Here is a 66,418-nt window from a genome sequence, read left to right on the forward strand (position 1 = left end):
TATGAAGAACTCAACTCAAATCTGTCCACAATCCTGAACACATCAACAGGCTACCAGAGAAGCTGCTGGAGTCAGAGGCAGAGCCATGCAGCTTGCTGAGGGAACTTAGAATAAATCATTTTGGACAGGAGAAGACAAGTGTGAACAGCTCAGGACTGGATGTTGAACAGATAGAAAGATATCTCTGGAGTCAATGGTTATGTCAGAGGGTAAAAACAATGACTGCAGATGCTGGAAACCAGATTCTGGATCAGTGGTGCTGGAAGGGCACAGCAGTTCAGGCAGCATCTGAGGAGCAGCAAAATCGACGTTTCAGGCAAAAGCCCTTCATCACGAAACTGATGTCAGAGGGTTGAATTCTTCATTCCCACAGAGCACATGTAGGGTGAGTATTGAAACCCATGCTGCCAGCTGGTGTTTTGCTTAGACAGCCAATTCAACTAATTCAAGGCCTATTATTGGAGGCAGTGGAGACCAAGGCAATTACTTGGAGGTTGCCTCCTAGCAACAGACGGGTAAGGTCGCACAGTGCTCCAGGTAGGATTTCAGGTCTTCCTAGCTTCATTTGCAGCTGCAAGTGGCTCCCTTGAAGCAATTTCCCCCTGACAACCCACGATGATGGCTTAGCAGCTGAGCTAGGCCATCATTTTATTTTGAACTTTATTTACAGGTAATTATTGAGTTCAATACATTCAGCTGAACTGAGTGAACCACAAAAGAAAGTTATCAATCACAATAGCAATAATCTCACAATTCACTTGAAGAAAGATAATTACAATTAGAAACTTATTTACAATTATGGAATGTTAGCAGCTAGTTGCATAGCAAGTGGCATAAAAAAAGAAAGGGGCTGCAAAATGTGTTGCTGGAAAAGCGCAGCAGGTCAGGCAGCATCTAAAGAGCAGGAGAATCGATGTTTTGGGCATGAGCCCTTTTTCAGGAAAAAGAAAGGCACAATATTATGTTAGCAAGGGTGACTAATAAAGTATGTCATACAGTGCTTAATGGTGACTAACTATTCGAATAGAATGCATGAACTATGTTAATGAATTTCATGGCATGTTGTACAGCTTGATACTGGAATTAATTTTAACCGATAAACAGATTGCTACATTTATCATGCTCATGCAATGGTTGTTGTTCCTACACGTACATAATAATGTGCCAGGCTAAAAGCCAGGCCAAATGCCAAAAAACAAATTGGCATCAAGTAAATAAGACATCAGCCCAGAAGTTTGTTTACTGGTGTGCCTTTCATTCTAATCTATGATTGCCATCCTTTCCAGTTTGTCCTTGACTTGCAGATTCACTGGCTGCAGTGTAATTGTATTGCAGTGACATGAGAGTTTTCCTGTAATTGTACATTTCAAGTTGTAAATCTGTTTAAAATTGAAGATATAATGGGAAACAAATCTTTAAAAATTGAACAGGGTCTACATAACACCTGCATAATTTCTTTTATTATTCAATGCAAATTACATCTCCATTTTTTGATGAGATTAATGATAAATCTAAACACTGACACACATTGCATATATAAGCTCATTGTGTATTGCTTTAACCTGTTGTTTTGGAGTTATCTTTAATGTTCACCATTTAACCATCATATGACTTTATATGCCAAATGCTGCACTAGGTATCTAGATTTGAAGCTTGTCAACAGGTCAAACCAAAATATTAAATATTAAAACTCATTTTGAGGGTAAGGTGGGAACAATATAACTTCCAGTCATGTTCAAACATCTAAGGGCAGTTAATGTTTTAAATGGAAGTCATTGAACATTGTCAGAAATATCTGTGCTTTCTTTCATGCCTTTGCAACTGTAATGTCATCTGTTGTAAGCCCTATTGAATACAGAATTGCATTTACTTGTCCAGCTTGTGATTTCATGTCTAGCTTGAAAATAGTTCTGTATCTTAAGAACCATTTTCTCCAACATGTCCAATCTAGTGTTCTAATTGCCTATCTATGAAAATAAATCTGCCAGGCAGTATTATGTCTCCTGCCACTCCTTCCCAAAGTGATTATTTATTCTTCTTACTTTGAAGCTTTACAAATTCTGCAATATTTCAATCCTGCTTTACTCTCTTTTCTAGGTAGATTTAATTTCTTCAATATAACAATACTATTTTATTATCCTTGTCTTAAACTTGCTTTATTTATGCAGTCTAGCAATCCTATATCTCTGTACCATTCATTTGGAGGTTCCCCCATGTTTTTGCAGTCAAAGTGAAGGTTTCCATCTTATGCAGCCAAATAAAGGTTTTCTGTATTCTGAAGACAAAATGAAGGTGTTGCTTTTTCACGATTTGATACTATTCACAATCATGTAAAGAACTTTCTCGCATAAAACCTGATATCTGCAACGTTAATAAATATTTCCTGCCTGAATCATAGTTTAAATTATAGGTCACTTGTGTCTTATAGTTGCCTCAATAGCAATGCTATCTTCTTCTTTAGACTGTCGTCAATTTATGCTTTACATTGTTTTCTTGTGGTCTTCATTCTGGCTTCACAACTTTACCAGTACTGTGACCATGGTTTAAATGACTCTATCGCCCTTGGATTCTCTAGTAAAACTGTGCTTTGTGGCATCTGCTTCCATGGACTGTAAATACTATTCTTTAACTTCTAGCTTCCTTTTCTTCTATTGCACTGTCAAGTTAAAGTTTTCTCTCTGCTCAACAGTAATTTTTAATTTTACTAATAGAAGTATGATGACTGTTCACTTCCTAGCTGAATCTCTGACTAGGATTACTCCCACAGTTTCTTGCTTCCCACTGGAACCTCTAACTACCAGATATTTGAATTTCTCACTCACTTGCTTCTGCGTTTCTCTTCCCAGGTCTGAAATTTTACTCTTAAATGTTAATTCTCCCTTGTTAATCTTTCCATGCATATGACTGTAGGCTGTTTGACCTTTTGGCTGCTGGAGCAGCCGACTCTCAGTAGCAGTAGCTTTTAAAGCCATAAGGTCTTTAAAACCGGAAAAGCTCAATGGTATGCCTGGGTCCACTGGAATTCATACCATTCTTTACCTCATGGTATTAAGCAGCAATGCCAATGCTGTCACCATGTTGTATGTGTTGTGATGCTAACTACTACCAACTTGTGGTTAGTGTAGTTTTCTGCCACCATCTCCTTTCCTGCAGGATTTACAATGACTGAGAAAAATTACAAGTGAGTCTTGATGAGCAAAGGCCTATGTCTTAAACAAGATATATTTCAATGTATGTTAGCAAGTTACATTATTACGGCATTGTACAAAAACTAAATGATACATCTGTCCTCTTTGAGATCCTAATCGGATGCTTACCAAACATTTTTTCACTGTGACCCATTTCAAGGCTTGAAAATTGCTGGGTGCCCTTGGTGAGAAGAGGAAAACTACAATGGGGAGGAAGGTGGAGACTTATACGAGCAAGAGGAGGAAGGGGTTGGCCATTGAGGCCTTGGAGTTCACAACCCCAAACATTCGGCTTGCAACCGCTTGGGAAATATTATGAAATTGTCTCAAGAATGGAAGGCAATTATTTTTATTGAAAATATACCAAGGCAGGGGAGTTGTTATGGTCTCAGTATCTGTGATGGCAACTGCCCCTTTCTCCTTGCCCTTAATAAAATGTATTCGAGTAGGATCATTGAGATCATGACACTCTCTTGAACTATATCAAAGATTTATCTGGTGCCATTATATAGCCCATTATCAATGCAGTGTTTGGGAAGAAGCTTTATCCTTAGAAAGAATGATAAACTAACTATCAAAAGCAGATGGGCAAGGTAACAACATTAATCCTGACATCATGAGTAGCTGCCCTATGACCATTGACCTAAAGGATCCAGACAAGTGATTGATGCAGATTAAACTGCCAGCTGCTTGAAATAGAGAACATTAAAGGATCATGGTTAGATGATATGATTGGGGCGAAAACAATTGAGTCTACATCTGGAACCTGTTTCACCCAGAGGTGATGGGTTTTGAGGTAGGAAGGCAACATAATTAACTGGGATGGTTACATATCTGAACCCTGTTGTCTTTAGGCCTCTCCACCTTACTGCTAGCTGAAGTCATTAAATGGAGAATTTAGGACCAGTTAAAGGCCTTAACTTCCTGTTTATGGGCCTAACTCAGGTGCTTGCAGGCCTGTCACTATGCAGTGTGCCCAAACGATAAATCTGTGATGATGAAAATTGCTGTATGGATACGGTAATTTCAGTTTTAGGGTTTGGATTGTAAATAATGGCATATGGATGTTAATTACACTTCTGAGGTTTTTTTGACAATAAACCTATGATGGACTGTTTTTCTAGAATAATGAACTAATCCAGAATGTGACAGTGTTAATGGAAAATAATTTATACTCTGGTGGTTTATAACAATTTTAGTAAACATCGAAGGATATTCACTTATTTTCAGTTTAGTATCATCAAGGATTGATTGTTGCTTTAGAAAATCCACAGATTGAAGTTTTCTAGGGTAGTTCAGAAGCAGGTATAGTCTTCATTCGAGGAAGAAATGCTTTCAGAGCAGCATTAAGTGACCTCAATAGATAAGTTTTGCTAATGCAACTTCCAGACCATGAGTGTTTGTTTAGAAGTCTGCAGGCTTGTGAAAGCTGAGAAAGTCTAAGCTTGTGAGTATTCATGTAAGAAGACTCCATAGATGATAGGACAGAAACTGCGGACAATCAATTATGTCACATTTAAAAGTTATAAAGGCATAATTTCTCTGAATTAGAATTGCTGCGAAATGATGTGTGGAACACAGATTGAAGGCCTATTCAGTTGGGTGTTTTAAGATTTTTCGAACTGTGGTCTATACGTTTTTTTTTGCTTTCTTCTTGTTTGAATGAGGATCTCCTTAAAACTGAATATTCTTGGTATTCTTTCTGTAGTATGAGATCCCATGTAAAACATTAACTATCTTTCCCAAATTCTAGTAAATAAGGACAAAAGGAAAGTACAAAAGAAAGGTTGTAAGAATCATTAGGGTCATCAAAGTCATGATACTCTCTTGAACTAGGTCACACCCATCTGTCATGACGCAGGCCTCCAAGCCCTCCATTTCTTCCTCTCATGCCATCCCAAACAGTACCCTTCCACCGACACCCTCACTCGCCTGGCTGAGCTGGCCCTCATCCTTAACAACCTGTCCCTCCAATCCTCCCACTTCATCCAAACCAAAGGGGTAGCCATGGGCACCTTCATGGGATCCAGATATGCCTGCCTGTTGTCGGATATGTGGAACAGTTCATCTTCCGCAGTTACACCGGCTCCACACCTCACCTGTTCCTCCACTACACCGATGACTATGTCAGCGCTACCTCGTACTCCCACAAGGAGGTTAAACAGTTAATCAACTTCACTAACACCTTTCACCCCAACCTCAAATTCACTTGGACCATCTCAGACACCTCCCTCCCCTTCCTGGACTTTTCCATCTCCATCTCTGGTGACCGACTAACTATGGACATCTACTACAAGCTCACCAACTCCCACAGCTACCTAGACTACACCTGCTCCCACCCTATCTCCTGTAAAAATGCCATCCCCATTCCCAATTCCTCCACCTCCACTGCATTTGTTCCCAGGATGACCAACTGCACCTTAGAAAATCCCAGATGGTGTCCTTCTCCCATGATCACAATTTCCCTTCCCACGTGGATGACCATGCTCTACAGTGCATCTCTTTCACTTCCTATACTACTGCCCTTGAACCCCACCACTCCCAATGCAACAAGGACAGAACACCTCTGGTCCTCACCTTCCACCCCACCAACCTCCATACACATCGCATCATCCTCAGCCACTTCTAGCACCTACAATTTGAGCCTACCACCAGAGACATATTTCCCTCCCTACCCTTATCAGCATTCCGGAGAGACCATTCCCTCTGCGACTACCTTGTCAGGTCCACGCCCCTAACCAACCCACACCCCACTCACAGCACCTTCCTCTGCCACCTCCCCCCTCACCTCCGTTCAAGGCCCCAAAGGATCCTTCCCCAACTGACAGAAATTTACCTGTATCTCCACCAATGTCATCTACTGTATCTCTTGCACCAGATGTGGTCTCCTCTACATCAGGATGACTGGATGCCTACTTGAGGATCGTTTCAGAGAACATCTCTGGGATATCCACCAACCAACACCACTACCCCATGCTGAAGACTTCAACTCCCCCTCCCACTCCATCAAGGACATGCAGGTCCTGGGCCTCCTGCACTGCCAAACCCTTACCACCCAAAACCTGGAGGAAGAATGCCTCATATTCCGCCTTGGGACCCTGCAAACACACGGGATCAATGTGGATTTCACCAGTTTTCTCATTTCCCCTCCCCCAACATTATCCCAGTCCTAAGCCTCCAAGTTGGCACTGCCCTCTTGGCCTGTCCATCACCTTTCCCATCTATCCACTCCACCCTCCTCTCCAACCTATCACCTTCTCCCCCACCTTCATCTACCTATCACATTCTCAGCTACCTTCCCTCCCAACCCCAATCCCCTCCTATTTATCTCTCAGCTCCCCAGACCGCAAGCCTCATTCCTGATGAAGGGCTTATGCCCGAAACATCAATTCTCCTGCTCCTCGGATGCTGCCTGACCTGCTACGCTTTTCCAGCACCACACTCTCGACCCTGATCTCCAGCATCTGTGGTCCTCGCTTTCTCCAAAGACTTAGCTGGTGTCATATGTATCCCATTATCAATGCCATGTTTGGGAAGAAGCTTTGTCCTTAGAAAGAATGATAAGCTAACTATCAAAAGCAGATGGGCAAGGTAACAACATTAATCCTGACATCATGAGTAGCTGCCCTATGACCATTGACCTAAAGGATCCAGACAAGTGATTGATGCAGATTAAACTGCCAGCTGCTCAAAATAGAGAACACCAAAGGATCATGGTTACAGGATAGTCCTAATCAGGTGTTCCTCAAAAGTGACAGTACTCTTTAGGGAGCTGTCTTCTCAAGATGGAGGATAAAACAGAATAAAGGGTGAAGACCCAGGGAAGAGTTCCTGACCACTTTGGCAAAAGAGCAGAATATTGCTTTCACAGCTTTAACAAGACTGACACAATCAATGCCAACATCTTGTTTGTCCTCTAATAACAGAGAATCAGCCTCGCTTGCAATGTAATAAACTTCCATTCTGGTGTTACAGAAACCTGTATGATTATGTTTCAGTGAATGACCACCACGTTAACTAAAAGTAAATAAACATATGATATAACAAGCCAGTGTTTATTCCTTGATCTGAGTGGTTCAACACCCCAACAACATTTGGGATCATAACATTGAGCAGGCAGATTGTCAGCAGTGAGGGATGCGGACAGAGGGACTGAGTGCTTTTGAGGGACTACACATAGGGCAGGGAGTTGTCTGCTAACAACTTTTTGCTTCTGACACCCTTACAACTCTCTCTCTGTGCAACCACCCAACCCAGAAACTCCTCCCCCACAATTCACTCGCCTTCCATCTTGGTTGTCCGAATTCTGGCCATCCAACCAGCAGCAGCTAGAGCTCCATCCACAGTGGTGCTGAGCACAAGAGTTGTCAGTCTGTGATTGGCCAGCAGCTGTGGCTGGCTGGGACCTCCGACCCCACTGTCTTAATTGCAGACCAAGGCCAGCTGCTACTGCATTGGATTCAGCAGGCTATGCTTTAGGGAGTCAGTGTGAGTTTCTTGCCAGGCTCTCCAGCTAATTGGTCTTCCTCAACAAGACTACAACCAAGAAGCTACAAAATCAGTGATCAGACTAATGGCAGATGAAACTTTATGTGTTTAAGCGCAAGGTATGTTACGAGGAGAAAATAAATACATATATTTGATGAAGAATGAATTTGAAAAAGAAATTAAAGTAACAAACAAAGAAAATGTTTAACTATTAGTTAAAACAGTAAAGGGCAATGTTGAAGTCATGTTCCAACTACGGTTTATTGTGGTGATCACGAATTCACATTGAAGACATATACTGAAGATTACATAAAGAAGAGTCATGATTTGTAAGTGTGATTTACAAAGTCAATGAATAAAATTATGAGGAAGATAAGACATATATGAAGCCTGAAAATAAATGATAACAAGGGGATTTTAATTTCCAAACATAGACTGGGACTACCATAGTGTTAAGGGTTTAGGTGGAAAGGAATTTGTCAAGTGTGTACACAAAAGTGTTCTGATTCAGCATATCCATGTACCTACTAGAGAAGGTGCAAAACTTGTCCTACTCTTGGGAAATAACGCGGGGCAGATGAGTAAGGTGTCAGTGGGGGAGCACTTTGGAGCCAGTGACCATAATTCTGTTATTTTGAAAATAGTGATGAAAAAGGATAGACCAGATCTAAAAGTTGAAATTCTAAATTGGAGAAAGGTCAATTTTGACGGTATTAAGCAAGAACTTTCAAAAGCTGATTGGCCACAGATGTTTGCTGGAAATGAGATAATGAGAGTCCAGAGAAAGTATATTCCTGTTAGGATGAAAGGAAAGGCTGGTAGGGTAGAGAATGCTGGATGATTAAAGAAATTGAGGGTTTGGTTAAGACAAAAAAGGAAGCATATGTTAGGTATAGACAGGATAGATTGCGTGAATCCTTAGCATATAAAGGTAGTAGAGTATACTTAAGAGGGAAATCAGGAGGGCAAAAGGGGACATGAGATAGTTTTGGCAAATAGAATTAAGGAGAATCCAAAGGGTTTTTACAAATACATTAGGGACAAAAGGGTAACTAGGGAGAGATCAGCAAGATGGCCTTTGTGTGGAGCCACAGGAGATCGTGAGATACTAAATGAGTATTTTGCATCAGTATTTACTGTGGAAAAGGATATGGAAGATATAGAATGTAGAAAAATAGATGGTGACATCTTGAAAAATGTCCATATTATGGACGAGGAAGTGCTGGAAGTCTTGAACCGCATAAAAGTGGTAATTCCCCAGAACCTGATCAGGTGTACTGTAGAATTCTGTGAGAAGCTAGGGAGGTGATTGCTGGACCTCTTGCTGAGATAGTTATATTATCAATAGTCACAGGTGAGGTGCCAGAAGACTGGAGTTTGGCTAACGTGGTGTCACTATTTAAGAAAGGTGGTAAGGACAAGCCAGGGAACTATAGACCAGTGAGCCTGACATCAGTGGTGGGCAAGTTGTAGGAGGGAATCCTGAGAGACAGGATGTACATATATTTGGAAAGGCAAGGACTGATTAGAGATAGTCAAAATGGCTTTGTGTGTGGGAAATCATGTCTCACAAACTTAATTGAGCTTTTTGAGGAAGTAACAAAGAGGATTAATGAGGGCAGAGTGGTACACGTGATCCATATGGACTTCAGTAAGGCATTCAACAAGGTTTCCCATGGGAGACTGGTTAGCAAGGTTAGATCTCGTGGAATACAGGGAGAACTAGCCATTTGGATACAGAACTGGCTCAAAGGTAGAAGTCAGAGAGTGGTGGTGGAGAGTTGTTTTTCAGACTGGAGGCCTGTGACCAGTGGAGTGCCATAAGGATTGGTCCACTGCTTTTCATCATTTATATAAATTATTTGGATATGAGCATAAGAGGTACAGTTAGTAAGTTTGCTGATGACACCAAAGTTGGAGATGTAGTGGATAGCGAAGAAGGTTACTTCAGGTTACAACGAGATATTCATCAGATAGGTCAATGGGCTGAGAAATGGCAGATGGAGTTTAATTTAGATAAATGCATTTTGGGAAAGCAAATCTTAGCAGGACTTATACACTTAATGATAAGGTCCTAGGAATGTTAATGAACAAAGAGACCTTGGAGTGCAGGTTCATAGCTCCTTGAATGTGGAGTCACAGGTAGATAGGATAGTGAAGAAGGCATTTGGTATGCTTTCCTTTATTGGTCAGAGTATTGAATACAGGAGTTGGGAGGTCATGTTACGACTGTTGGTTCGGCCACTTTTGGAATATTGCGTGCAATTCTGGTCTCCCTGCTATAAGAAGGATGGTGTACAACTTGAAAGGGTTCAGAAAAGATTTACAAGGATGTTGCCAGGGTTGGAGGATTTGAGCTATAGGGAGAGGTTGAATAGGGGACTGTTGTCCCTGGAATGTTGGAAGCTGAGGGGTGACCTTATATAGATTCAAAAATCATGAGGAGCATAGATAGGATAAATAGACAAAGTCTTTTCCCTGGGGTGGGGGAGTCCAGAACTAGAGGGCATAGGTTTAGGGTGAGAGGGGAAAGATAAACAAGAGACCTATGGGGCAACTTTTTCACACAGAGGGTAGTACATGTATGGGATTAGCTGCCAGAGGACATAGTGGAAGCTGGTACAATTGCAACATTTAAAAGGCATCTGGATGGGTATATGAATAAGAAGGGTTTGGAGGGTTATGGGCTGGATGCTGGCAGGGATATCTGGTCAGCATGGACGAGTTGGACCAAAGGGTCTGTTTCCGTACTGTACCTCTCTATGACTCTATTCTGCTAAATTGCTAAGATATTTCATATGACTGTTGTTAAGAGTTTGTTTTGTAATATTTATAGCTGAATTTCAAGTTATTAGGCGTTAGTGACCTGTAAGGAGGCAATTGAATAGGGAACTTTACGGAAAGTAAACCAAAAAAGAATAACAAACAACTACAATGAACTATAAGTACGACAGACGTGGCAGTCATGGGCTGAGCTCTCTGATATAGACATCAATTCTAATTAACTGGCTATCTAAAAGTCAATTATCAAAGTTGGAAATTAGAATAGAAATAGAACAGGAAAAAGTTGGAAGCATTCAGAAGATCTTCTGATGTTTTGGTCCCAAAAAAATTGATTTTATGTTCTCTCCACAATGCTGATTCATTTGTCCTGTATTTCCAGTTTTGTTTTTCACTTTTGTTTATTGACTCTGGCCAGTACTTTATGCTGTCACTTAATTCATCTATTTTACTGTTCCCAGGTGCATAGAACAACACCTGCTATTGACTCAGCTGACCAGACCACATTATCTTTAATATGCCACTCTGCACTGGATTGACTGAATTCAGCATTTCTCTTCCATCTTTTGAAAAGAATCACTGATGCAATGTGTTCATCACTGTCAAGACCAGCATTTATTGTCCATTGTCTTTGTGTAGATGGTAATGATCTGACTTCTTGAACCGCTGCAGACTGTGTGGTCAAGGTATAACTACAATGCTGTTAAGAAGGGAGCTCCAGAATTTCAACAGTGGCAATATGGAAACAGTGATAAATGTCCAAGTTGAGATGCTGTGTGAAATGGAGCTGGTTGTTCCGATGCCCTTGTTGCTCTTATTTCTCTGCATGGTAGAGGTTGCAGGTTTGTAAGGTGCTGTCACACCTTGTAGATGGCAAATAATGCAACCATGTTGCTCTGGTGGTGAAGGGAGTGTACATGTGAGGTGGGGAATGGGATGCTCATTTATCCTATGCTTTATCCTGAACATTATTGAACTTCTTAAGAGTTATTGGAACCACACACATCTTGGTTAGTAGAGGATATTCTATCACACTCCTGACTTGGGCCTTGAGGACTCAAGAGGTGAGTCATGTCATGTAGAAGTCACACCTTTGACCTTCTGTTGTAGCCACAACATCTATCTATCTGGTTAGGTTTCTGATCAAGTGATTCAGTGATAATGATGCCTCTGAACATCAAAGAGGGGTTGTTAGACTCTCTCTAGTCTGAGAGGGCTTTTGGCACTCGCATGGCATGAATATTACATGTCACTGAGCAGCCCAAGCCTTAATGCATACAGACAAGGACTGTTTCAATATCTGAGGAATTTTGTATGGAACTAATAACTGTGAAATTACTGAATGTTCTACTTCTCACCACATGATAAGAGCAAGGTCATTGATGAAGCAGCTAGTGATGATTGGGCCTCAGAAACCAAAAGTGGGCATTGGTGAGCTGGTTATTGGTCCAAAGCCATAAATTGGAGTTCCCTAATTGCTGTACTATCAGCTAATGGTAAAAGTTTTGATTTGTCTATACTTATTTGAAACTGTCAGAATCTGTTACATCCATGGTAAACCTTTCCACAATCTGCTTTGCTCCAAGGAGAACAATAAGTAAATTTAACATCCATCGCACACTACTGACAAAAGTAAGCTGAAATAACATTTGCATAAAACTTAAATAGCTAATATTATGTAGACTTCAATGTGCCTCAGACTGAGGCCTATCCTAAAGAAGTTACAACTCTCACATCTTGAAATCATAAAGTAACATTCAATACTTGAATTTTCCTGCAAATATTTTCTAGGCTTTGACAAATTCCTAACTGGTTCCAATTTGTATGCATTCTACCACAGGAAGTGTAATTGAGAAGCAGTTTTAATTACAGAAATTCTTACAGCTCTATTTTAAGCCCACTCAATCTGGTAAACTGCAATTTTTCACTTCTGGACATAAACTGGCAAATGTGCTTCAACTTTAACTGGTCCTCTCATTGTTTTAAAGAACTGTATCATATTTCATCCAAGTTTTTCGCTCCAGTGTAAAAAGTGGAGTTAAGTCACTTGAGCTATTCCTCATATCCCAGTCCTTCAAATATCTGGGTTCAGCTTGGTTAGTCTATAAATATCACAAACTGTCTCACTATTATGACTATACACAATTATGGTTACAGCAAACAAACCATATGAACAGCTGCAGTTGCAGCCAGCAAGTTCTACTGTTAACCAGCCTACAGTGGCTTTAAGTTAAATCTATCACAAATATTGTAGTAGAGTCCCCTCATCATTTTAAACTTCCCGTTCTACATGACCTATAAAATCAGAAATATGATTCACTGTTTTCAGGTTCTGAAGAAAACTCATATATCGAGTTGCATAATGCCTCAAATCAAATTAACATTATCCCCTTTCTGGCAGCAGAAACTCCAATCTGTAGTTAAAGGGCACCTTTGGGATGATCTAATGTCCAATGGTAAAATTATAGATCACTGTGAATAATGTAAATTGCAGATGACTGCTGTCAGAGATCCTTTCATATCTCTTTATGAACATGTGGGTTGAGATTGAATCACAGATGTTAATGGATGATGATACATCATGAATCACCCAAGCACCATCAAAATTAGCAACGTATCCCGTCTTTTTAGTTAGCAAGATGTATCTGAAGTAAAATGGTATTATTTCAATGGACAAGATTTTTTTTTAATTTAAAAATTCATTAATAAAGAACTGAAATGACCAACAGGATGAAAGCTTCCCATGTCAGCTGTTTAGGCAAGTACCCTCTGAAATCCGTTCGGCTGTTTAAATTCAGCTCCTATGTGATCCAACAAAGAAAATCTATCTATATTTCAGGACTAACTATCAGCATTCAGATAAAGGCTTTAAAATGATTCATGCATGAATCAGAATATATAACATTGGTGCTATGGTTGAAGTGCTTTCAATATTGAGGCTGAGGTAAGAGTTAGGAGGGAGCTTTCTGCTGCTCGAAACATACCCGAATGGGAGAGCTCAATACTGGAGCTGACTGCTTGAAATGCTCTGTCATCCACCATTACATACTCTCCATCTGACTGATAATCAAAAACTAAAATGTCTATACATTTTAAGTGAGCTGTTGATGTAGCATTTTGATGAATAAATAACAGTCTATTCATTTTACAATTCAAAATGCGCCCTATGGATAATAGAATTGCACAATGCCTCAGTTTAATTGAGAAAACAACAATTGCATTTATACATCACCTACAATGTCGACTTTGAAATGTTAACAAGTTTTTTTCTTGAAAGATGTGGAGCTTTTCCAACATTTTCAGCTTTTATTTTCCCTGAAGGTGCTTCACAGGATCATATAGAAACAGTTGGTACCAAGCTACAAGAGATATTTGGGCAAATAGCCAAAAACGTAGTTAAAGAAATAACTTTTAAGGACATCTTAAAGGAGGAAAGTGAGGTAGAGAGAGGGAAGGTGAGGCCTAGAGAGGAATTTCTAGGCATTTGAAGACGCAGCCATCAATGATGGGAGTGATTCAATTCAGGGATGTTCAACAGGTTATATTTAGATGAGTGCAGGTAGCCCAGAGGATTATAGGATTGAAGGAGATCACAGAGATCTGGAAGAATGAGGAAATGAATGGATCTAAAAATAAGAATGAGAATTTTGAATTCAAAATGTTACTTAACCAGAAGCCAGAGTACGAACTGATGGATGAATGGAATGTGGTAGGAATAAAGATATGGACAGCAAAGTCTTTCATGAGTTTAAATCCATAGAGGATTAAATGTGGGTGGCAGTCAAGATTCTCAAAAGCATGGATGCAGCAGCAGGTGCACTGAAATAGTTAAAGGTGAACCATAGGCGGTTGTTGTTTCATTTTCTGCACAATTACTTCCTGAGGAATCACTAACTTACGTTCCACTTTTCAGTGGGACTTGAGAGTGACATTGGTGATTTTTCAAGACTGAATAATTAAACCAACTTGATTGTAGAACTGGGTTGGATTCAGCAGAGACACGTCAAAGTATATATCATGAGCTTATTTATCAAAAATTGAATCTACATTCAAGTTACATTCTGTTGACAGTCCTTACCATCTAAGTGCTGCAATTGCACAACCTTTTCATGTAATCAATCATTCAACCCAAGAAAGCAGAGAGATAATAAATGGAGTATTTGGTGAAATTTACCAATATGAAGGGTCCTGACCAAAACGTCGACTCTCTTCTCTTCTGATGCTGCTTGACCTTCTGTGCTTTCTCCAGCTCCACATTTTATCGACTCCAACTTTCTATCATCTGCAGGCTTCACTATCTCCAGGATCCTCAGTATGCAAGGATAGGATCTGATCCAAGAAATAATACCTTCAAAAAGTAAAATGCTTCTAATTCTGGCAGAAACTTTTCACTGTACCTATAACCAGTCTTTGAAATTTGTCATATATGCTTCCTAATCAACAGCAGCATAAGACTTAATGATCTTGTGAAAAATTACATGCAACATAGAGGCAATTTTCCTGGATTGATACTTAAGAATTGATTAATGAAGTTAAGGATCCTTCATATTGTACAGCAGAAAACAAAATGGATTTCTCTCGAGGTGGGACAGTCTCAAACAAGAGAGCATAGAGTGAGACAAGGTAGTTCAAAACTGAAATGAGGAGAAATTACTGCTCTCAGAGGGTTGTGAATCTGTGGAACTCACTGGCCCAGACTGCATTCGAGGCAGAATCAATCCCTAGATTCAGGAAAGAAGTGGATATGTTTCTGATGAAAAGCATGGGGAACAGGCAGGAGAGTGATGTTGAGAGCAGAATAAGATCAGCCATTATCATATTAAATGGTGGAGCATGCTTGAAGGGCTGAATTGCCTACTCTCACTCTTAATTCCCTTGTGCCTATGTATGTACTACGTCCCACCCTAACTTTTCAATATTTGCTCCTAGAAGCAAGCACAGGAAAATTGTATTTCTGTTGTCAGAAATATTGCGATTGCGTAGGCCTCAGTGCTCAAATCATAACATTTTCAGAAGACGACAGCTTGAATGTATTACAGTACTTCCAAGAAGAAAGGAAAATAATGATTAATAGCAGGTCTTGCCAAGCATAAAGTTGATGAACAAGTCACTTTCAGGCCCTGAGCCAACATTTCCAGATGCTGAATTAACTTTCGACCAGAGACTCTGTTTTATTTCTGTAGAAGATGTAAGTTTCAATGTACACACCTGTCTCAAGTATTGTGGCATGAGAAATGATCTCACTGTTCATACAACTTGTACAAGTTTTAGACAAGAAACATCCATCACTTGACACAACATTTTACAAAATATTAAAGCTATAATGTATCTCATGCATGAAAAAGTGTGAATGTATTTTATGCATTTCTTGAATACATAAATTCTGCACTATACATGGTAATTGATTTTAATCACAACGGGCATCACTTTGCTTTCGAGACTACCAACGTTTTACACATCTTGAAGGTCACCACTTCACATCAAGTATGGAGCAAGGCTAGGGGAGGCCAAAATAAACCATGACAGCTGGTATAGGTGCTCTTGGTATCAATCTGCATCATACTCTAACCATCTGAGCGATCTGACCCTTAGTACATGATATTCATGCTAATAGTAAGGAGTTTCCTTTTTGTTGTAGGATACTACGAAAAGAAATCAAAACAGACATCAATATTGAACTAGACTTGCTAAATCAGTTTGAAAAAGATTCCATCACATCTTGTATTAACTCAGTGGTAAGATATCCAGTTCTTGTGGAGCTTAGTGCAGTTGACTTGCAATGATTAATGCAGTAATTTAATAATTTCACAGATCAGAATTCAGGATGAATGGTAAAATATATGTTTTTAAAACATGAAAGGCAAGCTATTCATAGAGCTGCCATATAGCAATACCTTTCATTTGACCATATAGGAAACAAAGGAATACCGGCTGTATGACATATAACAATAAATTGCATTAACTTGCATCCGGTTTACCAAGGTTCTTTCCTGGTCTGACCTCTGTGTAACCCCAGGCCAACAGTAATGTGATTGATTCTTAACTGACCTCTGCGCAATAAATTCTTGTCGCACATCCTCATCTCATGAATGAATGAATGAGAAAAAACATCTTTGAAATAGAACAACATTCATAGAGGCATATGTCAATGGTAGACAAAATGAAGAGTTCATAGAATGATTTCTAATTTCTAGAGCTGCACATTCTAGAATCCAATAGTTAGCACAGCTGCTTCACAGCGCCAGGGATCCGTGTTCGATTCCGGCCTTGGCCAACTGTCTGTGTGGCATTTGCACCTTCTCCCCTTGTCTGCATGGGTTTCCTCCAGATGCTCCAGTTTCCTCCCACAGTCCAAAGATGTGCAGGTTAGGTGAATTGGCCAAGCTGAATTACCCATAGTGTTCAGGGGTGTGTCAGGTGCATTAGTCAGGGGTAAATGTAGAGTTAAAGAGTAGTGGAATGGACCTGGATGAATTACTCTTCAGAGAGTTGGTGTGGACTTGTTGGACCGGAGGGCCTGTTCCACACCGTAGGGATTCTAACCAGAAAACAGATTATACCAAATTGTTTTGTGTAATGTGACAGGATTAATTAATAATCTCAGTGGAAATGTTCCTCTAGGTAGCAACAGCCACAATATGATTGAATGTTACACCTGATCTGGAAGGAAGGTAAGTGGGTCTAATACTAATAAGGGCAACTATTTGGTGTGTAAGTTGAGCTACCTGAAGTGGACTCAGATACAAGGCTAGGGGACAGATCAATAGAGAAACAGGAGCAGACAGTAAAGGAGTGATTTCAGTTTACTCAGTTTAAGAACATTCCTGCTATAAAAATAGTTTCTAAGCAGAGGACTCACTGTCCGATTAACTGAAGATGATAAATGAAGCATCAAATTCAATGAAAAAACATATAAATGAATGCCAGATTATTCGACAGAATATAAAGAACAGAACAGAATGACTAAAAAAAAGGAGAAATAACCTTGGGAATGTAGATTATTTAGAGCATTTATTTACTGTTTAGAATATTCAGAATCCCAAAGTAAAGTTGCTAGGGATTTTAGTTCATGAGCCAGGAAACAACAGTATGCTGCTACAACAAATCAATAACAAGGCTAATAGGATGCTATCATTTATTGTGACAGAACTTCAATATAAAAGTAAATATTTATACAGTTATGCTTCAGCTATACAGGGCATTAGAGAGATCACATCTTGAATGCTCTGCGCAGTCTTGGTCTGCTTATTTAAGGCAAGATGTAAATGTGTTTACTGGACTGATGCCCTAGAGTGAGTGAGGAGAGGTTGGACAGACAGGGATTGTTTCTGATGGATTTTAGAAGATTCAGGGATTACTTGATTAATGTACAAGATCCTGAACAATTTTGACACTGTGGACATAAAACAAATATCTTCTCTTGTGGGTGAATCTACATCCAGGGAATACTGTTTACTAATTACAGCTCACTCTTTCATGACAGAGATGAGGCAAATTTGTTTATCTCACTGGTTTATACAACTTTGGAACTTGGCGCCTCAAAAGGCAGTGGAAAAAGGGTCATTTAATATTTTTAAGCTGGAGATAGATAGAATCTTGGTAAGGCAAGGGAATTAAAAGTTATTTGGGATAGATGTGGAATTTGAAGCACAAACAAATCAACTGTATTTGTTGAGTGGTGTGGCAGGATCGAGGGGCCAAATGGCCTATTTATGCCCCTAATTCATAGGTTGATATGTTCATGTATATTAATAAAGAGTCCTGTTGAAAGATTCTGACCAACTCCCCTTCTCCACTGATGCTGCCTGATTCGCTGTGCTTTTTCCAGCTCCACTCTATCCACTTTGACTCTCCAGCATCTGCAGTTCTCACCATCTCCATATTCTAGAAATAAAAACTGGATACTGAAGCAAAAATACAAATATAGAGGGATTTAAGTTGCAAGGTTAGGTTGGAGAAGCTGAGATTTCTCCCTTTAGTAACTGAAGGGAGAGGTAATAGAGGTATATAACATTATAACAGATTTGGATAAGATCCACAGAGAAAAGATGTTCCCACTAGTGTCATAAGAAATTGCAAATCTGGTATCCTTCCCATCGGAAGAATGTTGTGGAACTTGAGAGGGTTCAGGAAAAATTTACAAGATGTTGCCAGGGTTGGAGGGTTTGAGCTACAGGGAGAGGTTGAGTAAGTTGGGGCTGTTTTCCCTGGAGCATTGGAGGCTGAGGGGTGACCTTATAGAGGTTTATAAAATCATGAGGGGCATGGATAAGATAACTAGAGAAAGTATTTTCCCTGGGGCGGGGAGAGTCCAGAACTAGAGGGCATAGATTTAGGGTGAGAGGGGAAGGATATAAAAGAGACCTAAGGGGCACCTTATTCACACAGAGGGTAGTATGTGTATGGAATAAGCTGCCAGAGGCTGGTACAATTGCAACATTTAAAAGGCATTTGGATCGGTATATGAATAGGAAGGGTTTGGAGGAATATGGGCTGGGTGCTGGCAGGTGGGACTAGATCGGGATGGGATATCTGGTCGGCATGGACAGGTTGGACCGAAGGGTCTGTTTCCATGCTGTACATCTCTGACTTGAGAGCACAAATTTAAGATTTCAGCAAAAGGTGGAAGGAATTATGAGGAAGGACCTTTTCACACAACAAGTGGCAAGACTTGGAACTCATTGCTTCTGAAGTTAGTAGAAGCAGACAGTAAAGATTTCAATAGGAAATTGGATAGGCACTTACAGAGCAACAGGGGCAGAGCTGGCGAATGGGTCTGACTGGGTTGATACTGCCTGACATGCTGTGCTTTTCCAGCACCACTCTAATCTAGACTGCTCTCTTGATGAGTTAAAGTGGCCTCCTTCTGTGTCATAATTATTCTATTCTAGGAGTGACAATAAGCTTGATCAACCAGGCAAGCCTTATGGCAAGGCTTCTCAAACCATGGGCCAAACCTCAAGAAAATATTTTGTGGTTGCATTTCCAAGATAGAAATGGCGTCTGTGGAGAGAATACTCTGCTTTGGGACCAGCTTTGAGAGGCTCTGATGCACACACCCAATTTCTCTTCCTGCTTTGCAGTTCACTGAAGGGAGTGATCATGTTTCCCACAGTGACCTCAATGGAAATGCTGCTTGGAGGAACAATAAGTGGGGAGGGATGATATGTTACAATGGAGGGTTGTGATGAGAGGGTGGGGCTCTTTCCAGACTGCTGGAGAGCCACTGCATGTGTAAAACTTGCAAACATTTCATTGACATGGTGCTTCTTGAATCTACAGCAGACCAGACTGACAGTATTGTGACAATTATTCTCAGAGCTTCCACCCCCAGGAAAGAACCTTCTGACACCTTTGCAAGTGAAAAACAAGAAGCTAGTTGAAACATGTTGGGAAATAAAATGATGCTTTGCTTGGGTCCAAACCCTTAGTAATGTCAACCTGTAAAGAGGGATATGCCCACAACTGAAAATGAACATTTTATTGAAATTTCATGTGATCGAATGTTACAAAAGTTCCAGAGTTTCTCTGACAGAATTCTGATTCAGTATAAAGCAATCTTAACATCGTACTGCCCACATTGCAAGTGCCGGCTTCTTTTGCCAGTAAGTATGTGAGTGAAGTATGATTTAGCACATTGGATCTGCATCAAATTTTGATATCACTTTGGAGGCTAGATGTGCATCGTCAGATTTTAAGGACTTTGTCACAACATGCACGTGCATGGCTCTCATTAAGGTGGGCACAGTGCGCTTTAAAAGTATAGCACGAGAAGTTGTTATCCTACTGTTTTTGTTTTATTTTGGAGTTTAAACAACAAAATAACAAAGCATCATTCTGTTTTACCTTGTTTTGGCATCACACCTCACCCCATACAAAAACGCTGAAGACCAATTCCCTACAATGCTCAAAAGAATTGGAGTCAAACCAGGGTTGAAGTAATAAAATGGGAGCACAGCAGGAAAGGGGTCAGAAAGCACTGTGCTACAAAGTAGTAAAAATCACCAATATACAGCTTGATAATCCGATTTGAATACTAAGATCTTTCATGAACTATTATTTTTGCAAAGAAACATGGACCTAAAATGGCTACAATGGTCACCTCACCACAGATTTAGGCAAGTTTTGTGAAACCAATAGAAGCTAAACAGCATCTGAGCCAAAATTTGCATTCTCAAGAGCCAGTGGAACTCAGATCTGCATTGCTTGTTTTAATTCACATTTGTATGATAAGTTTACATGCTGGGAGATGAAAAGTTGTCTGCAGATTATCCAACTTAACAAACAAACAGAAATGTGGAAAATGAGAGAAAAGAATAGTCCATTCGGCCCATCAAATCCACCCTGACATTCAACATGGTCATGGCTGATCTTCTATCTCGGTGCTATATACCTCTTGACATTCTTAGGTGCTAGAAATTGAAATATTTCTTAAATATATTCAGTGAATTCATTCTTCTCATGCTCATTACAAGTGCTTTAAGTCAATTTTTAAAGGATGTGGGGTCAGTGGAGAGATAAAGGGATAGAAAGGGAATTCCACAGTATGGGGTTGGAATTAGGATAGAACAAGGAGAGACTGAACTCAGAGGAATGGAGAGTTTGCTCAATGAGTTTGTGGGTCTTTGTGGGCTACCACGACAGGGAAGCATGAGTTCACAAAGAACCTAAACCTAAAAGAGAATCAGAGATTTAAATTTACAACATTGTGAGACCATGAGCAATGTAGTCAAGTGAGGGCATGTGTGATAGGATCATGCTACCTTGGTTTGATAACAAAATGCTTTTCCAATAGAAAATGGAGTCTCACTTGTTCTTCTGTTGTAAGGCTCTGGAATCTCACAGTTTCTCGGTTGGTTTTCTGCACATCCTCCACGTCCTTCTGAACATATGCACAATGGTTCTGGCGGGATTTTCAGACCAGCCCTTCCCCATGACATCATCTCATGGTGACAAGGAGCAGTTCACATGGTGACACCAGGAGCAGGAGTGATAGGGATCATCTAGCAGCATTAACTTTCATATTTGTCATCATGGTCACAAAGATACTTGGCATGCTGCCATAAGCAAGCTTTCATTTATTGTTCAACAGCAAACAAAGACTAGTATTTATATTGTGGTCTTCACAAACTCAGGAATCCAGAACACTTTACAGTCAATTGTGAGAGCAGTCTTGGAGTTTTGGCAACCCAGTTTCCCTGAGTGGTGCTAAAACAGGCATCAGGCCACACATTAGTCCAGGCAAGAGACCACATTCCTGTTTCAGACAGCCACTCTAGGCATCTGAAAAGTCAACTGACTAACATTATTCAAGCATCCTTAGAGACAAGCATCAGGTTATTGAAGTCAAACCTTATTAATCCAATGGTTCAGTATGCTTTTGTTAGAGGTTATATACATCATAAAACATAGGAGCAAAAATTAGGCCATTCAGCCCATCGAGTCTGCTCCCCCATTCAATCATTACAGGTAAGTTTCTCAACTCCATTCTCCTGCTTTCTCCCCATACTCAAGAACCTAACTGTCTCAGCCTTAAATATACTGAATGACCTGGCCTCTACAGCCTTCTGTGGCAATGAATTGCATAGATTCACCACTCTTTGGCTGAAGAACTTTCTCCTTATCTCCGTTCTAAAAGATCTTCCCTTTACTCTCAACGTCACTAATGTTAGTTATAAATTGATATATATTGACAGTTAATGTTTGAAAATGATTTATACCTTATGATTTTTAAACTAAATCTTTTGATTTTAATTATTCTTCCAATTTAAGAGATAGTGAGCTTGCACTACTGTTAGTTAGCAGTATGACTTACTGACTGAGGCTACATTGAGAGCTCTGGCAGCGCAAGGGCTGAGATCAGCATTGAGGCAGGTTGGTATTACAGAGATGAAAATAGCCAGTCCTTATGATGGAGAGGATAGAAGGTTAAGTGCAATGTGGTCTTCCAGATGAGAAAGTGTTAATTGCTGAGATGCTTTGGCCACATTAGTCAGGTAAGAATGGAACTAAACCTAAGCAATCCCAAAAGCTGAGAAACAGAAGAAATAATTTGGGAAAACTAGTCAAATGTAGCAAAGGTTCAAGAGTCATTGAAAAGAATGAATATACTCTGATCACAGTCACAGATGATATTATTTGTTACTTTGGCTAACAGATTGCAGTGCTTTGCAAAGAATAGAAAACTGACTGAATAGATTTGAACAGGAAGGTGCAAGAGAATTGGACATGGATCTTAGATAACTTATGTAGTATTTTGGTAGTGTTTGAAATTCCAAATCTGAATTAAGTTTGGATCTTTTTAACAATAGAAATTCCCAATCAAGCATCCACCTTCAGCCCCTTCCTCATGCTCCTTGGCAATACAATCCATGCCAATGAATATGATAGGTTTACAGGGATACAGGCCATATGCAGGCAAGTTCAGTTTGGGGAGCCTAGTTGGCATGGACAAGTTGCCATCTTACATAAACTTCACCTGATTTAAAACTGTATCACCTGTAATTTATATCTTACTTAATACCCACTCAACCAACACTGCTATCATTGCTGATCTGCATTGGTTCCTGGTTTCCTTCCTATCCATGTCTGGTAGTTGTAGGGAATGCTAGAAGACTTGAGAAATTGAGATTTTGTTTCAGAAAAAGAAGGAAGCATATGTCAGGAATGGACAAGATAGATCGAGAGACTCCTTAGAAGAGTATAAAGGCAGTAGGAGTATACTTAAGAGAGAAATCAGGAGGGCCAAAAAGGAGACATGAGATAGCTTTGGCACATAGAGCTAAGGAGAATCCAAACGGTTTTTATAAATACATTAAGGACAAAAGGGTAACTAGAGAGAGAAATGGGCCCCTCAAAGATCAGCAAGGCGACTTTGTATGGAGCCACAGAAAATGGGGGAGATAGTAAATGAGTATTTTGCATCAGTATTTACTATGGAAAAGGATATGGAAGATATAGACTGTAGGGAAATAGATGGTGATATCTTGCAAAATGTCCAGATTACAGGGGAGGAAGTGCTGGATGTCTTGAAATGGTTAAAGGTGGATAAATCCCCAGAACCTGATCAGGTGTACCCGAGAACTCTGTGGGAAGCTAGAGAAGTGATTGCTGAGCCACTTGCTGAGATATTTGTATCATCGATAGACATAGGTGAGGTACCATAAGACTGGGGGTTGGCAAACGTGGTGCCACTGTTTAAGAAGCGCGGTAAAGACAAGCCAGGGAATGATAGACCGGTGAGCCTGACATCGATAGTAGGCAAGTTGTTGGAGGGAATCCTGAGGGACAGGATTTACATGTATTTGGAAAGGCAAGGACTACTTAGGGATAGTCAGCATGGCTTTGTGCATGGAATTTGTGTCTCAGAACTTGATTGAATTTTGTGAAGAGGTAACAAAGAGGATTGATGAGGACAGAATACAACGAGATCTTGATCAGATGGGCCAATGGGCTGAGGAGTGGCAGATGGAATTTAATTTAGATAAATGTGAAGTGTTTCATTTTGGAAAAGCAAACCAGAGCAGGACTTATACACTTAATGGTAAGGTCCTATGGAGTGTTGATGAACAAAAAGACCTTGGAGTGCAGGCTCATATTTCCTTGAAAGTAGAGTCTCAGGTAGATAGGATAGTGAAGGCGGCATTTGGTATGCTTGCCTTTATTGGTCCGGAATGATAGCAGAATTGCATGCAATATTCCAAAGGTGGCCTAACCAACGTCCTGTACAACTGCGACATGACATCCCAACTCCTATTCTCAATGCTCTGACCAATAAAGGCAAGCATACCAAATGCCGCCTTCACTATCCTATCTACCTGAGACTCTACTTTCAAGGAACTATGAGTCTGCACTCCAAGGTCTCTTTGTTCATCAACACTCCATAGGACCTTATCATTAAGTGTATAAGTCCTGCTCTGGTTTGCATTTCCAAAATGAAACACTTCACATTTATCTAGATTAAACTCCATCTGCCACTCCTCAGCCCATTGGTCCATCTGATCAAGATCTTGTTGTATTCTGTCCTCATCAATCCTCTTTGTTAACTCTTCACAAAACTCAATCAAGTTCTGAGACACAAATCCCATGCACAAAGCCATGCTGACTATCCCTAAGTAGTCCTTGCCTTTCCAAATACACCTGTAAATCCTGTCCCTCAGGATTCCCTCCAACAACTTGCCAATTATCGATGTCAGCTAGCAGAATTGCTTGCAATATTCCAAAGGTGGCCTAACCAATGTCCTGTACAGCTGCAACATGATCTCCCAACTCCTGTTCTCAAAGCTCTTTCGGAAGGATGTTGTGAAACTTGAAAGGGTTCAGAAAAGATTTATGAGGATGTTTCCAGAGTTGGAGGACTTGAGCTATAGGGAGAGGCTGAATAGGCTAGGGCTGTTTTCCCTGGAGTGTCAGATACTGAGGAGTGACCTTATAGAGATTTATAAAATCATGAGGAGCATGGATAAGATAAATAGGCAAGGTCTTTTCCCTGGTTTGGTGGGATGTGGAGAGATGGGGTTTGGGGGGAGTCCAGAACTCAGGGCATGGGTTTAGGGTGAGAGGGGAGTAATATAAAAGGGACCTAAGGGGCAACTTTTTCAAGCAGAGGGTGGTGCGTGTGTGGAATGAGCTGCCAAAGGAAGTAGTGGAGGCTAGTACAATTGCAGCATTTAAAAGGCATTTGAATGGGTATACGAATAGGAAGGGTTTGGAGGGATATGGGCCAAGTGCTGACAAATGGGACTAGATTTATTTAAGATATCTGGTCAGCATGGATGAATTGGACTGAAGCATCTGTTTCCATGCTGTACATCTCTATGACTCTAATAGTGATTTTATGTCACACAGAATTCCAAATCTACAGTACTTGGACGAGTACAAATTAATAGGCTTTTAGTGAACTATCGCTGTCCTTCAGTCTGTTGAATAATTCACTGTTGTTGAGGAATTTGTATTGTGTTTACTTTCTATCAATGCAACTCGTCTTTGTCTGGCAAAGAGAGATTTTAACCTCACTGCAAGAAAATACAGCTGCACTGATTGCCCATGTATCATTGCACTGATTGTATGCCAAATAAATCTTGTATAATAAGCTGCAAATCAATAAATTACTGTGAAAGGTGTATTAAGATTTTTCCTACATGCATAATTGGCACTAAACATATGGTTGCCATGATCAAAACATATGGTGTTATGATCCAAGCTAATGTTATTCCTGGACAAGTCAGATCCCAGACTGAAATTGGACTTCATAGATCATATTATGGTTGCAATGAAGTGATTTTTCACGGAGGTGTAAATACACAATGATGTAGATTTTACTTTAAAAATAAAACAGAAGCATATCAACAAAAAATGAAGATAAAATAGAATAGACCAAATTTCTATGTATAATACAATTACAAATATTTTTAAACACAGTAAAAATATAATCCAACTAATACCAAAATATTCCTTCATAAATAGAATAAAACTCTTTTGTATAGCACCAAAACACACCCCAGTACAGTAACCAAAAACATCACTCATACAAATCTAACACCAAAGGAACTGTATTTAACACTTTGGTAGGTTTAAATCACTTGTGACTTTGACTTATAGACTGGAGTTGCAGGCAGATTATTCCCAGAGCTTTTCACATCTAATATAAAATTACATTAAGGGTAAAAGGGTAAAGAGTAAGGCCCATTATGGACCACAATGGTAATTTGCCCATGGAGACAGAGGACATAGACAGGCATCTAAATGAATACTTTATATTAGCATTCACTACCGAGGGAGGCAACAGCCTTGTGGTATTATCAATGGACTGTTAGTCCAGAGACCCAGATAATGTTCTGGGGACTCGGGATTGAATCCTGTCACGACAGATGGTGGAATTGGAATTCAATACAAATCTGGAATTAAGAGTCTAATAATAACCATGAATCCATTGTCAATTGTTGGAAAAACCCATCTGGATCACTGTTCTTTAGGGAAGGAAACTGCTGTCCTTACCTGGTTTAGCCTCATGTGACTCCAGACTCTCAGTAATGTGCTAGACTCTTAACTGCTCTTTGGGCAATTTGGGATGGGCAATAGACAGTGATGCCTTTGTCCAATAAATGATTTTTATTTAAAAAAAGGGATGATATGGCTATAAAAATCAATGGAGTAGGACTGTGATATGTTGAAAGAAATTAGCATATTCAGACATTCTCAGTGGTCTGGTGGGCTTAGAAGCAGATAAAAACTCCAGTGTCAGTTGAAATGTATCACACACTGTTGAGTAAGACAAAGGAGGAAATAGAAGGGACACTGGCAATAATTTTCAATTCCTCTCTGGCCACAGGAGAGATGCTGAGGACTGGAGGACAGCCAGGGTGGTACCATTATTAAAGTAAAGGATAAACTGTGAAATGAGACCCCATCAGTCCAACCTCAGTGGTAGGGAAACTAAGGAAAACAGGTCTGAGGGATAGAATTCATCTACATTTGGACTGGCAGAGATTAATCTAGAGCAATCAGCATAGTTTTGTTAGGGAATGATCACGTCTGACTAACTTATATCGATTTTTTTCAAAGAGATGACCAGGTATGTTGATAAAGGTAATGCTTTTGATTAATCTACTTAGACTTCAGCAAGACATTTGATAAAGTCCTGCACAGGAGATTGATAACAAAGGTAAGAGTCTCCGAAAACCAAGGAAACTTCGTTAATTAGATCCAAAATTGACTGAGTGGCAAGAAGCAGATAGTCAAGGGATACTTCTGTGACTAGAGGTCTGTGTTCAGCGGGGTTCAGTAGAGATCAATATTGGGACACTTGCTGTTTGCAGTAAGTATAAACAATTTAGAGTTGAACTTGGAGATTTGAACAGTAAGTTTGCATGTGATACGAAAATTGGTGGGGCGACAAATAGTGAGAAGGATACCCTTAGATTACAGGAGGCTATATATGGGCTGATCAGTGGCAAATGGAATGCAATGTGGAGAAGTGTGAGGTGATGGGCAGGACAAACAAGACTAGGCAGTACATGATGAACAAGCAGCAAAGAATCGGAGGGCTTTTGATATGCATGTCCACCAGCCCCTAAAGGTATTGGGAAAGGTAGCTAAAGAGGTTAAAAAGAGGCATATGGGATATTCACCTTCATTAGCTGAGGCAAGGATTTTAAACGCCTGGAAGTTATGCTGGAATTGTATCAAAACCTGTTCAGGCCATTGCTGAAGTCTTGTGAGCAGTTCTGAAATCAACCTTGCAGGAGAGATGTGATTGCATTGGAAACGGTGTAGAGGAGATTTACAGGATATTTCCTGGGCTGGAGAGTTTTAATTAGAAAGAGAGATTGGATAGAATGGGATTGGGAATGGGATTGTTTTCCTTGGAGGAGAGGAAATTGAAAGGGGGACATGGTTGAAATGTATAAAATTATGAGGGGAATAGACAGGCAGATAAGAAGGAACTCTTCCCCTTGATGGGAGGTCAATAATCAGGGGATATAAATTTAAGGCAGGAGCAAGCGGTTTAGAGGAGATGTCACTTAGTGGTGGGAATCTGGAACTCTGCCTGTAGGGGTGGTAGAAGCAGAAAACCTCATAATATTTAAGAAATATTCAAAAGTGCACTTACAATGCCAAGATATACAAGGTTATGAGCCAAATGCTGGAAAATGTGATTAGGATATTTAGGTGGTTGTTTGTAACCAGCACAGACTCCATTTTTCAAAGAGCCTTTTTTTCTGTACTGTAAGGTAAAATCACCATAATCTTATCAGACTGCTATCTCATTGCAGAGTCAACTGGTGGTGATTTAACCTGCCAGTCACCTCGCCTTAGGTGAGGTTGAAAAGGAGAGTCCTTCATGGGAACCTCAGCCACTGTGGGAACTGAACCCATATTGTTGGTATTACTCCACATCACAAACCAGCTATCTAGCCAACTGAGCTAAACTGAGACCTCTATAATTCTATGACACATGGGCATATTGCGTCCAAAAGGATTTGTGAATTTGCACATATTTTTCCAGTTGATGTTTTTGGAAACTTGCACCGGCAGTTATTTCAGTCGTTTTTTTGTTAAATTTGGAAATGTTTAAGTTCTTTCTCTGGAGTCTTTAAAAGCTTTTCTATGAAAGGTAATTTTAGATATAAAGTGTTCTGAGTAACATGCATTTGGGACTGCTCAGGAACTTTGGTAACACATTGAAATGGGCTTGTGAGAAGTTCAGTGCATAAATAGCTCTAATGATTACAGTGTGAAAGAGGTCACCCAAATTCTAAATCAGAATTATAAATTAGGAGCACAGTGAGATTTAGAGCAGTAGGGTTACAAAATACTTTCAGTTTTTGAGTTTCACTCTCAAATATAGCCTCTGCTCAGGCCCCAAAGCAATTGGGAAAGTAATCTCCAATGACCCTTCCAATTTATTTCAGATTTTCAGCATAATATGGCATCTCTGGTCATGCAGGTTCTAAACTGATCACAAAATGAAACAAATAAAAACTGTGGGACCCTGGGAAACACTTTTCATTAGTTGTACATCAGAAAGCAGTGCGTAAAACAAGTGCACTGACTGCTCCATCTCAGTGCCAGAGGCCCAATCAATTGTTGTGATTGAAATTTAAATAAAGTTAGAGAATTGTTGTTGATACGAAAATGTAATAATATACTCAAACTGACTAGTAAGATTAAAGATTTTGTTTGACAACTTATATATATTTGTGGGTGGCACGGTGGCTCATTGGTTAGCACTGCTGCCTCACAACACCAGGACTCAGTTTAAATTCCAGCCCTAGGCAACTGTCTGTATAGAGTTTGCGCATTCTTCCTGTATTTGTGTGTGTTTCCTCTGGATGCTCCGGTTTCCTCCCACAATCACAAAGATGTGCAGGTTAGGTGAATTGGCCATGCTAAATTGCCCATAGTGTTCAGGGATGTGTTGGTTAGATGTATTACTGGGGTAAATGTAGAGAAATAGGGTAGGGGAATGGGTCTGGGTGGGTTACTCTTCAGAGGGTCGGCGTGAACTTATTGGACCAAAGGGCCTGTTTCTACAGTATAGGGATTCTATGTTGCTAGCTAAGCTATTCAAGTTAAGCTACAACACAGAGTTCTAGCCAACAATATGGAACATTGTCAAGATTAAGCTATCCACAAAAAAGATCAAATTAAAACCAGCATATTACCATCCATTGATCCCAGTTATCAACAAAACAAGGGGAGGTAAAGCTGTTTGAGCTAAAAGACAGCACCAACACGCGATAACTTGCTCACCGATACATAGTTTGCAGTCCATCCCAGTCACTTAGCTCTGGATCACATTACAACCTTGAATTAAACATGGTTAAAAATAAATAAATTCTAGAGTCAGGGTGAGAGCTATGACATTTGACTGAAGACAACATTTGAAAAATGAGGCCTTAAGGTGCCCTGGAAATATTGATGCCAATGGATAGCAGGCATAAAATGTTTCACTGCTGGAGTCATTCCATTACAAAGGAAAGTGGTGACAATCAGTTCAGTGCCTGGACTTTGCAATGTTCCTGAGCATATAGTGTCCTTATCCTATTGTCTTCAGTTACATCAACGAATATCTCTCACCAGTAAGTCAGAGTTGGAGATATTCATTGACAATTAAAGTGTTTGATTCCAGTTGTAACTCCTCAAATTCTGAAACAATCCTCATCTGTATGCAGCAAGGCCTGGACTACATTCAGGTTAAAGTGGTCAAATGTTGGTAACTCCATGGTAGGTACTCAGCTCCCTGATCCTCAAAGTCAAGGCACAAGTCAGTCGAGTGACCAAAAACTCCTTTACTTTCCGAGATGACTACAGCTCCAGCAAGGAGGCCATCTAGGACAGAGAAGCCTGCTGAAGTGACATCCATTGACCAATTTAAATATTTATGCCCTGCACCTATGTAGCTACTACAAGATAGAACTGAACAATTTGACAAGACACTTTCCCAACCAGTGTCCTCGACCACCTGAAAAGCAAAATCACCAGGTGCATGGCAACAATATCACCATGTTCCCCACCAAGTAACATACCACCCTGACCTGGAATTACTAATTGCCATTCCTTCACTGCTGCTAGGACAAGATTCTAGAACTGTGTTCTGTAGCATTGACTATTTGTACACCACATGAACTGCAGAAATTTAAGGTACCAGCTCATCATTTCCTTGACAATAGTAACTAGAGATGAAAATTAAATGTCAACCATACCTGTGTTGCTATATTCTCATGATGAATAAAAATAGCTTCATAATTGCAGGCCATGGAATCTTTGGCTGTTGTGTTCTGATGGCAGGGAGACTTGACAGCAAGGTGAACAGTAACAGGAAGAACTGTTTGTCGAGTCATATGCCATCTTGTCCAAAACAAAATTGGCAAAAAGAATCATCATGTTTAATGAGTAGCCTACAGTATTTCCTTTAAACATCACTGGTTTGCTATTTTTAAAAATTCAGATCCACAGTTTGTTATTGCAAATCATTAATGATCTACATTCAATTAAAATACAAAAACTTGTAGTTTATGCAATCTGAGTTACAGATTGGGATATGCTTAAATTGATGCTTACGTTGTCTCTGGAAATATAATGCTCACTGCAAGATTGAACATGCGCTTAATCATATTGATTACTTCTAACCCACTAGTCAATGATAATTTCTGATTCACTGTCATAACAGGACGGAAACATTATTCTTAATGAAACTATTGGTATAAGGCTGAAATTAAATTCCAACCAATTTGAAAAAGCTCGTCTCATTTGGTAATTATAGGCATCATTGTAGTAAACATTTTATACTTTGCTGGATGGGAGAAGTGCTTGTTTCAAAATGCAACTTTTAATCATAATTTTTTTTTCTTAACTGTCCAGTTCTTTATAAGAAATGTAGCCAAGAAAGAAGACTGATTGTATGATTAAACCACGAAATAAGCAGAAATAGCATCCTACAGTATTTAGTATCCTTGTGTAGTGGAGTGACATCTGCAGCTTTTAACCACCAAATGTGTGCTTAATGCACAAGAGTATTTAGCTATTATCATTACACAAATAAACAGTTTTATCTCATTCTATTTCCTACTCTGATAAGTACACAATCGTAACAGATCTAACCCGCAAAGGGACCACTGTACACTAATATTACCAAACACCAGGGAGCTTGTATTTACTAGAGTTCATAAAAACATTTACATGCATGACTGTACCAATTAAAACAATTGTGTAACTAAACAAGGCCATTTTGTTTTGTTGTGAAACACTTTAATTTACATTATTCTAAGTCAAATTATCAAAGTCTATTTACTAAAGTCTATTATGTATTGAATATTCAAAAACAGTTTACTAGTGCATTTGAATTTACGGTGCCCTAAATTATAATTAGTCAATAATAATAAAAGCATTAAGATCAGAAGTTAAAATGGTCAAGTTGAAGTCAGCATTACAATGACACTCACTCTCATATTGCATCAATAATCTTTTATGCATTTTGAATCTTACCAACTAAATGTTAATTCTGTTAGCACTTGACTTTTTGAAACACTTATTTGAGAGACTTAAATCCAACTGAAATGACCTGGTGCATTTATAGTACCAATATTGAATCTATTTTAAATGGATTTAGAGGATTAGCTCAATCTTTTGTGTGCATTGATCATAAAGTCTGGTAAATGGAATAAGTGGCATGTTTCAAACTGGAAATTCTTCTTTGCTGCCTATTATCCCTGAAGATTATTCTTATTTGTTCTTCTCATCTGTTAATGTTTACTGATGCCCTGGAGGATGATCCAAGCTCAGGCTTCAGCTAATATTTCTCTCAGGCAATTGCTCAGAGGTTTACCAGAAATTATTCTTCCACAAAATTTCTCTCCCTTTTTAACTAATGTCATAAGTCCTAGCAGAGGGAGTGATTAGACCCGGATTTCATTTTTACTATTGTTCTGTGGTGTTATAAAAGGAGAAAATACAACATTCATTTCAAGTAGCATTGCACTGGTTAACCTGATATGAAAGAGACTACTTAAAATGTTGGGTGCAGTGGTCCAGGGCAGCAATTCACCACCACCACCACTGAAGGCAACTGGGATAGGCAATAAAATGCTGGCCCAGCCTATAATGCCCACATCTGTAGAATAATAATTTTAATTAAAAGGTGTTTTCTCCTCTCAGTGAATCAAGGGGTATGAGGAGTGGACAGGATAGTGGAATAGAAGTAGATCATCAGCCACAATTGGACTGAATGACAGAGCAGGTTTAAGGATTAGAGAGAGTCACACAGCACGGAAATAGACCAAATAGTCCAACTCATCTTTGCTGACCAAGTTTCCCAGATGAAACTCGTTCTACTTGCCTGCAGAAGGCCCATATCCCTAGAAACCTTTCCTATTCATATACCAGTCCAAATATCTTTTTCTTTAAACTGTAACTGTAGCAGCATTCACCACTTCCCCTAACAGTTCATTCTACATACAAGCCACTTTGTGTGGAAAAATTGCCCCTCAAGTCCCTTTTAAATTTTTCTTCTGACCTGAAAATTAGGCTCCCTAGGTTTGAACTCCCCTACCCAGGGGCAAAGACCTTTACTATTCACCTTATCTATGCCCCTCATGATTTATAAATCTCTACAAGGAAACCGCCAACACTCCAGTGAAAAAGTCCCAGCCTATCCAGTCTCTCCTCGTAATTCAAACCCTCCAGTCCTTGCAACATCCTGGTAAATCTTTTCTGAACCCTCTCCAATTTAATAACATCCTTCTTCTAGCAGGGCAAATCAATACATTGGTGGCCTCACCACTATCCTGTAAAATCTCAACATGTCATCCCGACTCCTATACGTAATGGTCTTGAGTAATGAAGGCAGGCCTGCTAAATGGCTTCTTAACCACTATCTGCCTGTAATGTAACTTTCAAAAAACTAGGTCACTGAACCCCTCAGTCTCTGTTTGACAACACTATCCAGAGCCCTACCATTAACTGTACAAATCCTACCCTTGCTTGCTTTACAAAAATACAATACATCACATTTATTCAAATTAATATATTCCTGTCACTTCAGCCTATTGGTCCAATTGATCAGCATATTTTTGTAATCTTAAATAATCTTCTTCACTGTCCATTAAACCACCAAATTTGGTATCATCCACAAACTTACAAACCATGCCTCCTAAATTCTCATCTAAATCATTTATATAAACGTCAAACAGTGGACTCAATGGTCCAAGTCTATTCCTTCTCTTCACATTGTTATACTGAATGGGCCTCAGATGACATAAGAAAATGAAAATAGAACTTAAAAACTCATCTGCCCCTAAATCCAAATTAATATTTTGAAAGGATTGCTTTGCATCAGATTTCTTTTAGTTAGATATAAAAAAGCCAAGATACCCACATTGCATGTTTATGTTAATTATATGCAATACCATTATTCAACATTTTTATTAAACAGCTAATATATGATGGAAGACCAAACTAGAAGTTAACAGTAATTTATCTTAGAATTATGGTAGAATCTGAAGTTTGGATATTGAAGCCACTAAGCTCTATCTTTTTGAAAGTTACTATTTGACGGCATTGGGGTTGCCTCGAAGGGAATTGCATGTGGTATGATGCTACTGATCTTAAGGCAGTTAAACACTAACAGGAAGTGATTGGATTTATGACAGGTTTCAAAGCAACTTTCTTTCAATGGCTATTTTTGTGATTATTTATTATTTTTAATAGTTAAATGAAGTAAAAACAATTTACTGTTTTCATTTCATAAGACTATGGGAACACAAAAGGCAACATACTAATTGAATAGATATCTGAAGTAAAGCATTTATGGCAGTAGAGGTGAATTGTGGAGTTTACAGGTAGTTAAGGGAGGGTTGATGCATCACACTTTTGCCAAATGCAGAATTCTGATGCATTGGATCTGGCAGCTCTGTGGAGAATGGAACAGAGTTCATGTTTCAGTTCAATTACTTGAACAGTTCTGACAGATTTTGACAGAAGTACAGAAACGGGGACAGTGGGGAGCAGTGAGGAAGGAAGAACAGAAGGAAATATGAATGACATTTTGTTATTTTTTTAAAAAATGGCCACTTAGCTACAGGTTAAGTCCATCTGTGCTCATGAAATCATACCTCAGAAAAATACCAGCCCAGGAGATAAGAGCAGATTATTGTCAAGATGGATTAAGTGTGAAATACCCACAACCAAGCAAATTAATTCTTGCTAGTTTACTCTGTTTGAAAATAGAAGGATTGTTCTAGTTGAATTAAATTTATTCAATTAATTTACAAAATTGAAACAAAATCTGAATGATACCTTACTCAATTTACAAATAGAAAAAACTTGTAAAGTAGTGATTATCACATTTAAAGGAATATTTCTGTCTAGCACTAAAATACCATTAGGATTGTGAAAGGTTTTAAATGAAGATTTAAAATAAAACTAATTGGCTGTAAGTGGTTGATACACAATACCCCACAAGTACTGGGCAGAATCACATGTGGTTTCAGTTCAATCACTGTTTCTAAGCTATAACACTCAATATAGACTTGCAAATGTGGCAACTTGTTTTTGCTTTTGTAAAGAGTGACAATGCAGAAACGTGTTTGAAAGTTCCTTTCAATCTGTGAAGTGATTTAAAAATATTAGCAGCTTTTCTACAGTCTGGCTTAGAACAGATCACAAGGTGTGCTGTTTTGTCAGAATAGAAACATGGTGCAATGCTGCTAAGGAACAACTAAGGTTGAATTCTAAGGTCAGTTTGAAGGTAATATCAGTTGGGAATGTTTCTTTGCAACTGAAAGTCAAGTTAACAGTCGAAGTAAGCTTTTATATGCAACCCCTGAAATAGACTAATACAGTCATACTATTTATAAAGTAAAATTGGTGTGTATAACAAGAACATAATAGAGTTAGGGGCTCAACATTCACAGTCTGCTCCGTCATTCAGCACAACCAGGCCGATCATCAATATCAATGCCTTTTTAGTCCACACTATCCCCATATTCCTGAATGCCTTTAACAGATTTCTAAATATCAATCTGCAATTCACATTTATAAGAGAACACTATATAGCAAAGCTTATTGCTTTTATTGCGTTGTATAGAATCTGTGGTTAATACTTGTGATCGCTGTTCCACTTACTTTTTAAATTTAATAAAACATTAACTTCCGAATTGATGTTCTCTCAAGGCAGTGACTAATTTTCCAATCTTGGTTTAAATGTTCCTTACAACAAAATATTTGAAATTCAGTGTATTATAGACATCACAACGTGTATCCAAAATCCAAACGTATTATTTCACCTGATAATCTACACTGGTGGTTACGAATTTAAATTCTTTCATTGGAAAATGGAAAATTACAAAATAACTCCTAATTCATTGACCTCCAAGTGAGAGTGCAAGATGTTATTTCAACTGTTTTCATTCCATTTTCAGATTTTAATAAATGTTCAAAATGGCTTAGCTCTTTCCATTAGTTTAGTGTGAAAATAACTTATACAAACAGAATATAGGTTAAAACAAGGTCAGGACATTATAATAAAAGATGCCAAAAAACAACAAACAAAAAACAACCTAGTGTTAGGTAAGGGGTAAATGTAGGGGTATGGGTGGCTTGCGCTTCGGCGGGTCGGTGTGGACTTGTTGGGCCGAAGGGCCTGTTTCCACACTGTAAGTCTAATCTAATGCTCAAACAAAATTGAATTTCTCTTCTGTACTTAGAACCATCACTTGACCTAGTCTCTTGTTCTTGGGCTATACAATGATTAGCTTAGATTACTTCAATTGGCTAACACTGAACAATTAGTGTTTTAATATATATAAAGGATGACTAGGGTAGGTATCGGTCCAGTCAAGGATAGTAGTGGGAAGTTGTGTGTGGAGGCGGAGGAGATTGGAGAGACACTAAATCAATACTTTTCATCAGTATTCACTCAGGAACAGAACACTGTTGCTGATGTGAATATGGAGTCACAAATGATTAGAATGGATGGCCTGGAAATATGCAGGGAAGAGGTTCTGGGAATATTGGAGAGGATGAAAATAGATAAGTCTCCTGGGCCTGATGGCATTTACCCTAGGATCCTATGGGAAGCTAGGGAGGAGATAGCAGAGCCATTGGCCTGGATTTTTATGTCGTCATTGTCAACGGGAATAGTACCAGAGGACTGGAGGATAGCGAATGTGGTCCCTTGTTCAAGAAAGGGAGTAGGGATAGCCCTAGTAACTATAGGCCAGTGAGTCTGACTTCAGTGGTGGGCAAAGTCTTAGAGAGAATGGTAAGGGATAAGATTTATGAACATCTGGATAGGAATAACGCGATCAAGGATAGCCAGCATGGTTTTGTGAAGGGCAGGTCGTGCCTCACAAACCTTATTGAGTTCTTTGAGAAGGTGACTAAGGAAGTGGACGAGGGTAAAGCAGTAGATGTTGTGTATATGGATTTTAGTAAGGCGTTCGATAAGGTTCCCCATGGTAGGCTAATGCTAAAACTACGGAGGTATGGCATTGAGGATACATTAGAGGTTTGGATTGGGAATTGGCTGGCTGGAAGGAGACAGAGGGTAGTAGTTGATGGACTATGTTCATCTTGGAGTGCAGTTACTAGCGGTGTACCACAAGGATCTGTTTTGGGACCATTGCTTTTTGTTATCTTTATAAATGATCTAGAGGAAGGGCTTGAAAGCTGGGTGAGCAAGTTTGCGGATGACACAAAAGTCGGTGGAGTTGTGGATAGTGAGGAAGGAAGTGGTAGGTTACAGCGGGATATAGATAAGTTGCAGCGCTGGGCAGAAATGTGGCAAATGGAATTCAATGTAGCTAAGTGTGAAGTCATTCACTTTGGTAGGAGTAACAAGAAGATGGATTACTGGGCTAATGGTAGGCTACTTGGTAGTGTGGATGAGCAGAGGGATCTTGGTGTCCATGTACACAGATCTCTGAAAGTTGCCACCCAGGTAAATAGTGCTGTGAGGAAGGCATATGGTGTACTGGGCTTTATTGGTAGAGGAATTGAGTTCCGGAGTCCTGAGGTCATGTTGCAACTGTATAAGACTCTGGTGCGGCCTCATCTGGAGTATTGTGTGCAGTTTTGGTCGCCATACTATAGGAAGGATGTGGAGGCATTGGAACGAGTGCAGAGGAGGTTTACCAGGATGTTGCCTGGAATGGTAGGAAAATCTTATGAGGAAAGGCTGAGGCACTTGGGGTTGTTCTCATTGGAGAAGAGAAGGTTTAGGGGAGATTTGATAGAGGTGTATAAGATGATTAGGGGTTTAGATAGGGTCGACACTGAGAACCTTTTACCGCTAATGGAGTCAGGTGTTACTAGGGGACACAGCTTTAAATTAAGGGGTGGTAGGTATAGGACAGATGTTAGGGGTAGATTCTTTACACAGCGGGTTGTGAGTTCATGGAATGCCCTGCCAGTAGCAGTGGTGAACTCTCCTTCTTTATGGTCATTTAAGCGGGCATTGGATAGGCATTTGGAAGTTATTGGGCTAGTGTAGGTTAGGTAGGATTCGGTCGGCGCAACATCGAGGGCCGAAGGGCCTGTACTGCGCTGTATCTTTCTATGTTCTATGTTCTAAACATTCCTTTAAGGTAGATTAAATACATGAACATGTTTGATTCTTTTTCATAAAATAGATCAGTCTTGTTGACTACACCTACATGATTTTAAATGTCATCTTTAATATAGAATACAAGTTGAGGACACCTTCAAGGTGTTTTCAATTTCAGTAAAATGTCCACAAATTAACAAAAAAAAACTTGTGTGACAATTGTTTCTAGCTACCAACTTTTATTTGGCCCCACTCCAGTATTTAATATTAACACAGCATCCTCGAGTTTAAAATACAAACAAATTTCAAGATTTAAAAAAATGAATTTCAAAAGGGACAAAATGAGCTGATAAAATGAACAGACAAGTGGCGGATGCCATTTAATGCCAATTATGAACTGATTCAATTTGGTGGGATGTATGAGGAAAGTCAATATAAAATATAGGTTACAAATCAAGGGGAGTGGACGAAGTTGGAGGTATGCACAAAAATCTTTGAAGCTGACAGAGGTAGAGGCAGGGTGAGAGTATAGTTGATAAAACATACATAGAGTCATAGAGTCTTTCTTGTAAATCTTTTCTGAACCCTTTCAATTTTCACAATATCTTTCCGATAGGAAGGAGACCAGAATTGCAACCAATATTCCAACAGTGGCCTATCCAGTGTCCTGTACAGCCGCAACATGACCTCCCAACTCCAGTACTCAATACTCTGACCAATAAAGGAAAGCATACAAATGCCTTCTTCACAATCCACAATACCCGCGACTCCCCTTTCAAGGAGCTATAAACTTGAACTCCAAGGTCATTTTGCTCAGCAACACTCCCTAGGACCTTACCATTAAGTGTATAAGTCTTGCTAAGATTTGCTTTCCCAAAATGCAGCACCTCGCATTTATCTGAATTAAACTCCATCTGCCACCTCTCAGCCCATTGGCCCATTTGGATCCTGTTGTAATCCGAGGTAACTTTCTTTGCTGTGCACTACACCTCCAATTTGGGTGTCATCTGCAACTTACGAACTGTACCTCTTATGTCCGCATCCAAACCATTTATGTAAATGGCAAAACGTAGAGGATCCAGCACCGATCCTTGTGGCACTCCACTGGTTACAGGCCTCCAGTCTGAAAAACAACCCTCCACCACCACTGTCTTCTACCTATGAGCCAGTTCTATATCAAAATGGCCAGTTCTCTCTGTATTCCGTGAGATCTAACCTTGCTAATCAGTCTCCCATGGGGAACCTTGTCAAACGCCTTACTGAAGTCCACGTAGCTCACATCTACCGCTCTGTCCTCATCAATCCTCTTTGTTACTTCCTCAAAAAACTCAATCAATAAAGGGTTCAGAACAGATTCATAAACACGGATCTTGCATGAGGAGAGATTGAAACTTGCATTATCCGCAGAGAATTAAGAGGAAATTTGATGAAGACATTCAAAATTATGAGGAGTCTGGTCAGAGTAAATGGAGGGAAACATTGCCTGTTTGCTGAAGGATTGAAGACTTGAGGACACTGATTTCAGGTGATTTGCAAAAGCAGCAAATGCAACTTGAAGAAAAACTCAAACTTTGTTTTCTTAACAGTGCAATTTGGACTTAGAAAGCACAGCCCTGGTATGATTGAGGCAGATTTAAAACAGAACCAGATAAGTATTTGAAGAGATAGTAATTTCAGGGCTGCATTGAAAAGATTGGGAGTGGGTGGGTGGGGGTTGTGGCACATGGTTTGTTGGCCCACAGACAGCATCTTTCTGTGCAGTAACCATTCTTATTTTTATTTTTTTCTCTATTTTTTCAAACCATTCTTATTTTGCATGCTTGTTAGATATCCACTTTAAATATTTACAAGATTCAACTGTAGGAACTAGCTAATGGAAAACTCTTCTTCCTCTAAAATGTCTTATCACTGTGTGTACAATTAGTCTAAAAATGTTCCTTAAAAATTCAAAGGCATCTTTTCCATACTAGTGGCTTCAAATTGATCCAAAATGTTCTGCAGAATTTAAAGCAGAAAAGTAGTGACAACTTGTTCTATATAAATTTTGAAACCTTCAGAGACTTCTTGGGTTTTAAGCTGTAACTAGTGGGATGCCACAGGTTACAGTCCTCAGCCCTGACTATTTACAAACTATATTAAATGACTTCTATGTAGGGATGGGATAACTAGGTTGTACAATAGACAAATTTGGAAGTGCTACTGAATCTGTGGGAAATTAAATTGCAATAAAGAAATAAGAGACAAGTAGATATGGATCGGCTAGGTGAAAGAATCAAAAATTGGCAGATGGAGTTTAATATGGATAAATGTGAGGCTATCAATTTTAGTCAGAATAATAAAGTCAATTCAGTTAAATGGAGAAAAACTTCAAAAAAATTTTGGGACGGACCTCTTGTGGCATACTGGTAGTAACCTTATCCTCAACCATGGCCACCCAAGTTCAAGTCCCACTTGCTCCAGAGTGTGTAACAACATCTCTGAACAGGTTTTAAAAAATAGGTTGAATTTTTTAAAAATGCAGTGTAGAGGGATCAGGGTGTTCTTCTGCATGAATTGCAGAAAGATATATGCAGGTGCAGCAGTTATTAATGAGGGCAAATGGAAATCTGGCATTTATTGCTAAAAGAAAATAGAGCACAAAAATAGGGTAGTGCTGTTGCAACAGTACAAGACATTGGTGAGACAGCATCTGGAGTAGAGTACAGTTTTGGTCTCCTTATTTGAGAAAGGAGGTAATTGACCTGCTTCTAATGCAGAGAGATTTCACAAGCTTGTTTCCAAAGATAAACGGCTTGGAGATTTTGAGCACTTTAGACCGGTGTTCAGAAGAATGAGTGAAGACTTAAGTGAGCTATACAAAATGCTAAAGGGAATTGACAAAGTAGATACAGAGCAGATATCTCTCTGGTGGAACATCTATAATGAGGCATCATAGCTATAATTTAAGGGTGACAGATTTAAAAGAGATGGAGGAATTCTTTCAAAAAGAGTTACAAATCTGTGGAATTTATTACCCAAGAGAGCAGTGGATGCTGGTATACCGAATAAATATTTGAGGAGATAGACATTTTAAATTAATAATGGGTTCAGAGGAGGAACAGGAAGTGCAGTTTGGTTGGAGAGGAGATCAGTCATGATTGCATTAAACAGCAGAGATAGTGAGGGACTGAATTGCCTACTCTTGATTCCTAATTATGAATATCTAAATTTTTAAAATTGAGTTGTTACAATTTGCAAATTGAAAACATTTAAGCTTAAACTATTCTTGGATTCTGGATTAGTGGTGCTGGAAGAGCGCAGCAGTTCAGGCAGCATCCAAGGAGCAGCGAAATCGACCTTGAGGGCTTTTGCCCGAAACATCGATTTTGCTGCTCCTTGGATGCTGCCCGAACTGCTGTGCTCTTCCAGCATCACGAATCCAGAATCTGGTTTCCAGCATCTGCAGTCATTGTTTTTACCTCGTTGAAACAATTCTAGGCAGCTTTCACTGAAAACTTTCAAAACAGTATCAAATCAAGTTTGATACCAGATTTTTTTTTTCAAAAAGACAGCTTATTTGCACTGATTGGGATGATTTTTTTAAAATACCAACAGCCATTAGGTTAAATGACTACTTTGCCATAATTGCTAGTTTTATTTAACAGCATGATGGAAGCATTACCTAAATAGAAGGACAGTAGTTTCAGAATACCAACTTAAAATCAAAGATGAAGTTACTAACAAAAGCATGTTTAAAATCCTCTGCACATGCATTTTTGTGTAATCACCAGCTTTTAACTTGTAATGTAATACTTAAAAGTTATTTATATTATCCTCTAATGCAAATTCTCTTCCAAAGTATCTCAACAAAGTAGTGGCTAGATGTTACTCCACTCATTCCAGATTGTCCTTGGTCTATATTTTACATTTCAAAATTCAGGAGTAGGGAGAGAAAATATTTTCCAGTGGAGATGGGGATGAAATAAAATGAGATAAACTTTCAAAATTGGCATTATATACACTGACCAATCATGTACCAAACGGTGAAAATGGCATTTATTTTTTCTGAATAGTTTTACCGACAGTGAATTCTAGAATGCGGAGTTACCCCCCCAAAGGCCAACTTCTTTAGCATGGTAGCATATTCTGCCCATTTCAGAGGTTTCGTATAAATTGATTGTCCAAATTCATGAACAGGTCTAATGTAAACAAATTGAAAGCTTACGCAGCTCTCAAAAACTACAGACAACTGCCTAATGCTAGAAGTAACAAAGAGCTTAAAAGATATTTAAAAATACACATTGTAGTCAAAGTACAGTCAAGAGAAACAAAACTACCACCATGATCCACATAAGTCCCTTTATTCTGACATTGTTAAGCTACTCAATTCAGCTACCAGAGTTAATCTTCAATAATCAAAAACGTTCTTCATAAAGAATAGGATGAGGCAATGCTTGTAATGCTGTACTTATCTCAAACAAGCTACAGAAGACATATTAGGGTTAAGATATATTTTATTACCCTAGGTGTTGTTAAGAAAATGGTGTCAAGACAATGTTTGTTTGGTATAGTAAAATCAGGCAAAAGTAATAAGAAAAGTCAGTCTATGCAAGCATAGGAGTAATGATCATGCTGTAGTCCAACATTCAATGCCCAGTTTCAAATGCCCTTGAAGTGTGTCAAGTTGCCTTCTGCATTGTGGGTACATCCATAGTGCTATTAGATGGGATCATCTAACCAGCAGGGAATGGTGATCCAGATTAGCATGCTGCCCTAGAGCGGAACTTTCAGTTTTGACATTGTTTTAGTTGAGGAGGGTGACAGTTTGAGAGATAGAGTCAAACATTTGACAAGTTTGTGGGCATTCTTAAAAATGGTGCATCCATAGCAGTCATGTTGTAAATAGGGTAGAGAGGGTTGAAGTGAGCTTTGAGAAGATTTGTACTCAAGTCGAGGTTCTGGACGTAGATTTGGTCACTGAGCTAGAAGGTTCGTTTTCAGACGTTTTGTCACCATTCTAGGTAACATCTTCAGTAAGCCTCCGGCTGAAGCATTGGTGGTGTAGCCCGCTTTCTACTTGTGTGTGTTGGGCTTCCTTGGGTCGGTAATGCCATTTACTGTGGTGATGTCATTTCCTGTTCCTTTTCTCAGGGGTGGTAAACAAGATCCAAATCAACGTTTGTTGATAGAGTTGCGGTTGGAATGCTATGCTTCTAGGAATTCTGGTGCATGTCCCTATTTGACTTTTCGAAGTGGTGTCCTTCCGCATCTGTAAGGATACCTGTGAAAGTGGATTATGTTATTTTGTGGCTAGTTGATGTATCCTGGTGGCTAGTTTTCTGCACAGTTTGTCACAGTTATTGCAAGGTAGTTTATAAATGACATTAGTTTTGCTTGTTGTCTGTATAAGGTCTTTTGTGTTCATTAGCTACTGTTTTAGTGTGTTGGTGGGTTTGTGGGCTGCCAAGATGTCAGTCATTTCAAAGATACCGTTAATGTAGGGGAGAGTGGCTAGGGTATCTGGATTTGTTTTGTCTGCTTGTTTGGTCTTTTGCTGAGAAATTGGCAGACTGTTCATTGGGTACCTGTTCTTTTTGAATACATTGTATAGGTGATTTTTCTCTGCTCTTTGTAGTTCCTGTACTGCAGTGTGTGGTGGCTCATTGAAATAACTTTCTAACAAAGCTTCATTACTTCATCAGAAGGCCTTAAACGTCCCAGCCTTCATTGCGCTCCGTAGTGATGAATTCCACAGGCCCACGACTCTGGCTGAAGAAGTGTCTCATTTCAGTTTTAAATTAACCCCCCCTAATTCTAAGGCTGTGCCCACAGGTCCTGGTATGCCTGACAGAAAGGTAGACGGTAGGAATTTGTTTCTATCCAAGTCATGCATTAGCTTATAAGCTTCTATTAGATTTCCCCTCAACCTTCTAAACTCTACAATCACAGGATCCTCAGCCGTTCATCATAGATTTGGCCTACCATTCCAGGGATCAGGAGGAGACAGCAAGGTCTGCAAATGCTGGAGATCAGAGTTGAAAGTGTGTTGCTAGAAAAGCACAGCAGGTCAGGCAGCATCCGAAGAGCTGGAGGATTCCACATGAATTCCTGCTGGACACGTTCCAGTGCCAGTGTGTACTTCCTGAGGTGTGGGGCCCAAAACTGGACACAGTATTCTAAATAGGGCCTAACTAGAGCTTTATAAAAAGTCTCCATTGCACATCACTGCTTTTACGTTCCAACCCTCGAGATAAATGACATCATTACATTTGCTTTCTTTACCATGGTCTCAACCTGCAAGTCAACCTTTGGAGAATCCTAGACCAGCACTCCCAGATATCTTTGTACTTTGGCTTCATGAACTTTCTCACCATTTAGAAAATAGACCATGCCTGTGTTCTTTTTTCCAAAATGCATGGCCTCACATTTGCTCATATTGAATTTCACCAGCCATTTCTTGAACCACTCTCCTAAACTGTCTAAATCTTTCTGCAGCCTCCCCACCTCCTCAGTACCACCTGCCTGTCTGCCTAACTTCATATCAATTGGCAAACTTTGCTAGAATGCCCCTAGTCCCTTCATCCAGATCATTAATATGTAAAGTGAACAGCTATGGCCACAACACTAAACCCTGCGGGACACCACTTGTCACTTACTACCATTCCAAAAAAAAAACCTTCTATCTCAACTTTCTGCCTTCTGTCAGACAGCCAATCCTCAATCCATGCCAGTAGCTCACTTCAAACGTCATGGACCCTCACCCTACACAGCAGCCTCCTGTGAGGCACCTTATCAAAAGGCCTTTTAGAAGTGTAGGTAGATAACACGCACAAGGTTTCCCTGGTCTAACCTACTAGTTACCTCTTCCAAAGAATTCTAAACAGGTTTGTCAGGTATGACCTCCCCTTACTAAATCCATGCTGACTTGTTCTAATCCGACCCTGCACTTCCAAGAATTTAGAAATCTCATCTTTAATGATGGTTTGTAGAACTTTACCTACCACTGAGCTTTTCTAGTACTCTCCCTTTTATAATGACTACCATACTCAACTCTGCCCCTTGACTCAATTGTTGGGATACTAATGTTTTCCACTGTGAAAACTGACACAGAGGAGCACGATGGGGTGCCAAACAAACCAGATATTGAGTCCTGGTTGGCAGTAAGCTCAAATGTTGGCTGCTTACATCGCTAATGTACACAGGGTAAGACATAGCTGAAAACCACTGTCAAAATAATTGACATTCCCAACAAATGAACGAGAGGGATACTACATGTCAAAAAAATAGCAGCTTTGCTTATAGTATAATCACAACTTGGATGTGAAAAATTGTATACTAAAGATGTTACCTACACAATCCAAGAACCATACAGCATCAAGACAGATGGAAGCAAGATGATTAACACTTGATTACATAGTAAGTTAGCTGATTCAATTGAGTATTGAGCCCTTAGGGACCTTTCAATAAACAAAACCAGTGCTTTAATTACCATTATATAGTGAAAGTCAGTATTTATGCAATAAACATGGAAACTAGTTTGTGCAACATTCACGCTAACCATTTCTTCCAGACAAGAACAGTATCTTTCATATATAAAAGAAATTGGGCTGGTAATCACTCAATACTCTGCTAGTTGCTTTAACAAAATTATCAAGCTAACAAAAAACTAAAGAGTGGCCCACACTTCGAAGTTATATCCATAAAGTTGTAATGATGTTTCTTCAAAGAGATTAAAAAGACCTAGTATTCTAAATTGCATTAATATTGGTACAAAGACTTCATAAAATGCAATGAAATATGAAATCTACATACTATTTGAAGTTTATAAATATGTTAAGTCATTTCCAGCACTAGTTGTGTTGCATATCAGAGCGAAATAAGGCAATGAGTAAAAAGCACCAAGAAGAAGCCAGTTTAAAGCACTTTGGTTAACAAATTTAAAGCAATAAGTCTGCATCACCCAAATGGGATTTTTTTGACCAGCATTCTATCTCTACTCTTTTGTAGTTATTTTAATCAACGTGTTCAGACATGTTCTGACACACTGCTGACCCAGAGAAATCAACACTATCACAACACAAGATCTCTTCTACCTTTGTGTAAACTTGGTCATCCAAAACTCTATTGCTTGCATTTTATCTTACACCATGTCCCATTCACCACTATCAATTTTTGCTGACTCATTGTCAAATTTTGTCATATTCTCAACTCTCACACCCTAAATCTTAAACCCCACAACTTTCAGATATCTACTTCATTTAATTCTGTCATTGAGCCTTTCAATTTTAATTGTTTTACTATTGGAGGCCATATTTTCAGCTGCCAAAGCTTTATAATCCACATCCGGAATTCTTTTTCCTTAAAAACTGCCACTAATAAAGCTTTACTAATATAATTTAGTCTATTACGTGGTTTGATTTTAAATGTTTGCTCTAATGTTTGTGAAGCATCTTGGGATGTCTTATTTAGGAACACTATGTCAATCCAAGTTCTTGATGGGATGGTAAAAATTGTTTATGCAAAATTATACATGGATAATTTAGGTTTATATGGAAGGTACTATGCCAGACATTCCTGATCTAGTTAATCACTAGAAACTAAATGCACAACCTCTGCTTCACATTTTATTAATCTATATTTCTTAGAGATAAGTCAGGCAGAAGAAAAATATATCTTGTGAAAAAAAGACTGAAGCCGTTCAAATTGCAGAGGTAGAGCAGTCAAAACTTTGCAAGTTTACATTTGTTAGCAGCTGCTGTGGACTAAATTTATCATGTCTCTTCAAATAGAACTACAATCCTTGAACAAGTAGTAATTGGCTGGTGTTCAAAGCTCTGCTGTGCTCAAGCAAAATGTCTATTTTGCATGATGCTGGACATGACTGCTGTAACAATACGAATGGACTTTTTTCTCCCTCATGGTATTGCCTACAGAAACTAAGAGTGCTCTTGACCTGTATAAATTAATAAACAGCTCCAAGCCTTTTAAATAATAAACTCGGTTTAGAGGTTATAATGTTTTAGTTTTAGAAAAAGCGTTAGATGGTTGCTTAAGTGCAAAGTTGCTACTTCTAGGTACTTAACATTTTTCTCACTGACATTTAAATTGATAAAGTTTTTTCCCACCCAAGTTTACCAAAATAGTCAGCAAGGCCCTGATTTTACATTCTATATCATGACAGACTCATGAAATTCAAAGTTTACATTCTGCAGAGAGCGTTACTTTCAAATAGTACCTTCACCTTTCATATAAGATCAATCCATTGCACCCTGGAATAAGTTAGCATTGCATCAGGTTGCTGGAAAAATAATTAATTGTAATTTTTAATAAAATTATTTGCTGGATGTGGATATTGTGGATCCTAAATTGTTAAGAATCACATTGTTGTATGTCTGGAATCATATGCTGGCCAGACCAGGAAAGGATGGTATATTTCCTTCCCTAAAGGAAACTAGTGAACCAGATACATTTTCCTGACAATTGACAGTGATTTCGTGGTCATTATTAGACTCTTAATTCCAGATTTTTAAAAAAGTTGAATTCAAATTCCACATCTACAATGGCAGGATTCACACCCAAGTCCCCAGCACATTACTTGGGTCTCTGGAAGGTTCTATGTTAATTACTACAAACTATGCTTAAAATCAGTTATGTATTCAGAAATCTCAATCAAATATTAAAACAATTACTTAAACTTTGTTGCATGTAGCAATCAAGATAAGGCCAAAGCAAACAAATTAAGCCTGACAACTCAACTTAACTATTACCTAATTAATGGTAGAATTTAGCTATTACAACCAGTGTGCATCCCTGGATATGTCTAGGGTTCAATCTTTATACATGTTGTTCTTCAAAGTTCTCCTACTGAAGAATCCTGGAGTTGAACTCTAATAGAATTTTCTTCCCCATTTCTCTCCAAGAACCTTGCCTAATAATTAATTTAGTGCTCAAAAAAGGGAGACCAACAAATCCAGTACAAAGGTTGAAAAAGAATTACTTAATCTGTTTGAGCACTTAGAATTCTATTTAGACTGTCAGAAAAAAAAGAGCAGAATACTGGGAATATTTACTTGAAACCTGAAATAAAAAAATGCTGGAGAAACTCAGATCTGACATCTGTGGAGACAAAGAGTTAACATTTCCAGTTAACACCAAGAATCACACTGGATTCTTGGAGGAAGATTACTGTTAGATAGAAAAACTTGGAAAATGTTTACATTATCAAAGCTAGTAATGCTAAATTTTCAAATACCAATCCCAAAAAAACTACTTTCTAATCAATCTGTTCAGAGATGTTATTACACATTATTGGAAAAAAAAATAGGACTTGAATCAAGGCCTCCTCACTCAACGGGAGTACTACCACTGCTCCACAAGAGTCCCCTCTCCAATACTTAACGTGGTCACATTTCAGAATCTTGAAATAGTGCATACAGTAAAGTGATTTCAGCTCTGAAATTATTGAGGAAAACCCCTTTCCAGCTATAAGTGGAGTTGTCTAATTCTATCCTGCAGTGTCACAATTTAATTTGGTTTATTTGGCAGACATTAAATTTCAAGGAGTTTTCCAAAAGGTTCAAGTGCTATTTATGGCAACTGTTCCACTCTGGATAGCTCTACCACAGATATAACTTGCATTTAAATACCACTGAACCATTATATTCCAAATTCTTACCACAAAAGTGCAGCAACACAATGGCTCAGTGGTTAGCACTGCTGCCTCACAACTCCAGGAACCCACATTCAATTCTAGCCTCTGATGACTGTGTGTGTGAAGTATACATATTCTCGCCACATCCATGTGGGTTTTCTCTGGGTACTCCGGAGATTCTTGGACTGTGGACTGGCCATGGTAGACGCAGGGTGACAGGGTAGGGGGTGGGTCTGGGTGGGATGCCCTTGGAATGCTGGTTTGGACTCAATAGGCTGAATGATCTACTTTCACACTGTAGGGAACCCCCCAAACTAAAATTTTAAAATAAGTTGAAGATATATTCTAAAAACCATAACTATTTCCAATACACGTAACGTTTTAACCCCAAGACATTACCACCCACATTTCTTTTTCAAAATAACAAACTAAATCACTAAACACAAATCATATGCAGTGTAAACAGCTGAATGGATAACGGGAGGTTCTATAACATAAAGGTGGGGTACAGGTACAATTAGCGACATTTTACTGTCCCTCAGCGAAAGTTCAACTCAAGATAATAAAAAAAATCTGCCCACCTCAAAAAAAAGAAAATGCAATGGTTTCTATTAACAGAATACTCCAAAATTGAAAGTGGCTCAAATTTAAATAATTATATTCAAGTAGCATGTTAAGGGTAATTAATCAAGAATTTCTAATGTTTATAGAACTAAGGTTGGATTAGTACAGTCTGCAAAGGCATCTCCATTGATTCTCAACACCTTTGTGAACTTCAAATGTTGCAAAAGAAAGAAGATTATATAATAGTTAATTGACAAAATAGGTTAGATCTGTTGTAGTAGCAAGAATAGTTTGTAACAGAAGATAAGTTCGACTCCATCATGGGAAATTAGGAAAACAATCTAAATTATAGATTAATTTAAATTCAAGTAAAACAAAGTCTGTGGAACAGTAAAGTTAAACTTGCTCATTCTAATCTTGAGAAGTAAAATACAATCTATTTTGTCTTGCTTCTTATGCTATTCTTGTTGACAGGTGGTTAACTCTAAATGATCTGCAGTAACAAGAAGTGCTAGTAAGTGTTGTGAACAATGCCCACATCCCAAGAACAAAAATAAAAGCTGTAATACTAGATTGCAAATGCAGTACAAGGAGAACGATTTAAAATTATATTCTCAGCTAAAGGTGGAAAACTAGACACCAAGATTGCTTATATCAATTTGTAAATAACTGAAGACATGCTTTAAGCTTTAAGGATAAAGTTTATTTGAGTACCTTTCTACAAAAACATCTTGTCTGTCCTGTACTTTGAACAAACTTCAATATTTTTCTTTGAAAAAGAGAATACTCAACAATAATATTCAATGTTGAAAAAATTGCAATATAAATTTGTGTCCATCCACTGCCCCTTTTCCTTCAGAAAATAAAGAATTTATAATTGAGCAGTGGATTCTTTGTTCACCCCATTTTCTATATCAGGTTAAGACCACAAATTAATTTCAAATCAGTTATTTTGTGCTCCAACTCATTTGACAATTGTCCAACTCACTTCAAAACTCGCCAGCCTGAGGGGCCATTACTGTTTCATTTCTCAAATCTTATAGGTTCAATAATAAAAGGCTTTAATAAAACTTTCCTAGCCCTCTTAATTTGACATTTTGCAAATATGCACAGCTTCTCCCATCCTGGCTGTACTCAGAATGATGTAACAGATATTTCAGTTATATATTCTTAAACTTTGGATAATTAACCCGCACACTGATTAGATTTGAAGTCTTTACCAACACAGTGGTTTTACGCAAGTACTGTACCGGTTGAATAACTATTCTCAGAATAGAGTCTGAAAGGTCTTGTCAAGGCTACAGTGCAAGTTACTTGAAGCTCAACTAATACCTTTTGAAAATATAGCTTCATTTGATTCAATTGAATATAGAGTTGTTTTAGTATAAGATTAAAATATTATGAATTTGATGAAAGGTGAATATTTCACCTAAAAATTTGAAGTACTAAGTGCCATCAGCTCAATGAAAATAATTTAATGCGAACTAAATGACCCGGATACCACAAATCACTTAAAACCTTGATTGGAGCTTCTAGACAACAGTCATGAAATCCACAGATATTATTTTCCAAATTAATATCTTAATATTTATTCAACATAGTGATTTAAGAAAGTAGTTTCAAGATTTAAAAATTAGCACAACTATAAAAGTACATTTTACTAAAAAATACTACATTGAACAATGCAATTTCAAGAGCAGAAATTATTTAATTCCTGCAGATCTTACTTTTTCAAAATACTGAACCTTCAGAATCTATGCTGTTATGCTTTTCCGTGTTTAGCAGTGACTTTTAATAATCAGATATAAAACTGCCCTTACCTCTACAAGATCTTTATTCTCTGCTGCGGAAAACCACAGACACAGGAAGTTGCGTGTCAGCACTCAAAATACTAAGAAAATATCAACTTAACTATGACTGTATTATAGTAAATTGAAAAGCCTGCAATGGATATGCTCATTTTCACAAATGTTATCAATAAGGTGTTAAATGCCTGCCTTGAAATGCAGGGCCACTCCAAATTTATAATTTCGTACTTTTCATGACATTTTCCATATTGCTTTAAATATATAGTCTGTCCGGCTGTCACTCAACTTTGTTCCAAACTAATTGTTTTGCATCAGGAATGAATAATCACTCAAGTGAAATTGGAATCATACAGAAATACAAAGTTACAATAGAAACAGAACAATTAGTTCAAGTTGTCCATATGACCAAGTAGTCATAAGCACATCACCCACCCTTTTATCTTTTCTTACTCCTCAGCAAATGCAAATTAATTCTGAGTGTGCGGTATCTTTGGCAGTGGTTAGAGTACATGCACTCCCAGAATACAGTATGAATGTTACAGCAAATGCATTAGAGCAATTAAAGCAGCCCTGCATAAACTGATGATACAATTATATGGCATTCAAGATTTTTCTATTGTAAGTGAATACTGAAATGTTTTCTCCACAGTATCACTTGCTTCGAGGCAGAATTACAGAAGGAGGGGAATACAGACAAAAACATACGTTTTATATGGACACACCCTACACAGAATCAAAATGAAACCGACTCCACAAAAAAACCCAATCAAGTTTAGAAATGACAGGGCTCTTAAATATATAGTGGTGATGAGTCAAAGAAACAAAGTCAAATAATTATACGGCGACTAAATTTGTTCAAATAAATTTGAAGTTTACTAATTGAAAGAGACCCAACATCGTAGCTTTTCATGAACGTAAAACCGGCGATCTACAGCAAGGCATTAAAAAGGAACAACTCGAAACTTAAGTATAAAGTGTTGAAAAGCCCAAATCGAATACAGAAAGAGGAAGTAATTCAAATAATAGCAAATGGTTTAAAGAAAGACCTTTCGAAATACTTAACATTTGATTCTCGCTTAAGGTTAGTTCAGCGCATTTATATGAAAACGTTCTGAAGCAAAGCCAAACTAGACAAAGAAATGCAAACAGGTGATTAGTAGAGTCAAGATTACTTTCGGTAGATTTTCCGAGGCAACTGATATTTTTGTCTAAAACAGTCTGTATGTTCATTTAGATTTGTAATTGGACGTTAGCCACGTAAGACCTTCAAATAGTCCATCTCCTGAAACGGCACAGGACGGCTGCACATACCAATTTCTATCCCGGATGCGGGTCAAACCCAGTTTCTCTTGAATTTCATGCGGCTTCATGGATTCGACTAAATCTTGCTTATTTGCAAATATCAGAATGATTGCTTCTTTCATCTCCCGGTCGTTGATGATGCGCAAAAGCTCTTGCCTGGCCTCGTCTATCCGATCCCTGTCGGCACAGTCTACCACAAATATTAATCCCTGGGTCCCGGTGTAGTAGTGCCGCCAGAGGGGCCGGATTTTGTCCTGACCACCCACGTCCCAAACATTGAACTTGACGTTTTTATAAGTCACTGTCTCCACATTAAAGCCCACAGTGGGGATGGTGGTGACAGACTGACCCAGTTTCAATTTGTACAGGATGGTGGTCTTACCAGCGGCGTCAAGTCCAAGCATCAATATACGCATCTCCTTGTTCCCGAATATCTTCGACAGGACCTTTCCCATCTTCCAGAAAGTACATAAGAGACCGCGGCAGCGAGAGGCAGATGGAGCTGGCCGACCGAGAGGGCCTGGCCCGGGCTAACGGTGGAAGCCTCTGAAGCAGCCGAGTTGTCCTGGCCGCCCGTTTCGGAGGTCTCTCGGATCTGCAGTTCGGTGCAGCAGCTGCCGGTGACCGTGTGGAGCCCGGCCTCCCTCCAGCCGCCCAACTACAGCAGCGTCTCCGCACTCCCAGCAGAGGTCATTGAGGCAGGCTTCCCTGCTCCGTAACGGCTCACAGCACAGTCACTCCTCAATGCAGCAGCTCCCGCCAACCGTGCGGGTTGTTGTTCTCTCACCACGTTACCTGAAGAGAGAGAGAGTGAGTGAGTGAGTGTCTACCAAGCCGAGCGGACGGCCTCACCCGCGTCCGCTTCGCTCCAGTCCCCGGTCTCGGCGGCACCGGAAAAGGCGCGGAACGAGCCGCCACTTCCCGTCCCACCTGCGCATGCGGCAACACGTGACACCCGGCTTCGCGCGCGGACACGTCACAAAGCAAAAGGCGCGCACTGGGGTTTGAATGACAGCTGTCGGGGCACCCATGGAGGGGGGCGGGGTTTGAATGATGGCTTCAGGGGCGCGCACGGGGGGGAGGGGGTGTGAATGATGGCTCCAGGGGCGCGCACGGGGGGGTTCGAATGATGGCTCCAGGGGCGTGCCAGAGTTTGATTGACATTTGCAGGGGGCGCGCACGTAGATTTTGAATGCTGACGGGTGGGGCCGTGCACGGGGATTTGAATAACGGTGGGTAAGGGGCGTGCACAGGCGGGATGATTGACGGAGGTGGTGCGCGTGGAGGTGTGGGTGTATGACAGCGGGGGCGCGCACCAGGTTGTTTGACTGACAGCGCAAGGGGGCGCGCACAGAGGCCCCCTCTGTGGGTTAGCAGCATGTGGATGGATTATAGGATGTTTGGAAACACTGACCTAGTTGTTTCCACATTTGCACGGATTGTGTAACTAATTTGTGTCGCTTTGATTGTAAAATACAGATCGGAGTCTGATGAGCCGTTGTTTAAATGTTTTATTTAGCAATCCCCGGGCTGTGTGTAGTCACAAACTTCTCTGTTCCCTCCCCGTTGGCTGCAAGAATGGATTGTGTCAGAAGTAAATTAAATCAGAAGGAAATGTCACCGACAACGTTTCTGTTTCTGTCCCGCGGCTGCTCATTGATTGCGGGATATTTCCAGCATTTTCTGTTTTTAGGTCACGACCAGCTCATGAGGGGAATGAATAAGCAGCACCAGTGGAATAGTCATCCACATGCCTCGTGTCCTCCTGTTTTGTGCCCATTTCTCAGCGGCTCCTTTGAGACGAAAGGGAGTGGCAAACTTCACTATCCACTTCAGGTCAAAATGTGTCCAAAGTCTCCCCTGATTTACAGTACATGGAGGCTGGAAACTGTTGTTTCAAATTAAATTGGATCCCCACCACGGTAATATGACCTCATGTAGACACCATAGCCAGCAAGTATTGCTGACTGTGCATATTAGTAACCAGAAGCACTCCATTAGTAACTGCATTGAAAAAATCAGCAGAGCGTTAACGCTGCAAATTTGAAAATAAAATTGGAAATGCACAGCATCTGTAGAGAGACGTTTAATGTTTCCGGTGGGTGATCTTTGGTCACTATCAGAAGTTAAATATTTAACTTTTATAACAATTACAGATCGGTGTGACTGATGAGAGTTATCTGGCATTCAGGGTTGGATTTTGAATTAGTAAGGTTCAATAGCTGGTACAAAAGTAGAGACCTGCTGTAGGTGGAGCGAAGGCATGTGCCATATCTGTAAAGAGAATTAGCATTCCATGCTGTACAATATTTATACCAGATGGACAGATCTTTCATACCTGAAAAGTTTGGCTTAAAATACAATATAAGAAAGACAAAATGTCATGATCCTGGACATTGCCATTCCACCAGCAATCATCATTGACAATGTATCACTGGAAGTAGTTGATAGCTTCATGTATGTAGGCTCTAATCATCAATAAACTATCATTTGATGCTGACAGCGACATGAATGCTTCAAAAATTGTAAATATTATATCCATGATGATTAGGAGAATGTTGAACGACTGCAAGCTAACAGTAACATCAGGCATCATGTCTGTGCCTTTCATGCAATCCCTACACTAGTACGACATATGTTGGATGTGGCGTGACAACATAAGCTAGGCTGGAGTAAAGATTGAAGAATTTTCATCTCTGATGTCTCAGATGTATCTCTCAGATCTCTTTATAGGATAAAGTCACCAAACCTTGGCCTTGAAATCTGCTCATTCCATCAGCATACACTCATTACCAAGCCATTGAGGTCAGCACTGGCTCAGCAAAGTTCTTGGAATAGACCGTGTATCCTAAAATCTTCTGTATGGTGAACTGAACCACAAACTAATGATCAAAGAACTTTTCCATAACAGCACAATGTCTGTTTCTGGCCTTCCTAAGGAGAAATTAACATATTTGCCCTCTACCTATCTTCCTGCACAATCATTTTTAGATATTTAGAATATTTAAAATTGATATGCATGCCTCTGCTACAAGAATATATGTAAATGAGATATGGAGATGACAATATTGAACATAGGAATAGGAGTGAACCATTCAGCCCCTTAGACTTGAAGATCATGGCTTAATGGTAGGATGAGGCTAGAATTAGGTGACAGCAGAACCATAGGAGTGGAGTACATACTTAATCAGACCCATTTCATAAGATATGGCCTAACTCCATACACTTGCCTTTGGCCCATATCCCTCAAAACTAACAACTAAGAGGTAGTCACCATCATCTGTGACATCTGGAGGCTATTGTTTGAAGAAATGTTTTAAGAGCTGAAGATTTAATCATCTGAGGGGAGTGCCCAGAGAAAATCTGTAGCACAGATGTGGTTACAGACCTGATTCATTGACATGTTTTTCTCTGACAGCTGCAGGTGTATCTGCTAAGTATTACTAGCTTTTCGTGCTTTAATTATGAACCTTGAGAAGTCTGGGATATTGGTTAATAATCATACTTACCAGAAGCTTATCTATGCCAGATTGGTTCTTGACTAGTTAGTAGGATAGCACTTATAACATTAGGATCAGACCCAATTTTCACTATTAAACTAGCCCCATTTGCCCGTGTTTGGTCCTCCATACCTATTCATTCGTGTGCCTGTCTAAATATTTCTTAAACGACAAAATTGTACTTGGTTCCACTACCACCTCTGGCAGCCTGTTCCAGACACCCATCACTGCCGGTGTGAAAAAATTGCCCCTCTGGACCATTTTCATCTCTCCCCTCTAACCTTAAACTTATGCCCTCTAGTTTTAGACTCCACTACTATGGGAAAAGCTGCTGGCTATCTACTTTATCTATGCCTCTCATAATTTTATAGCTCTCTATATCATTGGCCCTCAGTCTCCTATATTCCAGAGAAAAATGTCCCAGCCTAACCAACCTCTCTTCATAACTCGAACCTTCCAGTCCAGGTAGCATCCTAGTAAATCTTTACTGCACTCTTTCTGATTTAATAAAATCCTTTTTATAGTAGGGCGAACAGAACTGCAAGCCATACTCCAAATGTGGCCTCATTAATATCTTCAACAGCTGCAACAAGACGTCCCAACTCCTCTGCTCATTGCTCTGACTGATGAAAGCAAGCATGTCAAAAGCTTCCTTCAATATCCTGTCCACCTGTGGCTCCACTTTCAAGGAGCTATGAACCTGTACCCCTGGATCTCTTTGTTCTATACCTTCCCAGGGCCCTACCATTGACTGTGTAAGGCCTGTCCTGGTTTGACCCACCAAAATGCAATACTTTGCATTCATCTAAATTAAACTCCATCTGTCATTCCTTCCAGATAACCTTCTTCCCGGTCCCTCCCCAACTGAAGTAGACCAATTAGCTTTCAGTAATGGAGTTTAATGAAGAGTCTTACCACAATAACACCAAGGTTAGAGCCTGGTATATCTCTGAATACAATGTATCATAAGATTTACTCACAATATGTAATAAATATGTGCTACAAAGAAGTCCAAGCCTAAAGACAGTTCCTTGCCTTCTCCTCGAACAGTTTGTCTTGAACACAAACTCATGGATGCGGCATAAAACTACACAAAAAAAGAAATTCAATCCTTGATTTGTATCAGTTAATCTCAAATGGATATCAAGCGCATTACAACTAAGCAGCGCAATTTACAACATTTCAAGAAGGTGGCTCACCACCAGTAAATACTACACTTACCAGAGAAGCCCACATCCTGAATGAATTGTTTAAAATAAAAATTCACTTTGGGTTGGGAAGAAAAGATATGTCCAAGTTGCCTATTCCTGAATAATTCCAGTTTTGTCTCCATTATGCAAGGAATAGATTGGACTGGCTTGAGTGCTATTGCAGTGAAATAGGCCACCAACACAACACATCAAGATTTCCATGCTCACTTATGACTGGTAAGGAAGGGCTTCCTGTTATGGTACAGTGGTAGTATCCCTACCTCTGAACTTGGGGGCCTGGGTACGAGTCCACCAGCTCTAAAAGTGTGTAATTATCTTTCTGCTCAGATAATATCAAGAAATAATGACCAGAATGTGAAAATTAGCATACAAAATTTGTATAACTTTTTTTCACAACTATCATAGAGTCAACGAGACATACAGCATGGAAAGAGACTCTTTGGTCCAACTCATCCATCCGGACCAGATATCCTAAATAAATCTAGTCCCATTTCCCAGCATTTGTATCATATCCCTCTAAAACCTTGCTTTTAAATATTGTAGTTATACCAGCTCATTCCATATACGCAACAACCTCCGTGTGAAAAGGTTGCCCCTTAGGTCCCTTTTAAACTTTTCCTCTTTCACTCTAAACTTATGCCCTCTAGTTCTGGACTCCCCCACCCCTGGGAAAAGACCTTGTCTATTTACCCTGTGAGTTTCTCTCATAATTTTATATACCTCTATAAGGTCACCCAGCCTCCAATGCTCCAGGAAAAACAGCCACAGTCTATTCAGCCTCTCCCTATAGCTCAAATCCTCCAACCCTTGCAGCATTCTTGTCAATCTTTTCTGAACTCTTTCAAGTTTCACAACATCCCTCCTTTAGCAGAGAGACCACAATTCCATGCTGTATTCCAAAAGTGGCCTAACCAATATCCTGTATTGGCTGTAACATGACTCCCAATTCCTATAACAATGCAGAGAACAATGAAGGCAAATGTGCCAAATGCCACCTTCACCACTCTGTAAAAAGGTAAAAACAATGACTGCAGATGCTGGAAACCAGATTCTGGGTTAGTGGTGCTGGAAGAGCACAGCAGTTCAGGCAGCATCCAAAGAGCTGTGAAATCGACGTTTCGGGCAAAAGCCCTTCATCAGGAATAAAGGCAGTGAGCTGGAAGCATGGAGAGATAAACTAGAGGGGGGGTGGGGTGGGGAGAGAGTAGCATAGAGTACAATGGGTGAGTGGGGGAGGAGAGGAAGGTGATAGGTCAGGGAGGAGAGGGTGGAGTGAAAAAGAAGATAGGCAGGTTGAACCAGTCCGGACAAGTCATGGTGACAGTGCTGAGCTGGAAGTTTGAAACTAGGATGAGGTGGGGGAAGGGAAAATGAGGAAGCTGTTGAAGTCCACATAGATGCCCTGGGATTGAAGTGTTCCAAGGCGGAAGATGAGGCGTTCTTCCTCCAGGCGTCTGGTGGTGAGGGAGCGGCGGTGAAGGAGGCCCAGGACCTCCATGTCCTCGGCAGAGTGGGAGGGGGAGTTGAAATATTGGGCCACGGGGCAGTGTGGTTGATTGGTGCGGGTATCTCGGAGATGTTCCCTAAAGCGCTCTGCTAGGAGGCGCCCAGTCTCCCCAATGTAGAGGAGACCACATCGGGAGCAACGGAAACAATAAATGATATTAGTGGATGTGCAGGTAAAAGTTTGATAAATGTGGAAGGCTCATTTAGGGCCTTGGATAAAGGTGAGGGAGGAGGTATGGGCACAGGTTTTACAGTTCCTGTGGTGGCAGGGGAAAGTGCCAGGATGGGAGGGTGGGTCATAGGGGGGCATGGACCTGACCAGGTAGTCACGGAGGGAACGGTCTTTGCGGAAGGCGGAAAGGGGTGGGGAGGGAAATATATCCCTGGTGGTGGGATCTTTTTGGAGGTGGTGGAAATGTCGGCGGATGATTTGGTTTATGCGAAGGTTGGTAGGGTGGAAGGTGAGCACCAGGGGCGTTCTGTCCTTGTTACGGTTGGAGGGTTGTGGTCTGAGGGCAGAGGTGCGGGATGTGGATGAGATGCATTGGAGGGCTTCTTTAACCACGTGGGAAGGGAAATTGCGGTCTCTAAAGAAGGAGGCCATCTGGTGTGTTCTATGGTGGAACTGGTCCTCCTGGGAGCAGATACGGCAGAGGCGGAGGAATTGGAAATACGGAATAGCATTTTTGCAAGAGATAGGGTGAGAAGAGGTGTAATCCAGGTAGCTGTGGGAGTCAGTGGGTTTGTAAAAAATGTCAGTGTCAAGTCGGTCATCATTAATGGAGATGGAGAGGTCCAGGAAGGGGAGGGAGGTGTCAGAGATGGTCCAGGTAAATTTAAGGTCAGGGTGGAATGTGTTGGTGAAGTTGATGAATTCCTCAAACTCCTCGCGGGACCACGAAGTGGCGCCAATGCAGTCATCAATGTAGCGGAGGAAGTGTTGGGGAGTGGTGCCGGTGTAATTACGGAAGATCAACTGTTCTACGTAGTCAACAAAGAGACAGGCATAGCTGAGGCCCATACGTGTGCCCATGGCTACCCCTTTGGTCTGGAGGAAGTGGGAGGATTCAAAGGAGAAATTGTTAAGGGTGAGGACCTGTTCGGCCAAACGAATGAGAGTGTCGGTGGAAGGGTACTGTTGGGGACGTCTGGAGAGGCAAAAACGGAGGTCTTGGAGGCCCTGGTCATGGCGGATGAAGGTGTAGAGGGATTGGATATCCATGGTGAAGATGAGGCATTGTGGGCCGGGGAAACAGAAGTCTTGGAGGAGGTGGAGGGCGTGGGTGGTGTCTCAAACGTATGTTGGGAGTTCCTGGACTAGGGGGGATAGGACAGTGTCGAGGTAGGTGGGGATGAGTTCAGTGGGGCAGGAGCATGCTGAGACAATGGGTCGGCCAGGGTGGTCAGGCTTGTGGATCTTGGGAAGGAGGTAGAACCGGGCAGTACGGGATTCCCGGACTATGAGGTTGGAAGCCGGTTCTACCTTCTTCCCAAGATCCACAAGCCTGACCACCCTGGCCGACCCATTGTCTCAGCATGCTCCTGCCCCACTGAACTCATCCCCACCTACCTCGACACTGTCCTATCCCCCCTAGTCCAGGAACTCCCAACATACGTTTGAGACACCACCCACGACCTCCACCTCCTCCAAGACTTCCGTTTCCCCGGCCCACAACGCCTCATCTTCACCATGGATATCCAATCCCTCTACACCTCCATCCGCCATGACCAGGGCCTCCAAGCCCTCCGTTTTTTCCTCTCCAGACGCCCTCAACAGTACCCTTCCACCGACACTCTCATGCGTTTGGCCAAACTGGTCCTCACCCTTAACAATTTCTCCTTTGAATCCTCCCACTTCCTCCAGACCAAAGGGGTAGCCATGGGCACACGTATGGGCCCCAGCTGTGCCTGTCTCTTTGTTGACTACGTAGAACAGTTGATCTTCCGTAATTACACCAGCACCACTCCCCACCTCTTCCTCCGCTACATTGATGACTGCATTGGCGCCACCTCGTGCTCTCGCAAGGAGGTTGAGCAATTCATCAACTTCACCAACACATTCCACCCTGACCTTAAATATACCTGGACAATCTCTGACACCTCCCTCCCCTTCCTGGACCTCTCCATCTCCATTAATGATGACCGACTTGACACTGACATTTTTTACGAACCCACCGACTCCCACAGCTACCTGGATTACACCTCTTCTCACCCAACTTTTGCAAAAATGACATCCCGTATTCCCAATTCCCCTGCCTCTGCCGTATCTGCTCCCAGGAGGACCAGTTCCACCATAGAACACACCAGATGGCCTCCTTCTTTAGAGACCGCAATTTCCCTTCCCACGTGGTTAAAGATGCCCTCCAACACATCTCGTCCACATCCCGCACCTCTGCCCTCAGACCACAACCCTCCAATCGTAACAAGGACAGAACGCCCCTGGTGCTCACCTTCCACCCTACCAACCTTCGCATAAACCAAATCATCCGCCGACATTTCCGCCACCTCCAAAAAGACCCCACCACCAGGGATATATTTCCCTCCCCACCCCTTTCCGCCTTCCGCAAAGACCGTTCCCTCCGTGACTACCTGGTCAGGTCCACGCCCCCCTACGACCCACCCTCCCATCCTGGCACTTTCCCCTGCCACCGTAGGAACTGTAAAACCTGTGCCCATACCTCCTCCCTCACCTCTATCCAAGGCCCTAAAGGAGCCTTCCACATTTATCAAAGTTTTACCTGCACATCCACTAATATCATTTATTGTATCCGTTGTTCCCGATGCGGTCTCCTCTACATTGGGGAGACTGGGCGCCTCCTAGCAGAGCACTTTGGGGAACATCTCCGAGATACCCGTACCAATCAACCACACTGCCCCGTGGCCCAATATTTCAACTCTCCCTCCCACTCTGCCGAGGACATGGAAGTCCTGGGCCTCCTTCACCGCCGCTCCCTCACCACCAGACGCCTGGAGGAAGAACGCCTCATCTTCCGCCTCGGAACACTTCAATCCCAGGGCATCTATGTGGACTTCAACAGCTTCCTCATTTCCCCTTCCCCCACCCCATCCTAGTTTCAAACTTCCAGCTCAGCACTGTCACCATGACTTGTCCGGACTGGTTCAACCTGCCTACCTTCTTTTCCACTCCACCCTCTCCTCCCTGACCTATCACCTTCCTCTCCTCCCCCACTCAATCATTGTACTCTATGCTACTCTCTCCCCACCCCACCCCCCTCTAGCTTATCTCTCCATGTTTCCAGCTCACTGCCTTTATTCCTGATGAAGGGCTTTTGCCCGAAACGTCGATTTTGCTGCTCGTTGGATGCTGCCTGAACTGCTGTGCTCTTCCAGCACCACTGATCCAGAACCTTTACTACTCTGTTGACCTAGGACTCCACTTTCAAGGAACTATGAATCTGCACTCCAAGCTCTCTCCAAGCCAACATTCCCCAGGATTTTACCTTTAAATGTATAAGTCCTGCCCTGATTTATCTTTCCAAAATGCAGCATCTCACATTTATGTAAATTAAACTCGGTCTGCCACTCTTCAGCCCATTGGCGTGGCTGATCAAGATTCTGTTGTACTCTGAGGTAACGTTCTTTGCTAACCATTGCACCTCCAATTGTGGTGTCATCTGCTATTCCTTTAAAGAGAAGTGTGCTACAGCTCGTTCATGAAGCTTTTTCATCATGGCAACATGTAAACGTTCCTGTCCATTCACTCGAATATTTTAGAAAGACTTGGCATAATCATTGTTGCTATGAGCAGCATATGTTTTTGATGAGGTACTGTGAATTTAGGAGTATTCACAAACATTGAAGGTTGAATCCTAATAGATATATAGTGAATCACACCCAAGTGATTTCTGATGTCTTATTCTTTTGTTTGATTAGGTAGATTATACGTAAATTAAAAGAATGTTAGTAACTACTGATTTCTGGCCTTTTCAATTCTGATTTTTCTGAAAGACTTCATTGTCTCAGACTCACATCATGGAAAACTCCATTTTTATTTTCGATTGGATTACATCACAGCATTAATAAATAGGAGGTACAAATGATGGGAATGCTTATGGTGTGCATAGCACAGAAAGACAGCGTTATCTGCACGTTGCATGGAGTTTAGAATTTGCAGATGTTTCAGTCAGCATTATTACATAGTTTTAGTTTGCTTGTATCAAAATCTACTTCTACTGATTTTTTTTTAATAGTAGCAATAAATATACCTCAATATTTATCTTTTAACATATTCTGACCAGGTTTTGGAATACCGGTGCCATTAATGGTTTACATGAGTTGTTCTGCATTCTTACAGAGCACATCTGTCCTCTTTCTAATAGTTGTGTGAAGCACAATAGGCGCACTCATGTGGTAGGTTAACGCAGTATCCTAAACCCTGGATGTGCATCAGCATTTAGGTATTCTTTTCAGTTATTAATTTTAAAAGAAAACAGTTTACAATTATTATCCGAAATTGTTAATAAATGTTTGAGAATATTTAAATTCTGCACCGGTGGGCAGCACGGTGGCACAGTGGTTAGTACTGCTGTCTCACAGCGCCTGAGACCCGGATTCAATTCCCGACTCAGGTGACTGACTGTGTGGAGTTTGCATGTTCTCCCCGTGTCTGCGTGGGTTTCCTCTGGGTGCTCCGGTTTCCTCCCACAGTTCAAAGATGTGCGGGCGGGTCAGGTGAATTGGCCATGCTAAATTGCCCGTAATGTTAGGAAAGGGGTAAATGTAGGGGTATGGGTGGGTTGCGCTTCGGCGGGTTGGTGTGGACTTGTTGGGCTGAAGGGCCTGTTTCCACACAGTAAGTAATCTAATCTAATTTGTCTGTGCATACATAATTAGATTTCCTTCCTTGATTTCACTATTTCATGGATAATAGTGTTGGCAATTTTTGTTTTCACTGTGATTTTGAGATTTAGTTGACTATATTTACAGCTTCCATCCATCTCCCTTTGTTGTGGGAGTTACCTTTAAGTTGGATACTTATTAAGAAATGTCACAGACAATCAAGCACTGAAACAATGATTTAAATTTTATTGCGTGTAGCAACTAAAAATACGATCTCTCAAGTAAGCAAGTTACACCTCACAACTTAGCTTGATTATTATCCAATCAATGGTAGAATCTAGCTACAATTCCACCAACAGTGTTTCTGGAAGTGTCCAGGGTTCAATCTTTGTTCAGTGTTATTCTTTGAAGTTCTGCTACTGCCCTGGTGTTATATCCTTGTACCAACTTTTGTCTTTCAGGTCTATGATGATTCTTTAGATTCTTTCATCCAAAATATTGCAAGTCTGCAGCTTGCCTTCTTATCAGAAGTAACTTCTTTTTTCCTTTTTACATTTGGCATTGACTAGCTATTTGAAGACACTTCTTTTCCCCAGTTAACTCCTTAAATTCTTCTACATGGCAATCATTTGTCCTTGTGACAATAGTATTTTTTAGATTTTAGGTTTAGACTTTATTGTCACGTGTACACAAGTACAAAAGTATAGGAGTACACTGAAAACTTTTCAATGTCACCACACACAACGCCATCTTATCTACAAGAACTTAAGAAAAAGGTAGAAAGAAGTAAGGAATAAAGTTAAAAGTTAAACATTACAGTCACTCTTGGTATAGCATAAAAAATAAATAAAGTTAAAAGTTAAATGTTACAGACCTTCTTAATATTAAGTTTTTCTTAAGTACTTAGCCATGCTGGGACTACACTTTCTACAAGGGCTCGATCTCCTCCAAACACTTTCTCCACATTGCCTCCATCTTCCCTGCTTTCATCGTCACTGCAGATGTCAAGGGAACCACCACTGCCATGTATGGCTCAGTGCTGGGATCTCAGGTCACTAAATCTCTGATCCGGCAGCTGTCTGCAGAGGGCCTCGGCCTTGGTTCTGGTCCGCGTGCTAGGCATCAGGAACTCACAAAGAGTTCCAGGTCAGACTCCCAGGACACCTTGCACAGGACACCTAGCCAACCACCAAATTCAACAAGCCTGATACCGATGCTGCCACTGTGCAGAAGGTAAGTTAGCCAAAAAAAATGTAAAAACTGAACCAAAAATAGAAAAAAAAAGACATGAAAAAAGGGTAGAAGAACAGCAGATGGAGTGGACAAGCCCAGTCCACTGCCATCTTTCAGAAAGCAGCCAGTTATCAAGCAGATGTCAAAACAATTTTGTTCATGTAGCTTAAACCATGTTTTCCAGACATGGCAAGTTGCTTTCAATTCCTGTATAAGGTTGTCCATGCTCCTTAATATTTTATTTCAGACAGAGTTATTGCTGCTTCTTTCTATGTGTAACAGTTTATCTTGAAGTTTACACTATCACACCATCTTTGATTGATCACTGTACTTCTGTTATGGGACCAACGTTTCCCCATTTTTGCCAACATTTTAGAAATTCATACTTGTGTCATTCATTTAATTCTCCTTTTTTGGGGTTGGAGACATATATCAAAATCAGTGAAATGTCAACTTCCATGTCTAAGGATGGGAGACACAAACTAAAAAATGTAAAACTCTGGATCTTCACATTCTTGGATCTTCACAACCATCTTAACACAGAAAGGGAGCTTGCTGTAATTTAAATAAAATGAATGAATGATTTTATTATCATGCATATTTTACAGTGAGTAAAATACTGTGAAAAGCTTTTCTGCTCTCATCATGATCCAGTGCCCCATTGAATAGCTTTAAGAATAAAGAAAAAAAGGTATAGCTTAAAGAGACCATCAGTTCTGAGCCAGCTCATTATCAATGATACCTGCGCCACCATCTCTTCTCCACCACCTCGTCGGCACTACACCGGATCTAACCAACGGTGAAGTTGTACTCTTCAAGCGCTATCTTTCAATGCTGGGCCAATTCTCCTCTGCCACTGCCTGCTCCAGACCCACCAACATTAGAGTTGCATTTCTTGCTGCTGGGCCCACTTGGTTGATGTTCTTCCCAACCAATGAGAAAGTTGCTGATCCTCAGATGCCATCTTTTGTCACTGGCCCTACCTCACCAACATCACCACTGCCAGTGTAGCAGCCTTCAGTTCTGGTGCCAGGTCCCCAGCTCACCTTGGAAAAGTAAATAGGGATTCATTCAAGTCTGCGTTGGGCTTATACGCCTCTACCATGAGGTCTACACTAGGCCCACTCGAGTCTGCGATGGGCTTAGTCAGGTCTGCACTGGGCTCACTTGCTGCTCCAAAGCCAAGTGAGCTCAGGACAAGAGGTAAGTAAAGGAAAGAAGAAACAAAACAAGGAAAGAGAGAAAACAAAGGAAGTCATTTGGAGCAGACATTGCCCAGCTTGGGAGCCCTAATCCTCCATTTTGATGACTTCATCTTACGATTTTATGTTAATATTTGCTTTCAAGGAGTTCAATTCACACAACAAGCAGTGGAATTAAATCACACTTTAGATTAAATGTCTATTCAGTTGACTTTGAACAATGGATACGATACACAAAACAGGATGGAACGGTCTTTGCAGAAAGCAGGTTAGAATGGGGTGGGAAATATATCCCTGATGGTGGGGTCCGTTTGGAGGTGGTGGAAATGTCGGTGGATGATGCGATTTATGCGGAGGTTGGTGGGGTGGAAGGTGAGGATCAGGGGGTGCTGTCCTTGTTGTGGTTGGAGGGGTGGGATTTGAGGGCAGAGACGTGGGACATGGATGAGATGCGTTGGAGAGCATCTTCAACCATGTGAGAGTGGAAATTATGGTCTTTAAAGAATGAGGCCATCTGGTGTATTCCGTAGTGGAACTGGTTCTCCTGGGAGCAGATGCGGTGGAGGTGAAGGAATTGGGAATAAGGGATAGCATTTTTACAGGAGGCAGGGTTGGAGGAGTTGTAGTCCAGGTAGTTGTGGGAGTCAGTGAGTTTGTA

The 66,418-nt window shown here is 40.3% G+C and overlaps 1 protein-coding gene across 1 annotated transcript; it reads right to left on the reverse strand.

Moving 5' to 3' along the window:
- Positions 1 to 51,856: 51,856 nt before the first annotated feature.
- LOC132818311 (ADP-ribosylation factor 6-like) lies at positions 51,857 to 53,233 on the reverse strand. The gene has a single exon (XM_060829191.1). The coding sequence runs from the start codon at positions 52,761 to 52,763 to the stop codon at positions 52,233 to 52,235; it is 531 nt and encodes a 176-aa protein (XP_060685174.1). The 5' UTR covers positions 52,764 to 53,233; the 3' UTR covers positions 51,857 to 52,232.
- Positions 53,234 to 66,418: the final 13,185 nt, after the last annotated feature.

The sequence above is a fragment of the Hemiscyllium ocellatum genome, chromosome 8, assembly GCF_020745735.1.
Source record: "Hemiscyllium ocellatum isolate sHemOce1 chromosome 8, sHemOce1.pat.X.cur, whole genome shotgun sequence".
NCBI classification, from domain to species: Eukaryota; Metazoa; Chordata; class Chondrichthyes; order Orectolobiformes; family Hemiscylliidae; genus Hemiscyllium; species Hemiscyllium ocellatum.

Bases quoted from the DNA above. Each gene is read 5' to 3' on its own strand.
- LOC132818311 (XM_060829191.1), bottom strand. From the start codon at position 52,763: ATGGGAAAGGTCCTGTCGAAGATATTCGGGAACAAGGAGATGCGTATA.